The sequence below is a fragment of the Vigna unguiculata genome, chromosome 5 (genome assembly GCF_004118075.2).
Source record: "Vigna unguiculata cultivar IT97K-499-35 chromosome 5, ASM411807v1, whole genome shotgun sequence".
NCBI lineage: Eukaryota > Viridiplantae > Streptophyta > Magnoliopsida > Fabales > Fabaceae > Vigna > Vigna unguiculata.
Window position 1 is genome coordinate 31468360 of NC_040283.1, and position 72089 is coordinate 31540448.

A 72089-nucleotide genomic window follows, 5' to 3' on the forward strand; every position below is an offset into this window, starting at 1 on the left:
GTACCCGTTTCCTTACTACTTCAATATAAATTTTAATTAATTTTTATAAAATAATAAAAAATTACGGTAAAGGAAACATAATACTATCAAATATTCAATATTAGGAGGATGATTATTTCTTCGATATCAAATACTTTAAAATAAATTATAATTGTTTACATTTTAGATTGGAATACCAAATAAAATTTCATGAGAACTAAAACATTTATTAAATTTGCAAACTGCAAACATTAATGAAACCTAGTTGATAAAATTAAAAAAAATTAAAAATTTAAAGGAAAACAAATATTGAAATTAAAATATATTTTAAATGTTTGTTTACTTCAATTTTTTAAATTCTAATGAATCTCTTTTTTTATACACTAATAAAAATGATAATACATCACTTAATCAAAATGACACAAATAATAAATAATAAACATGATAAAATAAATTTAACATGATTATTGTATCTTTTGAACTCCGATATATGTTGGATGGTGATAAAAAAATATTCATGGCAATTACATTAAATTTTGATATTATAGTAAATAAAAATTATTTATATAATTATAGTGAAAAATTACAGTATGATTGATATAATGAGTTAGAAAATAAAACATAATTAGATAAAATATACTGAAATAGTATTCTACATGATGAAAAAAAAAACAAATAAAAATATTAAAAAATTAACAAATGTATGTCTTAGAAACAATTTGAGAAACTATTGAAAAAAATCACACAAAGGAAAAAAGAATGTATAATTAAGGGTATGATAAGATGAAATATACCTTAGACATCTAAGAACACTTTTCAAATATCAACATATATACTCAATGGTTGAAAAATAATTGTTTTAGCGAAACAAAAGAGTTCTTCAAATGAAACAAAATTAATAAAAATAAGTAAAGAGTTTTTTTTCATATTACCTAGTAAATGAAATGTTTATGCTATTAAACACTTAAATTGAGAGTATTAAACATACTATGTGAAAGGAGAATATACAATAAATAAAAATATTAAAAAATAATAGAAATATTCAAGTATGAGACATAAAAAAATTTTAATTGACATACATCATTTTAACATAATTACATAAATGTTATGATAAGATGAAAAATACATTGGAGATGCGAATGAGTTTCATGACAAACCAAATAGTTAGAGGAAATAAAAAATTGAAAAATAAATAAATATATATATATATAGGGTTACTTAATTAATTGTGAATATTTTAATAATTTAAATGATGACGGAGATATGACGGGAACGGGTATTATGGCGGGGATATGTACCTACCCATAACCATCCCCATACCTAATTGAAAAAGTCGGGGATTCCCCATACCCATACCCATACCCAGTCAATGCGGGGATTCCCCGTCAAAACGGGAACGAGTTCGGGCAATACCCACATGAACAGGTTTATTTGCCATCTCTAGTTACTATCAATATTGAAGTAATATTAATTTGATTACAACATTATGAGTTAGTATCTTGTTGTAATCATTTATTTGACTAGTGAAACATTTTAAAATATGCGCTTAAAGGAGAATCTAACGAAATGCAAGATCGGGTGAATCAATATATAATTTATATAATTTATGTAAGTGTTTTATTTTTTGTGAATTTAATGATCTAGTATAGTAGTAGTATAATGTTGTACAAAAAAAAGACTGCAGACTCGGTCCAACCCATTCTAAAGCTCTGCAATTCTGTCACTACCTTTCCACGAAGATAATTTCTTCTATTTTTGTTCACAACATGCTACCAAAAGTTTTGTTTCCTAGGACTTTTTCCCACAAGCCTTTTTAAGTAGGTGAATGAGACTTTCATTAAGCCACAATTTAACGTCTTGAAATACCTTTTCAGTTCTTCGTTCTATATACTCCAAACCCATATCCTTATGAAAACAAGCTAACAAGTGTACTAAAGAAAGAATAAAATATAACACTTTATATAATTTTTTGTGAGCTTGAGTTTTTATAGAAATTGCATCAATTGTTTCACTATGGAGCACTTAAACAATGAAATAAATTAAATTGTATAAGTTTAGAAAGTTAACTGCTCAACACCAAGAGGAAGAGTTGCAACATCTATACGATGATCCATGGTGAAGAGAAGTGGATGACATCAAAGATGAGTCTAGGTAATGAGAACTATATTTATCTACCATTATTAAATAAATAGACATGCATGGACAAAATATAAAATGAAATTAAAGACACGAGCTAAATTATTAGCTAAATATTGTTTCAAACATGTATATACTCTATAAATGAGATATCAGGTATAGAGATGGAAAATAAATTCGTCGTCTTCGTGGGTATTGCCCGAACCCGTCCCCGTTTTGACAGGGAATCCCCGCATTGACTGGGTGTAAGGATCACTTTATTACTTACCTTTAATTTAAGGGCTTCCCCAAACGGTTGGGCCTAAGGGCCGGCCCAATAAGGAAAAAGGAGACTCTAAGTCTGCCCTCACACTTCTTTCCCACTTCACTCTTCAGATTTTACGCAGCCGTCAAACCCTCCTTTCGCAACCAGGAGCTCTGCTAGGGTTTAACCACGATCCCGATCTTGTGAGCTCAGCCTCGTCTCCTTGATTCGTGTAAGTATCCTACGCTTCCTCATTCCTTTTCCATTCGTATGCTAGGGTTTCTAGTTGGAATTTCATGGTGAACCACTCTAAAAGCTCACTCCGCTATTCTGTTCCAGTCTGTTCATCTGTCCTGAGAGCTTTCGCGTCCTCGCTGTTGGAGTCGAAACCTTCCTCTAGCTACTTCCAGGTAAGGGAAGCTAGGTTTTGTGTGTCTAAGTCGTTTTTGGCTGGCTTTAATATTATTGTATGATTTGTGGACTGCAAGCTACTGTGTTTTGTTTAAAAATGTCGTTGTGATCTTTGGGTGTGATGTTTGCATGTTTGTTGTGTGAATGAACAGTGGCGGACACTGGTTTTCTCGCCCAAGCGAGCATGCCTCGCCTAGGCGAGACTAACAGGGGCTCGCCCAAGCATTTTTGTGTGTACGGTCGCTCAGGCGACCTGGTTCCTTTTTTAGCGAGGTGAAGTCTCGCTTAGGCGAGATGGGACTCGCCTGGGCGAGACATCGCAGAACCATGGTTTTCCCTGTCGCGCTCTCGCCTAGGCGAGAAGGGTCTCCCTCGCCTGAGCGAGACCTGTTAGCTTAAGCGAGGCTGCGGGCAGTTTTGGGTGCAATTGTTGAATGATCCACCGCGTGTGACTTGCTTGTCTGATCTACATACTTTACTAGGAGGGTACGGGATGATGCCATGATTTATATGTGAGTTCGAGATGGAAAATGGTATGTTGCTTTATTGGGTATGAATTGAAAAGCATGAGTTGTATGACTTGTCGATTATACATGATATTAATGTTATGGGAAAATTCTTGATTTGGTGGGTGAAACATGTACAAGGTATGGGTAGGGTATAATTCCATGACTCTTGTAGTGAGAGATCTTGGTGGCGCCTCATTTGTTGGACGTAATTCCATGGACCCTCTTAAGAGGAGTTCCTGGTGGTACCTCAACAAAAGGACGTAATTCCACGGGGGGTCGTGGTGGTGCCTCAGGGCCAGGACGTAATTCCACGTAGGCCACGTGGTGGTGCCTCTTGTAAGGGTATAATTCCGCGAAGACCTCGCGGTGATGCCTCACTGCTAGGATGTAATTCCACTGCCACGTGGTGGTGCCTCATTATGCACATCCAGATAGTCAGATCTTGGGGGTTTTAATTGATTTTGGTAATCTACGTGTGAATGTCTACTATCCATGTTTGACTCTAAGATTTGCATGTTGACTATTGTGATATAAGGTTTCTTTGCACTAGCTTACCCTGTTGCTTGTTTGGGTTGTCTTGTATGTGGCTCTTCTTTTATTGCGATGATCATCAATCCTATTGATGTGAGCAGATAGGAGAACATATGGCAGTGGTAATGGTGAGAGAGACGGTACCGCTTGATGGACTGGACAGGCATGGGGCCCACCGCTGAAGATTGTATTATTGCTATGTTTGCTTACTTGTATAAGACTCGTACTATTAGTTCTCTAGTGTATTGTTTTAGGTCGTGTGGGGCCTCTTTTATGTTTTATGGATATGTTGGGGTACGGGGTACTTCATTATTCCAAACCTTCGTACTCTCTGGATGTTATGTATGTGGCGTTTTAGTTAATGGGCTTTAGCTATTTAATTGGGACGTTACATTGGGCATGGGTATGGGTATGGGGAATCCCCGACTTTTTCAATTGGGTATGAGGATGGGTATGGAGCCATAATACCCGTACCCGTTTAAATTATTAAAATATTCTCAATTAATTAAGTAACCATATATATATATATATGTATATATATATATATTATTTTTTATTTCTTCTAATTATTTCGTTTGTCATGAAACTCATTCGCATCTCAATTATATTTTTCATCTTATCATAATCTTTATGTAATTATGTTAAAAAGATGTATGTCAATTAAAAAATTTTATGTCTCACATTTGAATGTTTCTATTATTTTTTAATATTTTTATTTATTGTATATTTTCCTTTCACATGAGAATGTTTAATACTCTCAATTTAAGTATTTAATAGAACAAACCTTCCGTTTACTAGGTAATATAACAATAAATCCTTTACTTATTATTATTATTATTAGTTTTTGTTTCATTTGAAGAACTCTTTTATTTCACTAAAACAATTTTTGTTATTTCTCAACCACTGAGTATATATGTTGATATTTGAAAAGTTTTCTTAGATCTTTAAGATATTTTTTAACTTATCCTACCCTTAATTATACATTTATTTTCCTTTTGTGCGATTTCTTTCATTAGTCTCTCAAATTGTTTGTAAACATTTGTTAATTTTTTAATATTTTTATTTCTTGTTTATTTTCATTATGTAGAATACTATTTCAATATATTTTATCTAATTATTTTTTATTTTCTAACCCATTATCAATCATACTGTAATTTTTTCACTATAATTGTATAAATAACTTTTACTTACTAGAAAATAAAAATTTAATGTAATTGTCATGAATATTTTTTTATCACCATTCAATATAATTGAAGTTCAAAAGATAGAATATCTATGTTAAAATTTTATTATTATTATTATGATTATCAACTAGGTTTCATTAATGTTTGTAATTTAATAAATGTGTTAGTTCTCATGAAATTTTATTTGGTATTATAATCTAAAATGTAAGCAATTATAATTTATTTTAAACTTTTATTATGATTATTATTTGTTCTTTATATCATTTTGATCAAATGATGTATTATAACTTTTATTAGTGTATAAAAAAGATATTTATTACAATTTAAAAGATTGAAGTAAACAAACATTTAAAATATATTTTAATTTGAATATTTGTTTTTCTTTTATATTTTTTAAAAAATATTTTTAAATTTTATCAACTATGTTTCATTAATATTTGCAAATTTAATAATTGTTTCGGTTTTCATGAAATTTTATTTGGTATTATAATTTAAAATGTAAACAATTATAATTTATTTTAAAGTATTTGATATCGAAGAACCAACCATCCTTCTAATATTGAATATTTGATAATATTATGTTTCCTTTATCATAATTTTTTATTATTTTATAAAAATTAATTAAAATTAATATTGAAGTTGTAAGAAGATGGGTATGGGTATGGGTACGAGATACCCGTTGAGTTTGGGTATGGGAATGAGGATAAATTTTTTTTACAAAAATGAATATGGAATACCGAAACCTGTGCCCACCTCACCCCGTTGCCCTCCTTCATGTAAGATAATAATATTTGAATCATTAATTTTTTTATTTGAGCGAATTATAAAGTTCAATCAAATTGAATCATTTGGATTTGAAAATAAAAACTAACTTTCTTATTTAATTTAGTTGTCATTTTGTTTGTTAAATTTATTTACTATTTTTGAATCGGTGGGGGTTTGAATACTCATATATATATATATATATATATATATATATATATATATATATAATGAAATAGTTATATGAAAAAAGATATAAATAGACAATTTAATAAAATAATATATATATATATATATATATATATATGATTTTATTTTGTTTTTTGATGGTTACCTAAATCAATTCTCAAATATGAATAAGAAATTACAAATTCGAAGGATTTACGGTATATTTTATGAATTGTTTGTTTATAATAAAAGAAATAAAAATGATAGAAGAGATAAATAAGTAAGAAATAAAATTAAAAATTCAATTATTGAATAAAGTAGAAGGATATGAGAAATAAAGGAGTACTTTAAAAGTTTTCAATTTAATTAATTTGACAAAAATTTAAATAAACATAATAAAGTAAATTGTAGTAATTTTTAAAAATTGATTCTCATCCAGTAATTCATTATCTCCCTCCTTCTCAGCACCGAAAACCCACTCTTAAGAAAAAAAATATTTATTTACGTCGTCTGTCCTTATCATCAAATAAATGGACGGACTGCAACCAATAAATATTTTCATTTTCACATGTACCGATTTCAGTCAAATAAACATGTAATTTTTTTTTCAATTAATAATAATAATACCTTTTTTCATGTTGAAGTATTTTTCTTTTTAATTCAAACGAGGTTTGGAAAAGAGTTCAGGTTGCTCAAATTATTTAGAAGATGGCTGATGTAAAACGTGTTTAAATTAATATTAATGGAATCGCAAGGTTGACTCGGACAATTTTATTATTTTTAGTTTACGGAACTATTTTGGCTATTAAGATTTTGTGGAATAATAGTTTTAATCATGTCATTAGAATGTGATACTTTTTAGTTTATCATGTTTTTTTATTTTCCTCAATTTATTTGAGATTGATAATAGACTTTCATTTTAAGAAGTTTAGTATTTTACCTCTTCCAATTAATTTAAATATTTTTAAATAGGTATCAATTCTTTAATTTTTGTTTTATTAAATCTATTTTGAAAGAGTTTATTTTTGTATGTTTCGTAGCTTTTGTTTTTGTTTTCTGTTTTTATACGTGGTTTTTCTGTGATAACATATTATTAATGGTGATGCAAAGCACATTCTCTCTTGCATCAAAAGTACAAGATTTTTAAAAATTTTCAAGTTTCAAAAGAAGCTCGCTTGCCATTTACAAAAAATGTTCCTTAGAAAAGAATTAGTAGCTGTTGAATGTTCCTATGTACAATCTTAAAGAACACAAGACCAACATTTGCTAAATCAATTATCATTCACAAATATAACTAATCAAAACTAAACAAAAAGTTAAATATTTATTTGATCAGGTTCTTCTGAGATTATTTTTAAGTCTTAATTAAGTTCACATTTTTTAAAATATTTAACAAGTATGCCATTTCTGTTAGTAGGGTGTTAACGGTGGCGGAGGATGCAAGGGGCAGGCGGGTGCCACGGTCCCCCCTCTCCCAATTTTTTTCTTATTTTTTTCATTATTTTACATTTATTTTTTTTAAATCTTTTAAATTTTTAAATTTTTAATATTTTTTTAAATTAAATAATATTATATTCAAAATTAATAAAAATTAAATTAAGTATTTTTTATTTATTTCATAAAGTACAATAATAAATATAAAATATAAAATTAAATATATAAGAAAATAAAATTATTAAGATATTTTTTATTTTCTCTCTTATTATTTTTTGAATTTTTCATATGTTGTATTCTTCTTTTATTTTTATTTATTTTCTTTTATTACTAAAAAAAAGCTAGGTATAAACTCAGTATTTCTATCCTCATCTTTTTATATTTTCTCTTCCATTGTTAAATAAATAAATAAATAAGATAACGTTCTCTTGTCTCACTTGATAGTGAACTATTTGTTTAACATTTAACATTCTTTTTTATCTCACGACCTTTTTGTATACTAATTTTTTTTATTAATATAAAAGAAGAAACAATGTACTATGTGATTTTTCATAGTTAATTTTTAGTTGTAACTTGATTATCATAGTTTTTTTAGTAATTATGTCTCTCAACTTTTGATTAGATTATAATAAATTATTTTTTAATCTTAAACTTATTTTTTAAATAGGTATATTAATGAAAAACAAAAGAATAAATTTATTTTTTAAAATTGATAGAGAAACTACTGGTGAAGATGAAAACATGTTAATATGGTTATTTATCGCATAACAATGAAATGAAAGCTTGTGAATATTTTTTGAATCAAATGTATGTTAATAAAACGGAAGATGAATATTTTGCAGATAATATGATTATTTACATCGAAAAAAGTTAACTGAAAAATCTAATTATAATTCAATTACCATGAGTTCAAAAATATGAAAAAACGATAGACATTTCTTTAGATTGTGTAATTTCTTTGATAAATATATATGTACTAGATCATGTATTCATTTTTATTGAATTAGTCACAATAATATTAAATATATAAATTTTGAGTATATTATTTTGGCTTCTCCAAAAATTTTGGTGAAGATCCGCCATTGGGTGTTAACAACATTAAGTATGTGTTGTAACGTCCCATTTAATTTATAAACGCAATTAAAGGAAACGCCACACATAAGATAGTATAACAACGCAGTTCTGGGGTTCTCAACATCACCCCTACGACACTAGGCACACCACGATGCCAACAAAAGCAGAATAATTGTTTAACTAAAAGTTTACAATCTAATAACCACGAATACAGGGGCCATAGCCCTAAAGAAAACATGAAGGAAAGAAGTATAAGGTCCAGCCCGGATGGCTAGGTAGCGGAATCACCATTCCCTTGTTGATCACGAGAACCTCTCCCATCTGCTCCTATCAACCAAGTTGATGATCATCGCAAGGAAGAACAGCCACATACAACACAATCACGCAACAAAACGTGTAAGCTAGAGCCAACACATATTCATCATACAGTCAAATATATTTTCATCATCTCATATCCATATAACAACCAAACATGTTATGACTCTTCATTCAATACACTACGACTCAACTCGACTCATCCGGATACGTATAACTTGGTCGGATTCAGCGGATGCTTGCACTTGTGGTAGATACCTCTGCTCGACCCTGAGCTGCTCGATCCTGAGCTATGTAATACAAGTGTTATGATGAATCAAATTTCCCTCACCACAAGGTTAGCCCTTACTGGATTTCAGGCCTCCTGCTACTCTCACCACAGCAGTCAGTCCGCTCTAGGTGAGACTAACTGGCTCCTCAGAGTGTCAGGATGCAACCTTACCTTGAATCCTTACCTAGTTATACAGATGGGGCACCACCATGAATACCCACTAACAAGGGCCATGGAATTACGTCCCGACCACTGAAGCGTAGCCCCGGAGGGCTCACCTAGAGACCCCAAGGAATTACACGCTGACACAGACAAACATTCATAAAACAGCAGTAGGAGAACATCAAAGTCATGTTTACAATTCCATACCCATCCATGAGATCTATTCCTCATGCGCATCACATTTTGAATCCATACATCTGATCATCGTCACCCCATGAGTCTAGGGTCTCCTCTCATGTCAATACCATGTTCCTTTAGTTTCAAACCACATACTCATTTCACATGCTAAGTCCCCACCACACTCATCATTCATCATTTATGAATCATGTCACGCATATATAGCAACCCATTAGGCATATATTCATACACCAGTACATGCATCTTATCATAGCAGTCATACCCAAACAATTCCAAGCACAAGAGAGCAAATACGCAGCCAAACACCACACTGTCTCGCCCAGTCCCTCGCTCAGGCTGATGGGTCTCGCTCAGGCGAGACGTTCTCGCTCAGGCGGAACCCCTTCGCCTAGGCGAGGGCTCGAAGGAGGAACCAGGAGCCACCACGGGATCTCGCTTAGGCGAGTCCCTTCTCGCCTGGGCGAGATGCTCGCTCGCTCAAAAACAAGGAGCGGGTCGCCTGGGCGACCACTCGCATAACTGATCTAGGCGAGCCCCTAATTGTCTCGCCTAGGCGAGACTGGCTCGCTTGAGCGAGACCAACAGGTCTCGCCACTACTTCACCTGCAGCAGCCATGATTTCCGGCCAAAACACCCATACAAGCTACTCTCACGCTTCAAAATGAAGGATCAAACCGTACAACCAACAATAAACTCATACACAGATCAAAGGATGACTCGAAACTTGAAACTCTAACTTCCTGTACATGGAAAAACTTAGCAAAGATCCCTACTACGTGACCACGAGTACGGCAGCTCCAAGGATGCACTACAGTGCTGCGGTGAGAGTGGAACAGAACCAGACCGGTGGGGTTAGCCAAGACTCTTACAACAGATCACGAAAGAGTTACAAAAAAAAATGGAACTAGCACGAAAACGAAAGTCACTTACGTGGGGTGATGGAACTTCTGGGCTCACGTAACAGCGGAGGCAGAACCCTAGCAGAGGGGGGTTGACGGCTGCGACTCAAAGTTCTGTGAAAGAGTGGAAAATGAGACATAGGGCAACTGGAAGGGACTTTATCTACTGGGCCAGCCCTTTAGGCCCACTTACAAGGGTAGCCCCCTTTAGTTTAGGGCAGAATTAGTAAGGTGGATTTTCATGGGCCTTACATGTGTCATATATTAGCTCCTCTTTTTTAAAAAAAAAGAATTATTAAATTTTTAAAATATTTTTAATTATTTTTTGAAAATTATTTATGCCACGTGTCACATCAATATTGTGACACGTGTGAAGTCATTGCCGGAATCTCAATTTGGTCAATACATTTGTTATTTTGATTCCATATTAATCCCATTTTTTTTTAAATTTTCAATTTCATCCCTTACAAATTAAAACCAAATTTAACTTTGATATAAATATTATAATGATATTTTTTTAAAAGTGATATATTTATTACATATTTTTAACAATATTAAGTTTATTTAAATTTATATTTTACATTAAACTTTATTTAAATTTTATTTTAAAATTTTAAATATATAAATTGATAAATTTATATTTCAAATATTTATATAACATTATATATTAATAACTTTTATACAAATGTTAGAGTTGGTTTAAAAATAACAACTTTATAAATTCAAATATAAAATTTTAAAACAACTTTGTAACAAGTTAAAATAAATATATTTAAAATTTTAAACAAAATATAAATAAAATTTAACGTAAAATATAAATTTAAATAAACTTAATATTGTTAAAATATTTAATAAAAATACTATTTTAATGTTTATAAAAAAGTTAAATTTAGTCTTCATTTGAAGGGGATGAAATTGAAAAATTATTAAAAAATTTGAAATTGAACTAGAATTAAAAAACAAATGTATGGATCAAATTAATATTCAAATAATGATTTGATACATGTCATCAGTGACATGTGTCATCATATTTAACACGTAACACGATATTGATGTGATTGTTATAAATAATTTTAAAAAAATTAAAAAATTAAAACAATCACAAAAAATTGATGAAATGAGACATGATACATATTTAAAGCGGTCAACACAATGCTAAGAAAATAAGAACCTAATTGAAACTAAAAAAAATAAATACAGAGAACTATGCTTAAAATAAAATATACCATTTATTATTATAATCTACTATTTACCTTAGAAGTTATAACTAAAACATAACAATCATCGTTACTTTCTTGTTGGAATCATAAGAAGACAAAAAGACCAAACGAAGTTGAAATTGATATCTTGAAGAGTTGTGTGGAACACGAACACAATAGTCTTTGCCTCTTTGAGTTGTGTGAAGACTTCTGGTTTTGGTTCCTCAGGTTTTATCATCTTTCTGGGTTCTCGTTGCCCTTACTAAAATCAAGACAGAAATGGAAGCAGCATGGGCCACAATTGTGACACTCATAGTGATACTGGTTCTGATATGGGGATGGAAGATTCTGAACTGGTTATGGTTGAAACCAAAGAGACTTGAAAAACTGCTAAGAGAGCAAGGCTTTCAAGGCAATCCATACAAGCTTTTTGTTGGAGACAGCAAGGAGTTTCTCCAAATGAGAAAGGAAGCCTTGTCCAGACCCATGAATCTCTCTGATGACATAGTGCCACGCGTGTCTTCCTACATTCATCATAGTGTCAACACACATGGTATTTTTCTATTCTTTTTTTGCAGTTTTCATCTATTTACCTTCTTTAAACATTTTTTTATTTTATTTTGATAATTCATTCTCATTCGCCCCTTTTCATTTTTTAGTGTTCTACATACAGTGACTGTGTTTTATCCTCCATTATTCGGTGTGTTGTGTTTGTTGGGTTTATGTTACAAGATCGTTGAGGAGTTGTATATGGGGTGTTAATTTTTGTTACAGAAATTTAGATAGATTAAAGAGTGGAAATAGGCTCTTTGAAAATTTTTTATAATGAAAGATCTTTTAGGAAAAATAAGAGAAAAGTTACACTGATTTTGGCTTAACACAAACTAGCCCTATCTTTTAAAACTTCCAAGTAATCCGAGAAAGTAAAATGAAGTCATTTCTTTGAAAAAAAGTTGTGGAACACCTTTAGAAAATTCGCACAAAACAGAGGAAAGTTCAGAAAGAAAGGTGAAATCTCAATTTGTCGCATCAGTCTCCTAATTTAGCTCTCCTTGTACATACACTGAATATTATGGTAGTACTCTATCATTTTCCTTTTCATTGATTGGAATGTGTAGAGAACATGTAACCATTGTGCACACACTTGCTAATGTAGCAGAGTAAAAATCCACTAGAAACAAACCCCAGTCAGGACATAACAGATTATAATGCAGGAATCAATTTCATCACTTTGTTTCCTTTGTTTCCAAAAGGTGCTCCCTGCATTGTCCGACATACCAGATTATGATGAATTGGGGACCATAAATGATGAAATCTTAACTAGTATATGGTGAAGGTTTTTATGCTGAGATAAAATTTCCTATAAACTTAAACAGAATATTGGGGTAAATAAATACATGATATTAAGCTAATTTTTCCATCTTAATACACTTAAGGAGTGCATTCATTGTGTAGCAAAAGGTTCCCATGGTTTCTAATTCATCTCTAATGAGAACAATCCGCTTACAAGGTAGCATGTCCTCTTAATTCTATCCTCATAAATAGCCGATGGTATGCAGGTAAGAAGTCCTTCATCTGGCTAGGACCAACGCCAAGGGTGACGATCTTAGATCCTGAGCAAATCAAAGATGTGCTTAATAAGATGTATGACTTCCCAAAGCCTGATTCAACAAATCCACTTGTCAAGTTACTAGCAACCGGCCTTATAGACCACGAAGGAGAAAAGTGGAGCAAGCACAGAAGGTTGATCAACCCCGCTTTCAATCTAGAAAAATTAAAGGTCAGTTGTTTGCATTTTATATATAGATATAGACTTCTGATCTGTTTTAAAACATTTCAGAAAAGAAATAGCGAATTGGGTTTTGTATGTGCATGTGTTTGTTTTCTTCTTCATTAACAAGGAAACGTTTACTTCCCTAGAAATACACCACAGATTTGGCAAGCAACATATTTTCAGCAAAGACAAAATATAATTTAATATAATAAATAATGATAAAAAGGGTAGCAGAATCATAGAAAGAAAAAGAAAAGTCCTTTTGTTTGACAGTTAACCACGCACAATATCTAAATTTTATTAACTTGAACGCATCCGCCCTTGTGTTATCGTTGTTGAAGATAATGTTGTTTCTGTGCTGTCAAATATCTGCTTTATGCATTGCAAGTGTCTTTATATTTCTGTTTAGTTTGGATGGCTAATAAATTCATAATAGAATACCACTTTTACTTAAGGAGCACGTCAATTAATTACAACTTTTGCTTCAAGAGCAAACCTCTTAGTTATTGATATTTACTTCTCTTAGTGATACTAACTCCAAGTGATTTCCTTGTTGCACCACAGACTATGTTACCATTGTTCTTCGAAAGTTGCAATGATCTGGTTAACAAATGGGAAGGAATGTTGTCTTCAGACGGATCATGTGAAATAGATGCATGGCCTTTCCTTCAGAATCTGGCTAGTGATGTTATCGCTCGCTCGGCATTTGGTAGTAGCTTTGAAGAAGGAAGAAGAATATTTCAACTTCAAAGAGAGCAAGCTAAACTTGCATTGCAACTTATATTAAAAATTCAAATCCCTGGATGGAGGTAACATACTAAGTTCAAGCTTATCAAAGGAGTTTTGTTTCACTAAACTTCCCTCACTAAATATGGCATGAAGGAAACAATGGATAGCAAATAATAAATATAATAAAAATCAGAGAAATGTAATTTATAGGACAACAAACTTACTGAATATTAGAGGGGAATATTTGGTTTCTCTTAAATTCAATTTGAATAGGAAAACATTCATTCAATGTTAAACTGGATTGCTAGTAACTTTTTTGTCCATGGATCTGCCTTTGGAAATGCATTTGATTTAGGAAAAAACATCCTCTTGTGTACACAATTAATGGGATGGAAAAATGTATATTTGTAGGTTTTTGCCTACTAAAAGCCATAGGAGAATGAAGGAAATTGACAGAGATATAAAAGCTTCGCTGAAGGATATGATTTACAAGAGGGAGAAAGCACTAAAGGCAGGTGAAGCCAGTAATAATGACCTATTGGGTATACTTTTGGAGTCGAATCAAAAGGAAATTCAGGAACATGGAAACGGAGACAATAAGAATGTTGGAATGAGTCTTGAAGATGTAATCCAGGAATGCAAGCTATTTTACTTTGCAGGGCAGGAAACCACCTCAGTTTTGCTGGTTTGGACAATGGTGTTATTGAGTAGGTACCCTAATTGGCAACAACGTGCAAGGGAGGAAGTCTTTCAAGTCTTTGGCAATCAAAAGCCAGGTTTTGATGGTTTAAATCGCCTAAAGATTGTAAGTACTGTATTCTATACCTTATACTAAATTATATATGTCTTCTGCACTTCACTACAAAACTTTTTTGTATCAGGTGACTATGATTTTGAATGAGGTTCTTAGATTATACCCACCGGTACTTGGGTTGACTCGGTTTGTTAAAAGAGATACGAAACTTGGAAACATCACATTGCCTGCTGGAGTTCAGGTTTTACTCCCAACAGCTTTGGTCCACCATGAAAGCGAATTCTGGGGTGAAGATGCTAAGCAGTTCAAACCTGAGAGATTTTCTGAAGGAGTTCTAAAGGCAACAAATGGTAGAGTTTCATTTTTCCCATTTGGATGGGGTCCTAGAATATGCATTGGACAAAACTTCTCCTTATTGGAAGCAAAGATGGCTCTGTCAATGATTTTACAGAATTTCTCATTTGCACTTTCACCAACTTATGCTCATGCTCCAGCTATGTTACTCACTCTTCATCCACAATATGGTGCTCATATCATTCTCCATAAAGTGAAAATGTGAAAATAAAACACATTAAAAGCTATAATGTAATAACAAAATCTCTCTTAGGTCCTGTCGTATATGTTTAACAGTGACTTCCATTTACATGTTGATAGCAATAACGCTTATACTGTAATAACAAAATGACTTCTGGGATATTATCATATGTTTAATGGCTATCCCTTTTACATGTTTGTGTGTGATGAGAATAACTTTTATTAATTGTTACTTTGTAATTTAACTGACAAAGCACACAAAGAGGATTTCAGTCTAAAATACATCTAACTACGATACTTTAAACTTAGTTGTTTTAAAGATTGAGAGTTTAAATGTCTTTGTTTACTTTTTTTCAGCATTGTTGATGAACCATCCCTTAAAGGTTTGATTCAAGAAATTCCTTAATCTAGTATTTTTAGCTTATTAGCGTATGTTTAAATAGAGTTTCACAATTTTTTGGAACATTTGAATATATGGAATTTGAAGTGATCTCATTTCAAATGGCTTCACTTTTCAAATATTATGTTTAGAGAAGGAAATTCAATTGATTGAATTTTAACTTTTTTTCTCAGGTAAAGTATTTTAATATTGATGGAGATATTTGATTTATTTAAAAGATATTTGTAGGAGATTACATGAATAGAAAGAAGATTTCAACAACAAATAGAAAAATGTCCAACCCAATATTTATATAAAGAGATTTAGGGAAATACATACATAGAGGATATCTTAGAAACCCTTTTAGGAGGCCAATTTCTGCCAACCCTCCTTCTCCCCGCCCAACCATCTCTTTTTCATGTTCTGAGCTCTATCATCTTCCTTTCTTATATTACTTTTGCATGGAGTGTTAAGCTTCTAGGTTGATTCTGCAATAAATTCTTAATGGGATTTGAGGTTAGATAGAATAAATTGTTGGCTCTTTTTATTTTTGTTGTGATTTATTTTTAATATATGTCTTTTATCTTATTATCATTTAAAAGTAATGATTTTTATATTATAGAAGTTAGCACAATGTTAAATCTACATAACATAATAATAATATGAGTCAAAATGATTTTAATTTTAATTGATAAGTTACTTTGATTAAAATTAGAAACTTGCATATGATTGAATGAGTTTTCATCAATAATTGAGAAGTGACTTTGAGTAAAGGTGAAAACTTTAATTAGAATTAATGAAAAAGTTTGGTTAATTAGTTTTTTACTTGATATAAGAGGTAAAATAACAAACATGATTAGGCATAGTAATATTTGATTAAGAATTTACTTTGGTTAAATTTGGTATGACTAATATAAAATGTTCTTGCTTTTAATTGAGAAGTTACTTTGATTGATAATAAAGACTCAAAAAATTAATTAAGAGGTTAGATTGATTAGTGTACTCATTGTAATTATTTGTTTGATTAGTGGAACCTCTTACAATGTGTGCTTAAAGGAAAATTGCATGAAGCGTGAGTTTGTGTGAACCACTATTGATAAAGCTTAATCACATAGCCTATTCAAATACCTAGTTTCCCTATTAATGCAATATATAAGGCAAAACCGAATTTCAATCCGCAAATATAGTAAGACAAATGAATAATTTGTGTGTGTGATATGATTTGCTTATGAAACACTTGTTGATACTTATCTAAACTAGAGATGTCAAAATGAGTTTCAACCTGTGAGTCAACTCGGATCACCGCGAGTTCGAGCCGAGTTGGGTTGAGAAAAATTCAGATTTTTCAAGGGTGGGTTGAATTCAACCCGACTCACTTAACCTAGAAGTTAAACGGGTTCGAGCCAGGTTGAAGGTGGGTTGACCCACTTAACCCACAAATATTTTTTTACAATTTTTTTAAATGTTTTTAATAAATATTTACTACTCCTAATTATATAGGTTCACAATTTTCATATTTTAAAATGTTAGAATGTTGTTCAATAATATTTAAATAGTTTGAATGTTTAATTAATTTGATTGTCAAGTTATATACATTGATACTTTAATCTTTAACTATAATCTCTATAGTAAATTACTGAAGCAACCATCTTACAAACAATTTTTTTCTAGATTAGCATGACAAGAATGTGTAGTTTTTTTATTTATATTTTAATGAATAGCATAACAGAAAATGTGTAATATTAGTCATATTGTTTTGGACTATATGGATACATTTATTTGGAAACAATTCATCATATATTGGTGGTAACTTGGTAAGCATGATGAAGACATTGGTTTTTGATATTACTATGATTGTCATCTCATGGGTTGCTTAAAAAATTATTTAAATATTTGAACACTTAAAAATAAAGAAATAGATCATTTTTTATGTGGGTTGGTGAACCAACCCATTTAATCCACCAACCTGTAGTGAGTTGTTTCTGGCTCACTATAAAGTGAGTCAAATTGGGTTCACTTTGACATGTTTAATCTAAACTACCTAAAATGAATGCAAAATTAACTATTTGAGTACTAAATGGAAATGGAATGGATGGAATGGGTAATGGATATCTTGAAGATGCCTAAACTGTACTGAATGGATGCTAGTTGCTATTTGGATATGCCTAAAACGACGCAATCATGATGCACATAATATGTTTGATGAAAATCCTACAAGAGTCTTTATTCCTAGAGTGTGTTTGATTAAAGGCCTGTGATCGGCTAAAGATGGAATTATGCAATGCACAGTAGCAGAAACATTAATTGCACTAAATGCAACTGAACATATATACAACTTACAACCCGAAGCAAAGTATAGAAAACCAGAAAATGTACTGTGGCATGGCTTATGAACAAAGGCAAGATGCAACTTTGATGAGTAGATGAGTAATTAAGGGAAGGTTAAATTACTCTTTTGGTCATTCTATTTGTCAAGTAATATCAGTTTAGTCCTCAAGTTTTTCGTTATCTTAATTTGGTCCTCATTTTCTTAAAAATGATTCAATTTAGTCATCACCATTAGTTTGGCCAGATGGTCACGCCACGTGTCAATTTCTTGTTTTTTTGATTTTTTTGATTTTTTTAAATTTGTTTTTAATTTTAAAAATTTTTACACGTGTCACTTTACAGTTGCGCCACGTGTCAAAATGACTCAATTTGGTCCCTATATTTGCTTTTAGTTTCAATTTAGTCCCAATTTTTAGAAAACTGAAGTAATATTGTCCCTCCTTAAATTGACACTCAATTTACTTTTTTATACATCTTATGGTGATATTCTTACTAAAATTAACGTTTTTATTAAATATTTCTATAAATATTTTAAATTAACTTTAAATTCTATACAAAACATTAGACTTTGATTTTGTTTTGAGCTTGAAATTTAGTTCCTAAACTTATGTGTGACAAGTTATTTTATTTTTAATCTTCACTAAGTTTATATAATATGATACACTTGATGCCTTTATATATGATGAAAAAATTGTTAATTTTTGAAATTAAGTTTGGGGTTTAACTTTGTTTAATAATAAAACTAAAAAAAATTGTTTAAAAATATTTCCACAAATATTTAATAAAATTGTCAATTTTATTAATCATCATAAGATTTATAAAAAAATTAAATTGAGTGTCAATTTAAAGAGAGACAATATTGCTTCATTTTTACAAAAATTGGGACTAAATTGAAACTAAAAATAAATATAAGGACCAAATTGAGTCATTTTGACACGTGACGCAACTGTGAAGTGACAGTGTAAAAAATTCAAAAAAAAAATTCAAAAAAAAATTCAAAATAAAAAATTCAAAAAAATTCAAAAGATTAAAGAAAATCAGAAATTGACACGTGACATTGACTTTAACACCGCCTGGTCAAAATTAACGGCAAGGACCAAATTGAATCATTTGTAAGAAAATGAGGACCAAATTGAGACAACACAAAATTTGAGGACCAAATTGATATTACTTGACAAATAGAGGGACCAAAAGAGTAATTTAACCTTAAGTGAAATGAAAGATACGAAACCGTCACAAATTGATGCATGTACAATCTAAAACTATCAATTCACTTTACAATCACAAAAATTGAAAATCCTTAATTATGAACCCTAGTTAACAGAATAAACGGTAAAAATGAATTTTCATTAAATTCAACTTCATTTGTGATGTAAATTGAATCCTGGAAGATTAAAGAAGTACGACAAGCATGGAAACAACACAATCTCACATTAACAACACACAAACACTCATAAATTTATGAAGTGCGAATGGAACCGTGTAAGAACGATGTCATCTTTCAACTAACCTTCACCTTCAATTTAATTGTGAATTCAATTATGCTTTTGCTATTCAAGACTCTCTTTGTACATCTTGAATGAATAACTGGCCAGTATGTCCTCACCAAATCATAATATTGAAAATTTAATAATTAAAACAAAATGCAACTCAAGACTTAGCCATGCAATCTATACTAGAAATGAAACTTACTAACCCTTAAAAGAGTGATTTTAAACCTAAAAAACATAGCACTTGGGGACTCATCATATAATATATGTAAGTGTTTAATCTTCATGAACTTGATGATCTAGTCTAGTGGTGTACGAAAGAGAGACTAGAGCTCTGTCCAACCCCATTCTAGAACTCTGCAATTTTGTCACTACCTTTCCACTTGGATAATTTGTTCTTAATTTTGTCCACAACATGCTAGCAAAAGTTTGTTTCCTATGATTTTTTCCCACAAGCATTTTTAAGTAGGTGAATAAGACTTTCATTAAGCCACGATTTAGTTCAGAAAGAATAAAATATAACACACTTTGTATAATTTTTTCTGATTGTAAAAAGACATCACAATACTCGAACCCCATATTCTACTCTTATAGAAATTACATCAATTGTTTAATTATGGAGCACTTAAGCAAAAAGACACTAATGCAATAATGGCTTTCAACATCACTAATTTTGTGTCAAGTAAAGAAAAATCTCAACTTAAAAATGCATAGTGACATTTTTTCTAAATAATTCGTCAAAATTTACGTCAAACCTACTAACATCTTACGTAAAATTCAAAATTTACTTCGGTTAGCCATAGAGTTGACATAAAATTACATCAGGTAGCCCTTGGGTCGACGTAAATGTTGCAATTTACATGGGTTGTGAGGAGGTCCAACATAAAACTACATTTTATAACATCAACAAAAAAGCTCGCAATCTCATTTTGTCATTGTTATTTTTGCGCAAAGGGCTCCCAACAAGAGCAGCAATGACGATGACGACTTTGAAGGGTGTTCTTTACTCCATTTCACTCCTACTGAGTCTTGCGATGGTCGTTTTCTCTCAAGCATTCATATTTATCCATTGATTTTTACATTTAGGATAGCTTTCTTCACCACTCTATTGCCCTTTCTTTACTGTTAATTTTTGCATGTGATCAGATTATTTATCCTCTCTTGTTGATTGCATTTGGGTCTTTTCGTGAGACTCGTGGACTTTTTTTGGTTACCATAGTATATTGTTCTTTCTCCATTTGGTTGCATGTGATGGTTTTGTGCTTTATTAAATTTTGAGAATATTTTTAGTATTAAATATTTATGTTTATGTTAATTTTTAATATGGGTATTCAATTTTATGTTAGCTTTATCTAATTAAGTTAATAGTTGCATTTTAGTTTATATTATGATTTATTATGTGTTGATTAAATTATATTTTAGTTTTTATTATTTACATGATTAATTTTAGATTTATTAGATGTTGTATCCTTATAAAATTTAGATTTATTAGACGTTTGATTAATGGATAAATGATTCTAGATGCATTCACTACAAAGAAAAAGCTAAATTGCGGAGGTTTTAATTTCGTTTAGCGGGGGTTTTTACCCTCCACAAAATAATTTGTAGGGGTTTTTCAAATCTCCACAGATAGGTTCCCCACAAGTTATTTGTGGAGGTTTTCTACAACCCCTGGTATCAGATTTATATTGTGGAAGTTTTTTAATGGAAGGTTATAACCTCTCCTATTCATGACTATTATTTTGTGGAGGTTTAAAACCTCCTTTATTTCCATAAACCTATTTGATTTCAAAATTCCTATTTTTCATTTTTTTGTGGGGGTTAATGCCCTCCTCAATTCGAGGATTATACTGTAAAAGTTTTAACCTGTTTCGTTTGTATTATTTAATTTGTGGATTTATTACTGTATTTTTCTTGCGTTATTCAAATCTCATAAAAAACAATATTTTGTTTGTAATTAGAATTTCTTACTATACTTGACAATGTATGTCATCATTTGAGGTACTTATATTTTTACATCAACAATATTTTTTGTAAAGTTCAATGAAATACTTCAACCAAAGTGCTCAAATATATATCATTAGAACTTTTGATTCTCAAAATCAACATATTAACATAAAAGCAATTTAAATTGAAACAATTACAACTTAATCCATACTTACTCAAAGTTCATAATACACTAAAATAATTTCATCCTAAAAAACATCATCAACACCCTAAATGTTGCTACCACCAGATGATCCTCTTGTACACATAGAAGACTTAGGCTCATTTGCATCACTGGTTTGCTGAAATTATAAAAGATAAATATTAGCTCCAAGAAGGACATCGACCTCAAATCATGAAATCAACATGCATATACTAAAATAGTTTATTACTAGATCATTGACCTGCACAAAAATCATGATTATTTGGTATCGATGATTAACTCACACCGATACAGTATAATTCTTGTATTGAAAATCACATCACAAATAAGTACCAAGATAATTAATGAGTTACAATAGTTATGGCTACATATATTTATTGGAAAAAGTTACCCCTCAAGTAGCCATGTCAGCACTGGGAGAAGCAGCCATGTCAACATAATAACACTCAATGGAAAGCCAATAAAAGGTGCAGAACCAAATGGAAATGGTGCTGCAATTTGTCCACTCCAGGGATATCTCTTTGCAATTTGCAGTTAATTATTCCAACAAAGTATTGTAAGGTAAGGAGGTAATTTAAGCACACCAAGAAAATCTTCAATCTTGAGGGAACCAATGTCCAACTTCTGAAAAAAATGTATGGCACCTATTCAAGATAAATGAAATTGATAAACAAATTGGGACAACACAACCAAATATGATTTGATATTACTTTGGGATAAAAGAAGAATTAGATGATGACTTCGATTACCCAGTGATATGATGCAGAATGATATCAAAGTACCAACTGCACCAAAGAGCATAATAGTCATAAAGTTGCGAAAAAACTATTTCTTCTTCACTTGGAACCTGGAATGGTTAAAGAATAAAAGAGCAATTGAAATTGCAGTATATCGATTTCCTCAACTACAATGAATCTTAAATTATGCAGTTGAGCATGTAACAAAAAGCTGAATGAAAATGTAAAAAAGAGTAGTGAACTAACCCGGCATTGAAAATGATGGGTGGGAGAAGGTAAATGAAGAAAAGATCTTCACTGAATACTAGTATATGAGCTTTTTCCTCCAGTAGATAGCAGTATAAAGACTCCAGTACAAAGACCCTGCCAAAGAAAAACGGAACTTTTTCTAAAAACTCATCTTCTCAATGTCGATAGCTACAATAAAAACAAATAAGAATCTGACAATGAGAAGGGCAGTGATGGATTCATTGATCCATCGGTTCTCCTCCAAGAGATGACCGATGATGATGCAAGCAGAGAGAAGGGCAACAAAAATGTTCATGGAGACAACAGAAGTAACCTTCATATGCAAATCTTCTCTGTTTATGCTACTAACTCTCCTTTCCTAATCTTTCAAAGTAACCTTGACATGGAACGAATAAAGTAAAAATCCCAAAGCATAAATCTCGATATACATCATATCAAGAAACTCAATTGATATACTAGAAGAAAAAAATCCCGAAACGAACATGGTCTTCTTTCATGCCATGAAATAGCACAATTTCTCATCACTGGCTAGTAAAGAGAAATGACATACTAAGTTGTTTCCTGATATACATGTTGGAAAAACTCCTCTCTCAATCTTCCTCTTCACATTCTTGTATACATTTCCAGTTTGCCTACACAGACAAGAAACAACACCTATTAGTAAAATTCTATAAATATAATGCTAGAAAATGGTTTAGACATCTTACCTGTTCAGCCTTGAGACCTAAATATTTACGACTTTCAAAGAATTTGTGTGTTGCCACATCAGTTAATGGACTAGTCATTAAGTACTAGTGTATTTGTATTGAAGAAGCTGAATCTACAATACATAAACTGATGAGAATGTAGCAGAAGAATGCATGAAAAAACTGAAGCAAGACAAGTGGAACTTACTCTCATTTGTAGCTTGAGTCGTCCTCTTAGCTTGAAGTTGAAAGAGTGATTTTCCATAATTGTTAGAAATATGATTTAAATATAACATTAAAGAAAGATATAATATGGTAGATAGTAAAATATCTTACCAATTTACCAAATATTTTCCATATTTAAATATTAATTTTATTCTCGATTATTATTCATTATAAATAATATACTAATGTGTGAATACAGTAATCATTTATAACAGAAGAATACAGTAAAAAAGAAGTTTGGAAACCATACAAAACTCTTTGACTTGTTGCCTAATAACTACATTAATACAAATTTATAAATTGAGTTTTAAGATAAAACTCAATTTGTGATTGGATCTAACTAATAACTAATAAGAAAAACTTTATCAACTTTGCTTTAGAAAAACTTTATCAACCATGCATATCAGCTTAACTACATTAGAACATTGAGAATGAAAACTTAGTGTTAATATTTTTTCTACTCGGCACTCAACTTCCTTCATTTTTATTTTCATTCAATATGAAACTTTAAGTTATACTTAAATTCTTAGTTATTTTGATAATTATTTTTAGTTTAAAAAATTAGTTATTTTGGAATATAAATAATGGTGTTAAGAGGTAGTATTTACATAAAGAATAAGCTTAATTTATTTTTGTTTAGTTGAAATACCTTAGTGTTTCATCTTGAATAACGAGAACAAATCCACATTTCCAACTACTTATAGCTTCAAGAAGAAGTGAATCAAAGAGTTCAACAAAGGAAGGTCGAGAACAGAGAAAACAGAGAACTGCAAATAAGTTTGTGATGTTGGTGTGCAGCACAGAGCAAGCTATCACGTCCAACAAGCTCAACGATTGACTTCATATACTTCTTTGAGAATTTCTCCTCATTGTTTAGAATCACTTTTGTTGACTCCGTGCTCGATATGAAAGCGTGCATATTTGGGAATAACTTTGTCTTGAAGCATTTTCCATACCTGACACTCATACACCACCCACCTCTTCTAAATTATCTAATCATTGTAAAAACCTAACTATATACACATAATTGTAACAAAACATAAGAAAACTGAGAAAAAAAAAGAGATAGAATGGGATATTTGTTACCAGAGTTGACGAGCTTGGACAAATTCATAAACTCCTTTGGTGTTATTGATGGCAACCATGAACTGAAGTGTCTCTAGAAATCTATAATTACCATTGTTTCCAGAGAAACACTTACCATTTTCAAAATTAAAATATAATATTTTAAGCGATCATCATGAGCCTTTCATACTGATAGCTTTCAACAGAACAACTTTTAAGACGATATACAACAAAAATATAAGTTATTTCTCACCACCATCGCATGTGATTATGGTCCTAAATCCTAAGTATACTCCAACAGCAATGGTGAATGCAACCACTAGGTATAGGAAGTAATGATTCCTCCACACAGCGTAGGCAATGAAAGTAACGAGGGAACCAAGGACAAGGACAAAATAAACTATAGCCAGCGATCCAAAACACGAAAATTTAAAATTCAGCGAACAACATTGCCAAAAGTAAAAGAAAGTTTCATAAAGAATTTGCCAATTTTAAAAGTGTTTCCCGTCAGTTGTTGAAGTTGTAACTTGGCCAATCTAACCAACATATGCACTTTTAATTTCTAAGAGATTTAATTATACCTGGAGATAGCAAGAACCAAAACTAGCTAGCCGCATATTCTTCCCGAATCAATAGCAAGGACAACTAAAAAATGAAAAGTTCTACCATTGACAAACATGACATATCACAAAAAGACCTTGTAAAATCACCACAAACCCACAACACATTATCAGTTTTCGCATGTCATTTCGCATTTTTGTCTCCTATGCTTCCAGACCAAGGAATAGCAAAATCATAAAAAGTTTGATATTAATAACGACAAAAACGATAGTTCTAGGTATAGGTGTTCCATATATACTTTCAAACCAATAATTCTAACGTTAGAACTCACCAATTGTGGAGAAAAATGACTTATCACCCCATTCGGCGACAAAAACTAAGAGAAAAGTACTGGCAGCTGTGCTAGCAGCAGATAGTATTCCAGCACCATTTCCAGAAAATTCAGAAAATGCTAGCTCTGCCTGGCTAACAAAAGCAAACATTAAATTGCTGGAACACAATAAAAACTTAGAGAATTCATGCATCGAACCCACACCAAAAGTCTCCAACCAAAAGGACCCACACCATGTCCTCTCAAAAGACCACAAGACGGAATTGGCGTGACGAAGACCGCGGGACGGAGCTGGTGTGACGGAGTTGGCGGGACGGAGACGGCGCGACGAAGATCACTGCAACGGAGGCTACGACATGGCTTAATTGCGGAGCGGAATCGATTGGCACTCTGAACTTAGGTTTTTGACGGAGCTAGCGCGACGAAGTCCGCGCAACGAAGCTGGCGCGACGGAGACGACGCGACGGAGCTGGCGCGACGAAGATCGCTGCAACGGAAACTACGGCCTGGCTTAATCGTGGAGCGGAACACTCTGAAGTTAGGTTTTAGAGTGAAAGGGAAAGATTCTGATTTGGAAGGGAACATGTGATTTGGAAGAGAAGAATGTGTTGCATTCCGGGAAGGTCATAAACCTCCTAAAAAAATAAAAAATATCTCTATTATTAGCTTTTATAAAATTTATCATAATTTATCCATATGAATTTTATTTGTGGAGGTCTTTTTAATCTCCATAAAATGACCCATGCTATATATCTTTTTTTTTTAGTGATTTATGTTGGGATTTTTTATAATTTTAGTTCAACACTGGCGAACCTTAGTTTCCATTGGAGATTTAGCACAAATGATTAAATATTAATCATTTGTTGTAAATCTTGAATTGTCCAATACGACAATTTGGACAAAAAAAATCATCATTTATTATAACTTGTACATTGAAGTTTATGCGTAAATTTGATAAAATTTTGGTTGAGACAATTTTGTGTTGTTTTTTGGATGGATACTTGATTCTGGTCATATGTGATCACTTTCATTTTGTGTACTTCGGAGATCAATGCGAAATGATGCCAATTTTTTGTCAAAATTATGATTTTAGGCTTCTTCCTATACGTGTTAGTGAATTGTGACAAATAGTATTTTTCTGAATGGGTAGGGCCTCACCTTGTGAGAGTTAAAAATTTAAGAATGGAGTTTATTATGAATGTATAACATATCAAAGTTGGATGAATGCACGCCACATCAGTCAAGAGTATGAAAAAGGAGTTTTTTAAGTTATTGCAATATGCTCAAAAACACACAGTCTTCGTTAACAGAACATATTATTGTCCTTGTGTTGTTGTCTGAATCAAATATGTCAAGAATTTGGCCCAACGTTTGATCATCTATTCATCTTCGATATAGTCAGAAGTTATACAGTTTGGACTTAGCATGAAGAAGTATTACACAAGCCTACGACGTCACAAGTAACAAAATATGTGGACGAATGAATGAGTGATCATTTAGAGGACATGGTGCGTAATATTGGTGAAGAAAATTTTGGAAGAGCTCATTTATATGATTATCTAAAGTCCAATTCAGAGGAAAATTTGTACCCATGATGCGCTAACTTTACACGATATCAAAAACTTTGAAATTGTTCAGTTTAAAATCAAGAAGCCGATGGGCTAATAAAAGTTTCGCATAATTGGAGTTATTGAAGAATATGCTTTAAGAAAATAACATGTTACCTATCCATAATTACGAGGTGAAGAAAATTTTATTTCGAGTAGGTTTAGAGTACAAAAAGATACATGCATACCCTCATTGATTGTGTATTGTACAAAGACGAGTTTGTTTCACTAAAGGTGTGTCCAACATGTGGTTTATTATTATTTAAAAAGAAAATTGATGGAAGTAGTGCTGATGAAGACTATAAGATCAGCGGAATTTAATTAATTAAATGAATAATTAATTAATAAATGCGGGAGGGTAGTGCATTTATGACATTAAATTCTGTTATGAATGACGTGGAAAAGTACTAGCTCAAATGGTTGAGAGTACTTTGATTGTGTGAGGGGACTTAGGTTCGAGTCCTATGTATGCCAATTGTGTGTGTTTTTGCTATTGTTGCTTTAATGATACGTTGAGCCACATTTTTGTATGAGATAATGCTTGAATTGTGCGTGTTAGCAAGAAACATAAGTTGGCCTGGTGGTTTAGCTTTGACTTGGTAGTGGGAAGGTCATGGGTTCAAACCTTGGTGAGTCAAATTTAACTCTTTTTGCTTAAACTTTAATTGTGGGCTGAATATGAAAAGGTGGAGAAACCTAGCAGAAAGTGGGCAAGCTAAAGGGCTGAGAAACAATCAAGTCACGACCCTTGAAAAGCGCAATAAAATCCAAATTTAATCATATTCCCCAGTTTTTTTTTTGCATAGACCTAGCATTAGGGATAAAAGGAAAAATTTGAGAGTGGAAAAGGGTTTTGAGAGGCTGTTTTCAGAGAGCTCTAAGAGGTGCACGAATTCAAGGTAAAATAGAGAATTTTGAGAGAATTAGATAGGGGTAATTGAAGTGGTGATAAGGCAAGCCTTGGTGATCAAAGGAATTTTCCCAATTTCAGAAGTTAAGCAAGGGATTTTTCAGGTTAGGGGAGCTGAACCCGAAATTGTATGCCTTTGATTATATTGCATGGTTTTTATGAGTACATGCTATGGATTCTGCACTGTATCTGTGATGAATTCAGGGTTGGGTGAATTGGTACTGTTTGATTGAATTCTAGTGTAAAAGCATGAAAATAATGGGGTTATACACTGCCTATTCTGTGATTGTACAAAGATGGGGTTGTTGGGGCATATTTTCGTGTTCCATTATGCTAAAATGTCTATCAAAGTTGTGCTGAATGAATTGGTATGGTTGGGTTATGTTTTGGGTCGCTGGTGCAATGTGTTTGTGCTTTAATCAGTGTTAGAACCTGCAATTCTCGCTCAGGCGAGCTAGGTTCGCCTAGACGAGACATGCAGGGACGCGTATCCTCTATTTTACTCGTGCATCTCGCCCAGGCGGTGTGATTTGGTCTTGGGCGACGGGTCATCTCGCTTAGGCGAGTATACCTCGCCCAAGCGAGAATTTGTGGGTGATTTAGGTGGTTTTATTGAACATCTCGCGTAGGCGGGATTGATTGTGGTTTTGAGCGGAATGGCGTCTCGCTCAGGTGAGCACCTCTCGCCTAAGCGAGATCTCGAGGGAAGGTTGGTGGTTGTTGTTGAACTCGTCGCCTAGACGAGGTATATTAATTTTGGGCGAGTGGGAGTCTCGCCCAAGCGAGAATGATCTCACTTAAGCGAGACTTCATAGGATGCAGAGGTGATGGGGGCTCGCCCAAGCTAATGGGTCTACCTTAAGTGAGATAGGTTGGACAGGTTAAACCAAGGAGTTTAGTTTAAATGAGCGAGGGTGTCGGGAAACTTTCAAAGCATGTGTTATTGCTATATTAATGGGATGAGTTGGAAATTGTAAAGCATGGTCTATAAGGCTTCTAAGAACATCTCGATGGTGGGCTTGCTGGTGTTCCAAGGGTCGTGGCCCGGAATGTATCCTTGAGTTGTGGCTCAAGATAGGGGTTAAGCACGTAGCATTCTATGGGTTGTGGCCCGGAATGACTTTTCTTGAGTTGTGGCTCAGGATAGCGGATGAACACGAGGAACCTTGGGTTGTGGCTCGGGTTGGTGAGTGTGCCGGTGTGAGTGTGTTGGTTGTGGCCAGTACGGATGGGTCCAGATGGATTGCCCTCCTCATTGGTTGTTGACGAGTTTGGTAGTCTTGGAAAGTTACGGACTATGTTCGTACTTGGGAACTCCACCTGGCGTTACGGTGTGTGATCCGTAGCATGGTTTTCGCACGTGCTCTATCGGTTGTGGCCGATAGGTGTTGCAGCAAAGCACCTTGAGATACTTAATAGAAGATGTAGAACACTACTAACATGGTTGTGGCCATGTGAAGAATTGGAACGAGGTTTCCTGATGTACCTAATATACATGGTGGTGGCCATGTGGAGGGAAGGTAACGAGACTTCCACTAGGTGCATCGGTGTACATGGTGGTGGCCATGTGATGGAAATGGAGTAGGGTTCTGTGGGAAAAGAAAGGATATTTTATATTTTTGTGGCCATGCAGTATAAAGAAAACGTTTGTGTTATTGTTATATTATTTGTATTGGTTTTACATGTATATGTATGTTTGGTATATTTTTGTGTGTTTCAATTGTTAGCTCACCCTATCTGCTTGTGTTTGGCGATGATCGTGTACGCGGTACACATGAGCAGGTGATGATGCAGGTGGAGCTGGTGAGGCTTACCTGCGGAGAGGGGATGATTATGGGAATTTTTATGTTCACATTTTTGTTATTCTATTTTAAAATATGATGTAAAGGCTCATGGCCTACTTGACTAAACTCACAGTTTTGTATTTATGGACTCATTGGTAATTTAATGAAGTTTTACATTTCCCGTGTTTTGGGAAACGAGGTATTGTTATTAAATGAGATTTTAATAAATGATGCTGACATATTATTTCCATTTTATTTTATTAAATTCGTAATATCCGGGCGGGATGTTACAAAGACAAAGATATTCCCTCTGCCAAGCGGGTGTGTTAATCGCCTACAATACCAAGGTTGAAGCGATTGTTTGCCCTTAAAGAAGTTGTGTCATTTTTTCAGTCCTTCAAGAATTCATCATGATACGATCCTATCCAGGAAAGAGTATGATCGTTTTTGAATTTGAATCCTCAAGAGGCATGAAATGAATAATTCAAAGAAGAACGCGGAATAAGGCAGAGATGGAGGATGCCACAATCTAGCAGATTGATAAGTCAAGTGAAGATTCGCCATAAAGATGTTAATCTTTGATAAGAACCAGAGGCCAAACCACGAACAAAGAGAATCCTCTCTTTAATGAAATCAAATTCAATATATCACTAAAAGTGTCTACAATAGTTTTTGGTACCTTTATATATAGGCACATGAGTTTAAGAAAACCTAAGAATCCTATAAGAAGGCCCAAACCAAAATATAAACTAATTTATAAAAGAAAGCCCAAAAATATAGAACATAACTAATTTCTAAAAGAAAACCCGAAGTCCAAAAATATAAACTAATTTCCTAATAACTATCCTTCAAAAGTGCTCCAAGCCATGATCTTCATATCCTTTAAATTTCCACTTGCAGTTGCTTGTAGTATCAAGAGCCTTGAATATATTTGATTTTCCAATCTCTTACTCCTTGCCCTTGTCATAGGTCCTTTGAATTGTAAAGGTTCATTTTCAAGTTCTTCTTGTATGGATTCTAGGGATAGTCCTCTATCATTCTCTCCTTCTTGAATCGAAGTTGTCCTCAATTTCGAACCTACATCAAATGGAGACAAGTCATTAATATTGAAACTAGAGCTTACCCCATAATCTTCAGGTAGATCAACAATATAGGCATTGTCATTGATTCTTTTAAGAACTTGAAATGGCCCATCTTCTCTTGGTAAAAGTTTAGATTTTCGTTTAAAAGGAAATCTTTCCTTCCTAAAGTGCCCAATCGCCAGGTTCAAACTTGATCTGCTTCCTCCCTTGGTTAGCCTTAGAGGCTAACTTCTCCATCTTCTTTTCTATTTGGGCCTTTACCTCTTTATGCAAGTTTCAGACAAAAGTTGTTTTAGAAAGTCCATCTTTGTTAGTCATAGAATCAATATTAGGTAAAGGTAACAAATCTAATGGGGTTAAAGGATTAAAACCATATACTACCTCAAAAGGAGACATCTGAGTAGTAGAATGAACTACCTTATTATAAGCAAACTCCACATGAAGTAATCACTCGTCCCAAGTTTTCAAATATTTGTTTACAAAACATCTAAGGAGTTGCCAAAGAGTTCTATTTACCACTTTTGTCTGGCCATCTATTTGAGGATGACAAGTTGTAGAGAAGAGAAGCTTTGTACCTAACTTACCCATAAGACCTTCCAAAAATAGCTAACAAATTTGACATCCTTATCTGAGACAATGCTCCGTGGAAATCCATGTAATCTTACCACTTCTTTGAAAAATAAATTGGCCACATGATTGGCATCACCGCTTTTGTGGCAAGGAATAAAGTGGGCCATCTTTGAGAACCTATCAATGATAATAAAAACATAATCTTTTTCCCCTTTGGACCTTGGGAGACCCAAAACAAAGTCCATAGAAATATCAATCCAAGGAGAGTTCGGAACAGGTAAGGGCATAAACATCCCATGATGCATAGACTTAGATTTAGCACGCTTACAAGTGATACATTTATTACAAAAAGAATGCATATCATGTTTCATGTGAGGCCAAAAGAAATGATCATGCAATATGTCTAAGGTCTTTTGAACCCCAAAATGTCCCATTAATCCCCCTTCATGAGCTTCTTTTACAAATAATTCCCTCATTGACCCTTTAGGCACACACAACTTAGTTCCTTTGAAAAGAAACGCATCATGCTTGAAAAAATCTTTAAAAGCTCCCTTTTTCACAATGTTGATAGATTTCACCAAAATCATGGTCATCAACATACAATTCCTTAAAAATTTCAAAACCAAGTATTTTAGTTTCAACCATAGATAATAATGCATGCCTCCTAGATAATGCATCAGCCACAACATTTGCCTTACCTGTTTTATGCTTAACAACATAAGGAAATTGTTCAATAAATTCTACCGATTTAGCATTTCTTTTGTTGAGTTTACCTTGGCTCTTAAGATATTTAAGGATCATGATCACTATGAATTACAAATTCCTTAGGAAGCAAATAATGTTGCCAAGTATGCAAAGCTCTAACTAGGGGATATAACTCTTTGTCATAAGTGGAATAGTTTCCCACCGCCCTTTTCAACCTTTCACTGAAATAGGCTATAGGATGCCCTTCCTATAAGAGAACACCGCCTATGCCCACATTTGAAGCATCACACTCTAGCTCAAAGGATTTGTCAAAATTTGGTTAAGCTAAGATAGGTGCATGTGTGAGTTTGTATTTGAGACTATCAAAAGCATCTTGTTGTTCCTTTCCCCACTTAAAGCCTACATCTTTCTTAACAATTTCATTTAGTGGGGATGATATGGTGCTAAAATCCTTGACAAACCTCCTATAAAAATTAGCCAAGCCATGAAAACTTTGACCTCACTTGCATTCTTAGGGATGGGCTAGTCCCTAAAGGCTTTGACTTTTTCGTCATCAACTTGTACCCCTTTTGAGCTAACGACAAACCCCAGGAAAACCACTTCATGTGTACAAAAAATGCATTTGTCCTTATTGGCATATAGTTTTTCCCGCCTCAGTACTTCTAGAACTCCCTTTACATGTCCCATGTGTGAATTAAGTTTTTTGCTATATATCAAAATATCATCAAAATATACAACAACAAATTTACCAATGAAATCCCTCAACATATGGTTCATTAACCGCATAAAGGTGCTAGGTGCATTGGTTAACCCAAAAGGCATAACATTCATTCATACAAGCAAAATTTAGTTTTAAAAGTAGTTTTCCATTCATCTCCCTCTCCCATCCTTATTTGATGATAACCACTTTTTAAATCTATTTTGGAAAAATAACAAGCACCATGCATTTCATCAAGCAAGTCATTAAGTGATGAAGGATTATCTTGTTCCTTTTTATGATTATTGAATATGGTGTGAGATGATTAAGAAAGCTAAGTGAAATCCCCACTGGACATTAAGATAGCATGCTATCTAGATGTGAAGGTTCCTTTCACAAAGCTCAAGAGAATAAGATGATGGATTGATTCAAAACAAAAAGGAAATGGAAGGCACATAAACAATAGAAAACCAAGAACAATTAAAGTAAGAAGAGAGTTGGATTCAAGCTTAAAACACACATGACAATAACAACACTTAAAGAGCAAAATGAAAGAAGAAACAATAAAAATGGAAAGCATAGAAGATGAATAATGGAAGAAGAAAACATAAAATGGAAAGGAAAGAAATGGTAAAAATGTGAGAAGCACGCCACTACAAGGCTAGGCTAGAAGCCATGGCAACCTTGAAGATGAGTGGATGTGCGCCGCCACTTGCTATACAAGATAAGGCTTAACAGTATTCACTCCCTAGGGAGGAAACTCTCACAAATGGTTGAGACACAAGAGTGTTTTTACTTCAAAATGTTCAACCCTTTTACATGTCTAGGAGCACCCCTTATATAGAAGAGTTTAGGGACCTCTAAGCAAATAAAAGATACCTAAGGATGTCTCTACAAAAACCTAACCCTAACTTCTAGAAACTAAGTCAAATAAGGTTACAAAAATGAGAGACAAAAGAGCTAACTATGGTGTGTGCAAGGCTAATTTCGTTCTAGCACAAAAGGAGACAAAGAATGTGTCTCATATGTCTCCAAAAAGTGGCCAAAGTGTGCTAAAAACAAAGGAGACCAAAGGTACATAGGTCCACTTGCTTTATACCTTTTACTTTATGTTTATGCCTTTGTTTTACTCTCTCCTCCACATCATTTATACTTCCCAATCACCATGCGCCAACTAGCATTGCTTTCTTACACTTAATTAACCTACAAAGCAAATAAACATAGATTAGCATGTTTGCTTAAGTCAAGTCAACTATAGTCAACAAGTCAAACCTAGTCAAATGTTAACAAGTCAACTAAAGTTGATTCAACTAAGTCAACTTAGGGAATCAAAAATAACAAACACAAATGAAAGGGATGAAGGATTAGTGAACTTCGTTTCTAAACATGTTTAGTCTTCTTAAGCATGTTCCTCCATCCTTGGTTGGGGTCAATCCTTCATCATTAAGTCTAGGGATATGATGGCAGTACCTTATAGTGATATTGTTGATGGCTCTACAGTCACTGCACATCCTCCACGATCCATCTTTCTTAGGTACCAGAATTACTGGCATCGCACAGGGACTCAAACTTTCCCGAATCCATCCTTTTTCCAAAATTTTCTCCACTTGTTTTTGTATCTCTTTGATTTCTTCTGGATTACTCCTATAGGTTGGCCTATTAGGAAGGGATGCACCTGGAATGAGATCTATATTATGCTCAATACCCCTCTGAGGAGGTAAACCATAAGGGATGTCTTGAGGAAAGACATCATCATATTCCTTGAGAAGTTGCTCCATACCTAAAGACAAGGAAGCTTGTACAAAAGACAAACAAATATTGTTAGGCATCAGCAAATATAAGGGTTGTTTTGAAATCAACGCTCTATTGAGCTCTTTTTCTCACAAGAAAAGACTTTTCTCTCTCTTTATTTTTTTATTTTCCTTTTTTTTTGTCTTTTTCTGGAATTTTCTCTCTTCCTTCTTTTCGCTTTTGCTCTCTTTTCACTCGCATCTTAAGTTGATCCTCACAAACCTCTCTAGGAGATAAAGGTGTTAGGGACACCTTTTGCCCCTTAAACATGAAAGAATACTTATTGGCTAGACCATCATGGGTTACCTTTCTATCATATTGCCAAGGCCTCCCAACAGTAAGTGACTCGCCTACATAGGTACCACATCACATACTACCTCATCAACATATTTACCTATAGAGAAAGCAATGTTCACCTACTTACCTACCATCAATTTTCCATCCTCACTCAACCATTGCAAAGCATAAGGACTAGGGTGTATAGATGTCACCAAACCAAGCTTCTCCACGTGCTACATTTGTACAACTACCTCCATCAATGATGAGTAAACACACCTTTCCCATAACCATACATTGAGAATGAAAAATATTTCTTCTTTGGGTCTCATCTTCCTCCTTATTCATACTACCCAACAACCGTCTAACCATCAAGAGATCTCCCTCCAAAGGGGGGACTTCACACTCCTTTTCCTCCTCATCACTACTAGGTGATTCAGATGAGTCACCCGTAGAATGCTCACTAATGTACTCACCATTCGCCAACAACATCATAGTTCATCTGTTGGGACATTCAGTTGCGATATGTCCTCTACCCAAACATTTAAAACATTTTTTGCACTAGAACGGGAAGAATCATCATTACTAGCTTGAGAAGTTACTTTACCATTTAAGGACTCCTTCTCCTTAGATTTAGGAATGGTAGAAGTTGTTCCCCTTCTTATATTTCTACTTATCTCTCCATGAGGTGGATGACTTCTTGTAGGCGCTTCTTCTCTTGAGTTGTTGTTCCACTCTGATGGCTTGATGAAAAGATCCTCCAAGGTTTCATAATGGTGCATTTCCACCACATCTCGAATCTCCCTATTTAATCCATTCAAGAATCTAGCCATTGTAGCCATATGTGTTTCTTCCACTTCAGCTTGCATCAAGGTGACCTCTATCTCTTGAACATACTCTTCAAAACTCCTATTTCCTTGTGTAAGTCTTTGTAATTTGTTGAAAATCTCCTTTTTATAATAAGGAGGCACAAATCTTTCCTTCATAGCTACCTTTAATTGCTCCCATGTAGAAATTGGCAACCGCCTTCTTCTAGTTATGTCCATGGTGATTTGATTCCACCAATTCATAACATAGCCTTCAAACTCCAAGGAAGCCATAAGCACCTTATCATCATCTTCATAATCGTAAGAGTTGAAGATTTGGTCAAGCTTCATTTCCCATCCCAAGTAGGCTTCCTGGTCATTAGCTCCATTAAATTTAGGAATTATAATCTTCCTCCACATCTTATCTCTTCGAGGTGTGTGGTTCCCAAACTTCTCTCGTCTTTCACCTCGCCTTGGTCTAAAACCATGCTCATCTTCATCATTATCCCTCCTAAGCATGTGATTCCCAAATGCCTCTCATCTTTGGCCTCTCCGTGGCCTAAAAACATGTTTCGCTTCATTATTATGAGAAGAATGGTCTGAATCATCATGTCTCCTTCTTCTTCTCACCACCCCCTCTAATCTTACGCTCACATCTTCATTAGACTTTTGGAGCCTTTCGAACTGTTGTTGATTGTGTTGTTGCATTTGATTCATTTGTAATGTGAGCCTATCAAGTGTAACCATAAGTGTCGCAGTCTTAGGTAATAAAGGCTCACTATTCTAGGAAGAAGTCAAGCCCTGCAAGCAAATGTTAGCAACAATAATTTTTTTTTACCTCACCACTCTGCTAAGTGTTTCACTCAATTTTCCACTTGTGTATCACACTTATAGGCTTTTTCTTGAATGTACTCTCTTGCCTTTTACCACTCAAATTCCCTTTGGGACTTGGCAAAGAACTCTAGTAACTTAGCAAAGAGTGAACAAATAATGTGAAAAATGTTGCGAGATCTAAATCTTGACTTTAGAGGACAAAGAAAATTCAAAACTCTAGACAAAACACAGAGACTCTAAGACAAAAACTGATTGCAAGTAGATATCAATAAACCACAAATAAAATTGTAACAAAAAGTTGTGTTGAACTCCCTTTTTTTTATCCTTTTTTTTAATATATATTTATTTCCTTTTGACTTTGATCCACAATTTGTTTTGTTGTCCTTTTTTTTTGCAGTTCAACACAAAAACAAACTAAACAATCTATCCTTCAAACCCTCATACTCATGTAAATCAAAGTAAGTGCACTTGCAAATTCCAAACACAAAAACAAATAATTTCCATGAATCAAATGTAGAAATACACAATTTAAATAGAAAATAGAAAAGAAAAAAATACGCAAAATAAAAAAAAAATCAACCAAATTGGAAACAACCTTAGGGGTTTTACTCCTTACAAATGAAACAAATAAAATTTAAAACAAAACACAAAACAAGTAGACATTCAAATATTGTAGTTTTTTTTTTCATATGACAGAAAAATAACATGGAAGAGGAAATTCAAACCAGAACCTTGCTCTAGATACTAGATGATACGATCCTATCCAGGAAAGAGTATGATCGTTTCTGAATTTGAATAATTCAGGGAAGAATGCGGAATAAGGCAGAGATGGAGGATGCCACAATCTAGCAGATTGATAAGTCAAGTGAAGATTCTCCACAAAGATGTTAATCTTTGATAAGAACCGGAGGCCTAAGCCAAGAACAAAGAGAATCCTCTCTTTAATGAAATCAAATTCAATATATGACTAAAAGTGTCTACAATAGTTTTTGGTACCTCTATATATAGGCACATGAGTTTAAGAAAACCTAAGAACCCTACAAGAAGGCTCAAACCAAAACATAAACTAATTTATAAAAGAAAACCCAAAGCCCAAAAACATAGAACATAACTGATTTCTAAAAGAAAACCCAAAGTCCAAAAATATAAACTAATTTCCTAATAACTATCCTTCAAAAGTACTCTAAGCCATGATCTTCATATCCTTTGAATTTCCACTTGCAGTTGCTTGTAGTATCAAGAGCCTTGAATAGATTTGATTTTCCAATCTCTTGCTCCTTGCCCTTGTCATAGGTCCTTTGAATTGTAAAGGTTCATCTTCAAGTTCTTCTTGTATGGAATCTAGGGATAGTCCTCTATCACATCACCTATCTCGAACAAGATAATGAAGCAAATAAGAAAGGAGTGGGAAACATTTCTACTCTAAATATGGAGTTAGGTTTAGGTTTAAGATTAATGACTTTCTTTGTGTAGATTGCAAAAGGTCTATAGGATATATTTTTTGATTATGAAATGTAAATTTTGTGTTACAATTGTTTTCATTTAGTGTTACATTGTATACATTTTAGGTTTGGACAACTAAAAAATATATTGAAACTTTTAAAAAAGAAGACAACATTGTAACGTTTGTTAGTGCAATGACAGACATTAAATAACGTCAGTTATAGTAAAACTATTTTACGTTATTTAACGTTTGTTAGTGCACTAGCAAACATTAAATGTTGTCCTGTTCTTCTTTCAAAAGGTCTCAATTTTACGTCGATCTTGTATAGAAATGGCAAATAAACCTGCCCCCGTGGGTATTGCCTGATCCTATTCCCATTTTGACGGGGAATCTCCGCATTGACTGGGTATGGGTATGACTATGGGAAATCTCTGACTTTTTCAATTGGATATGGAGATGAGTAGGGGGATGTACATATTCCCACCATAATACCCGTCCCCGCCATATCTCCGCCCCCATTTAAATTATTAAAACATTCATAATTAATTAATCCTATATATATATATATATACTTTCTATTTTTTATTTCTTCTAATTATTTGGTTTGTTACGAAAATCATTCGAATCTCTAATATACTTTTAATCTTATCATAACCTTTATGTAATTATGTTAAAATAATGTATGTCAATTAAAAAATATTTATGTCTCACATTTAAATATTGCTATTATTTTTTCATATTTTTATTTATTATATATATTTTCCTTTGACATGAGAATGTTTAATACTCTTAATTTAAGTGTTTAATAGCACAAACCTTTCATTTATTAGGTAATATAAAAACAATATTATTTATTTATTATTATTCATTCTGTTTCATTTGAAGAACTATTTTGTTTCGCTAAAATAATTTTCGTTATTTATCAACCATTGAGTATATATGTTGATATTTGAAAAGTTTGCTGAGATCTCTAAGATATTTTTCATCTTATTATACCCTTAATTATACATTTTTTTCTTTGTGCGATTTCTTTTCTAGTCTCTCATATTATTTCTAAGACACACATTTGTTAATTTTTTATGATTTTTATTTGTTTTTTATTTTCATCATGTAGAATACTATTTCAATATATTTTATCTAATTATTTTATATTTTTTAACTCATTATCAATCATACTGTAATTTTTTCACTATAACTGTATAAATAAATTTTATTTACTAGAATATAAAAATTGAATGTAATTGTCATGAAATTTTTTTTATCACCATCCAAGATATATCAGAGTTCAAAAGATATAAGATCTATGTAAAAAATGTTATTATTATGTTTATTATTTGTTCTTTGCGTTATTTTGATCAAGTGATGTATTATAACTTTTATTAATTTATAAAAAATAGATTCATTAGAAATTAAAAAATTGAAGTAAACATATATTTAAAATATATTTTAATTTGAATATTTGTTTTCCTTTTATATATTTTTTTAAAATATTTGTAAATTTTATCAAGTAGGTTTCATTAATGTTTGCAAATTTAATAAATGTTTTGATTCTCGTGAAATTTTATTCGGTATTCTAATCTAAAATGTAAATAATTATAATTTATTTCAAAGTATTTGATATGGAAGAAACAATTTTGCTCCTAGTATTGAATATTTGATAATATTATGTTTTCTTTACCGTAATTTTTTATTATTTTATAAAAATTAATTAAAATTAATATTGAAGTAGTAAGAAAACAGGTATGGGTATGGGTACGAGACGATACTCGTTACCTAGTGGGGATAGGAATGGGACAAAAGTTTGATACCCGTTGGATTTGAATATGGGGATGGGAATGAATATTTTCTACGAGGATGGGTATGGGATAGTGAAACCCATCCCCGTCCCGTCTCGTTGCCATGCCTAATCTTGTAGGATGTCCGATGCTAATTCATGTTGATTTTTATCTCTGTCATCAATTTATAACACCCACAATAATGTCAAATATTCCCTTGACTAAACAAAATAATAGACATTATTTTTTTTATTAGTGAAATGAAATAAAATAAATTATATATGTTTAAAAGGTTACCAACTACAAGTGCTTCACATCAAGAGGATGAGTTGGAGCATCTATACTATGATCTATAACTATAAGAAAAATAATTTTTACCAAGCGTTATTTATACCATTTTCGGGGGTTTTAACCCCCACTAAAGGAGTTACCCACAATTTGTTTTTCTCCTAGAAAAACTAGTGTCGTTAATGGTTTACAGGCAGGTTTGACTAATCCTTGGTAAAACAACACTTACCTACGATTTTCAAACCCTTGGTATTTACCAACAGTTTTGAAACCCTTGGTATTTACCTACGGTTTTGAAACTCCTAGTAATTACTGGTGGTTTTAAAATTCTTAGTAATTACCAACGATTTTAAAACCCCTGGTATTTATATGCAATTTGGGAACCCGTGGTACTTCACGGGGTTTATTCTGTATATTAGTACTGAAAGTCCCTTTTTAGTGTTTTTCACCCCTACAATGCAATTCATTATTTATCAATGTTTTTACTTATTTTTTAAATTCCCTTAATTTTATTTGTTACACTTTTTGAATGTATATAATTCGTAAAACATATAATAAGCAAAAATTCTAAGATTTGGATATTTGTTTATAACTAGATATAACATTCATAAAAACAAGGAACGTTGTCTATAAGTTCAAAGTAAATAATAAAGTTTAAATATTCAAACTAGAGAAATATTACAATATTTTTGTTGTAATTGTTATAAAGTAAAACAAAATGAAAGTCTAATAAGATTTTTCAACTATCAATCTTGATCTAAGTCATTTGTTTCTTCATTAGGGAGATTCCCTTTATTAGATACCTAATATAAAAAAATAATCATAATTAGTAACATTCTTTACAGTATATAATATATATTAATATACTAAAAAATTAAATATTACCGATGATAAATGACACACAAGAAATTCATGAAGCAATTCTCCTTGATAGTTTTGTACAATTTAAACCTATTTTAGAACATAAGTAATAAAAGTAATCAAACTGCGTGTACTTTACAACATGCCTAACAAAACTACAAACTTACATCAAACTCAAAATCATCAACAATCCTTAATTTTTAAGGTACTAACAATCTAGTGAGACTTTTTCAACTACTAACAATCCTCAATTCTTAACTTAGGTGTTTTTTTCACTTTTTAAGGCATGTTGAATGGGAATTTTATTCTCATAGAGAATTCAAGGAAGGAAATAAGAATTTATTCACGTTAAGTTTTTCTCTTTCAGTGCATGTCGAAATAGGAGTTCTAATGTCAGAGAGAATTTATGTTCAATGGAAGGAACCAAAAATTTAAAAGTAAAATGGAACTTATGTTCACCCTATAAAAGCTGCCACAAAGTGGAGATGCTTCTAATGGCAAAAGCACTCGGTTCAAAGGTCATTTCAAGAAATCCAAAATTGGAAGTTCAAAAATTTAAAAGTAAGTTGAATTTATGACATTTACTTTTCTTCATGCTTACCAAGCCCTGTTCCCACTAAGTTGACCACGTGGATTTTACAATCCCATTATGCTCAATTCCAAAGTGCTTCAACATATGTATTTATACTATGATATAAATTAAAATTTAAATCATCAAGAAACAAAATAAAAAAAATTTAAAAATTACTCTCGGACATGTTAGCTAAACTTTAGCTACTAAAGTAGAAGAAAGAGGTTACTTTCAGCTTATTTCCCCATAAAGGTTGGAGTTTTAACATCTAAAAAAGTAATTATTTTTCTTGAAAGAGAAGCTAAATTGAAACCAAACTTTCCAAGTCATGTGAAGTTTCTTTTAATTCAGATAACAATGATTGAAAATGGTCTTATGAGACAATTAAATACTTGAAAATAGCATAATGACTTTTAGCATTAATGAAAAGGAAGAATGTCTAGAATTTACTCAAAGTTTATATGAGAATGTTGACTAGTTACCACAAAGCCTGCAAATGGTAGTCCACTCTCCAGAATATCCCTACATATGCATCTACCTTCACTGACCTTCAAGCAAAAGATGATAAGCAATAATAGAGATAAGCAATTGTTGAAAGTAATTAATGAAACAAGAAAATGGTAAAGAAGGAAGGCAACCAAGCATTTCAAAGAGAATGTGGGTCCTTGGCCTACTATTTGGTGCAGATTTTATGAATCATGAATTTTATCATCACTACTACAAAGGAAATTAATTACATTTATCAGTTTTAAAAGCCCAAAGAAAAAAAGTTCATATTTTGCACCCTCTCATTATACCAAAATATAATAACTGCATAGTATGACCATTGAGAGAGAAAATAAAAGAACATGAACTTGATTTTCTATGAGATTTTCTTTTATTCATTGCGGATAACACACTTTCATCTTTTTTATATATAACACATTTTTATTTCTCTATAAAATCCCAAACTATAACACTATAAAGAGCGAAGCCTAATTAAACCTAGTTTTAGTGGTTTACATGAGAATCCAAAACGCTTGATTGTATTTATTCTTCTAAGAGGAGAAGAAGTGATTGTACCAATCCATGTGCGTAGACCCCCAATCCTAATGTACTATTTGAGAGAAGCAAACAGACCAAACGATTGAAGGTCCTTCTTCCAACGTACCATAGGTACTATTACAATCAGAAACGCTTTGATGCCAGCACTAATTACTCTATTTAACCTTAAATTTAAACATAAAAATTTCAACAATTACAACACAAAAATTAACCACAATTAACTAAACCCGAAACGAAGATGGCAAGGCCACTGAACGAGCAAAGCAATTGGTCTTAGACGCACTGCAAATTTTAGAAAACACAACACTTCAAACTGAATCTTTTCACGAAAACAAATAATAAAGATGGCCAAGTGAGAAATCAACGACAAAGTGAAAAAAAATTAAAATCCTAAATGGAAAACCATTATCGATTGGAAGCTACGGTGAAGATTCGAAGAAGGAAATCGGAAGTTGCAATTGCAAAGGAAACTATTTCTACTGAAATTGAGAGACAAATATTTGAAGTTAAGAGATGAAGATTTGACGTTTGGGGAATGTGTTTTTAGGATAGACGAGTGAAATGATATAAGAGGCTTTGTGTAAAAAATGTAAAGAGGGATTCTAAAAAAATTATGGAGGGAAATTTTCCTAGGTTCATTACAAAACCCCTCTCCTTGTACTTACCAGAGGTTTAAAAAACCTCCCTTATGCCAATAAATTATAAGAGGTTTTATAACCTCTAGTAATAAATCTCCTTTAAAATTAAACTTTTTTGTAGTGCATCATGAAGAGAAGTGGATGACATGAACGATAAATCTAGGTAATGAGGACTATATATTTATCTACCATTATTAAATAAAAAACATGCATAGAAAAAGATAAAAAGAGATTAAAGACATGAACCAATGATTAAATATTCTTTTCACACATGTATACTCTATAAATGAGATATCAAGTAAGACAATTAATATTTGAATCATTAATTTTTTGATTTGAGCTAATTATAAAGTTCAATCAAATTGAATCATTTGGATTTGAAAAATAAATCTAAATCAAAACAAACTTTTTTACTTAATTTAGTTATCATTTTGTTTGTTAAATTTTAATTTCTATTTTGAATGAGGTGGATTTGAATACTTAGTTTAGCAAGCGGGTCTAATTCTGGTTGAATTGCATCTTTCCATTTTGGCCAGTCATTTCTTTGTCGACAATCTTTAATTGTCATTAGTTCTTGATCCTCTTTGTCACTTATAACATCCATTGCTACATTATATGCAGAAACCTTATCAATGTTCACTTTATTTCGGTTCCATATTACATGATTCATAACATAATTTATTGAAATCTCATAATTTTCAACAATTTCAGGTACCTGAGGTTCTTCTGTAACTAAATCATTAATTATGTCAAAATAATCTTTTGGGACTTTTACCCCCTCTATTAGGCCATCTTGCCTTTTTTTTCCCTTTTTCTCATCCAAGGATTTTTATCTTTGGAACAGATAGGCCTACCACACTTAAAGCATGTTTGAGATTCATTTGCTATATTAGATTGTCCAACAAGAATATCAATTCTGATTGGAGCATTAGCAACAAGTATATGTGACTTCATTTTTGTATCAGTAAAAGCATATAATAATTGGTTGGCCAATTTTTGTAAATGAAATATCTGTTGAACTTCTAGTTCACATTCTTTTGTACGAGGATCAAGATCAGATAATGATAATTCATTCTAACCAATATTCTCTTCCAGTTTCTTTCTTTCTCCCTCTAACATTGGAAAAATTGATTCATCAAAATGACTATCAACAAATCGAGTTGTAAATAAGTCACCTATTGATGGTTCAAGATATTTTATTACCGAAGGAGAATCATATCTAACTTATATTCCCAAACGTCTTTGAGGACCCAGTATAGTCTTTTTTGGTGGGGAAATTGGGACATATCCAGCACACCCAAAAATTCTTAAATGAGAAATATTAAGTTGTTGGCCAAAACCCAACTGTAGAGAAGAGTATTTGTGATAACTTGTTGGTCTGATTCGAATCAATACAACATCATGTAGAATTGCATATCCCCAAGTAGTCATCGGAAGTTTAGCTTTGATAAGAAATGGTCTTGCAATCAATTTTAGACATTTTATCAATGATTCTGCAAGTCCATTTTGAGTATGAACATGTCCTACTAGATGTTCAACTTCAATTCCAATTGACAAACAATACTCATTCAAACCATAATATGTAAATTCACCAGCATTATCAAGACAAATTTTCTTAATTGGATAATCTGGGAAGTGGGCTCTTGATCAATTGTGCTAATAACTTAGCAAATGCTCGATTTCGAGTTGATAGTAAACAAATAAATGACCATCTAGTGGATGCATCAATTAAAACCATGAAATATCTAAATGATCCACATGATGGGTGTGTTAGACCACAAATATCACCCTATATTTATTCTAAAAAAGAGATTGACTCATTTCTTTTTTTTTTGTGATGGTCTTATTATCAACTTTCCCTACGAACATGCAGTACATGAGAAATCATTTGACTAAAAAAGTTTTTGACTTTTAAGTGGATGTCCATATGAGTTTTGAACTATTTTTCGCATCATGATATATCTAGGATGACCCAACCGATCATGTCAAAAAAGAAATTCATTTCTATTTGTAGGCTTCTGGCTTACAATGACATGCATTTCAATCGCATTAATATATGTGTATTACAAGACATAAGAGAAGGCTGATAATTTCTCCAATACACATTTTTTATTCGACTCAATTCAAGTGATATAAAGTTATTCAATATCTCCTTCATTATTTGTCTTAATATGATATCCATTTAGACGAATATCCTTGAAACTTAATCAATTTCTATCAAACTTAGGAGAATAAAATGCATTTTTAATATGCAATCATGTACCTCTTGGTAGAAGTACAATAGCTCTTTCGGAGCCTTCAATTTTATTTTTAGTTCCAGAAATAGTAGCAATATTGACTTCTCGCATTACCAAACAAGAAAAAAATGTATTACTCTTGAGAATTGTATGAGTTGTTGCACTATCAATAAGACACAAATCCTCAACATTAGTGCTAGCGCCAACATTCATTCTTCATATAAACATAAATGTCAATATTAGTTATTATTATGAAAAAGGAGAAGAAAAATAAGATATTTAGAGGATTTTATTGATCAAGTAAAACTTCTATATAAGCAACATGAAACATGAAACAAATATACAACATTGTCTTAAAATTAAGAGCATAATATGAGAAAATATTTTTTTTAACACTCTCATCATCATAGGTGATCAATGCTTCCATTTGGTTTAGCAAAAAAAATAATAATATCAAGATGAGTAGCATCATATGGCCATAATCAGAATCATCATCTTCATAAGCAAAGTGTGTTTCTATGTTCTTCTCATTATTTGTAAGATGCTTTGGTGTATGAAAAGTACAACTCAAATGACCTTTGACATGTTTAGAACTAGCACATAAAAGATTAATAACAATCAAATAGTAATAATAATGAGGCAGAGATGAAAAAATTCAAACAATTATCATCACACAAATAAGAATATAAGATAAAGTTGTGAATGAGGAAAAGATTAGAAAGAACCTCAGTAGGGGTATGCAGAGCGTTGTCCTTAGAGAGAAACAAAAATATATGCCTTCACTAGCTCAGTTGGATAACTCTCATCCTGATAACGTGTTATAAAATAAAGCTAATAACAGAGAGAAGATAAAAGGAAGAATAAAGAATGAGAGAATGGAAAACAACTTTTCTCTGTGTCTTATTACTGATAGGAAGAGTCTTATTTATAGATACAACATGGTAACTCATAAACGATACCAGTATTTACATAAAGAGTAGAGTGATGAATCTTATAAATATCAATCATTACCAATCATATTAGTAACTGTATTAAATCAATGAACGACCATTAATACATAACACTTTTAATGTTTTTCTATTTAATTAATTGACAAAGATGTAAAAAAAACCATTAATACATAACACTTTAAATGTTTTTCTATTTAATTAATTTACAAAAATGTAAAAAAAAAAGTAAATTGTAGTAATTTTTCAAAATTGATTGTCCTCCCGTAATTCATTATATCTCTCCTTCTCCGCACCACCGAAAAATCACTTATAAAAAAAAATCTTTATTTACGTTGTTTGTCCTTTTCATCAAATAAATCTACTGAATGCAACCAATTAATAAAATTTTGGCTTAAATATATATTTCGTCCCTATTTTTGTTATTTTTATTCAATTTGGTCCTTATTTTCGTTTTGTGTTCGATTAGGTCATCATTTTCGTCAAATTGTGGTCAATTTGGTCCTTTTCACTAACGGTGTTCAAATAGTTAACGTTTTTGAATAATAAATGCCACGTGTCAGCTCCTGTTTTTTTATTTTTTTGATTTTTTTTGATTTTTTTAATTCTTTTTAATTCTTTTTATAAATTTTATAAATTTTTTTAAATTTTTTTAATTTAATAAAAATTGTCCACGTGTCAAGTCACAATTGTGCCACGTGTCAATGCTAGTGCCACACGTCAGTTTGTGGTAGTATTATTATTTTTTTGTTCAATTTAGTTCTTATATTCGTTATTTTTGTTCAATTTAATCCCAATTTTTGTTAAAATAAATCAATTTTGTCCCTTTCAAATTGACACTAAATTTAATATCTTTTATACAAATTATATTAATATTTTTTTTTCTAAAATTGACATTTGAATTTATTATTTTTTAAATTCAATTATAAATTATTAAATTTAATTATAAATTGAATAAAATTTTATATTTAATTGCTAAATAGAATATAATTATTTAAAATATTATAAGAATAAAGTTATTATATTTTTTTTCTAATATTTATATTCTAAAATACTTTTAAAATTGATATATAAAAATATTTTAAATATTCAAAATATTTTAGAAAAGTAAACTAATATTTGTAAAATTAACATTTAAATATAAAATATTTTAGATTTAATATCTAAAATTCAATAAAATATTAAATATTTTAAATTTAAATGTGAATTTTACAAATGTTAATATATATTTTTAAAATTTTAATAATTATGTTTTAATAATATTTAAATAATTATATTCTATTCAACACTTGAATCTAAGAATTATATTCAATTTATAATTAAATATTATAATTTATAATTGAATTTAAAAAATAACTAATAATAATGTCAATTTTAAAAATTAAATGGTTCTATTTTAATAAAATTTGGGACTAAATTAAACAAAAATAGCAATATAGGGATTGAATTAAACAAAAATAAGGGACTAAATTGAACAAAAAGAAATAATACAACCACAAACTGACATGTGACACTAGCATTGACATGTGGCACAATTGTGAATTGACGCGAAATTTTTTTTTGAAATTAAAAAAAATTAAAAAAACTTAAACAAAAAACTGAAAAAAAATTTTAAAAAATTTTTAAAAAATCAAAAAAACTAGGAACTAACACATTTCATGTACTGTTCAAAAACGTTAACTATTTAAACACGTTAGTGAAAAGAACCAAATTGACCACAATTTGACGAAAATGAGGACCTAATTGAACACAAAACGAAAATAGGGACTAAATTCAATATAAATAACAAAAATAGGGACCAAATGTATATTTAAGCCTAAAATTTTTCATTTTCAAATGTACCGATTTCAGTCATATGATCATGTAATTTTTTTTAAAATGATAGTAATAATATTATTATTATTGTTAACTTTTTTTTATCTTTAAGTGTTTATTTTTTTAGTTCAAAGGAGATTTCAAAATGAATTTAGGTCATTTCAAATTATTTAGAAGATGTATGAGGTGAAATGTGTTGAAATTAATATTAATGAAATTGCAAGAGTTTGTGTTGGACATTTTTTTTTTCGAGTTTATGGGAACTATTTTGGCTAGTAAGATTTTGTGAGATAATAGTTATAACTATTTGTGGTTAGAATTCTTTTTAGTCTACCATGTTTTTTCTTCTCCTCAATCTATTTTGGGATTGATAATAGACTTGTGGTTTGATCCGGTTATTTGAATTTGTGGATCGGAACATTAAAAATGGAATCCATACCACCCCTACTTTCTTGTTGGAATAAATAGAAAAAGACAAAAACAAAGAGAAGTTGAAATTGATAACATGGAGAGTAATGTAGCTCAAAAGTATAGTCTTTGCCTGTTGAGTTGTGTAAAGACTTATGGTTTTGCTGCCTCAAGTGTTATCATCTTTCTCTGTTCTCATCGTCTTTACCAAAAAGCAAGGAAGAAATGGAAGCAGCATGGGCCATAACTATGAGTCTCATAGTGATACTTGTTCTGATACTTGTTCTGATATGGGCATGGAAGATTCTAAACTGGTTATGGTTGAAACCAAAGAGACTTGAAAAGCTGCTAAGAGAACAAGGCTTTCAAGGCAACCCATACAGGATTTTGTTTGGAGATAGCAAGGACTTACTCAAAACGAGAAAGAAAGCCTTATCGAAACCCATGAATCTCTCTGATGACATAGTTCCACGTGCGTCTTCCTACACCCATCATACTGTCAACACACATGGTATGTTTCTATTCTTTTTTTCTTTTCTTTTTTTCTTCAGTTTTCATCTATTTACCTTCTTCAAACACTTTTATATCTTGACAATTCATCCTCATGCACCGCTTTAGAATAATGTCTTCTAGAGTTGAAACACAATCTCTTTCACAAAGTACTTGTTAATTATGTTGAAAGAAAAATTGATACAAAAAGTAAAAACTAATCGATCGAATAATGATATTGAATTTATCATGAGTTATTTGTTTCAATCTATATGGTATTATACATTGTTGAAAGGAACCATCAAAGTTTAATGAACATGTTGAGATTGATTGCCACTTGGTTCATGATAAGTTGTGTTCTGGCTTAATTAAGCTTCTACATATTAATTTAACATAACTTGCTGATGTCTACATAAAAGCCTTAGCTCCCGGTTCTTTTCATTTTATTTGTTCCAAACTAGGCATGAATGATATTCATTTCCCAATTTGAAAGAGGTATTAGCCTTATCCCTAATAACAATTATAACAGATCTTATTATAAATAAGTTAGTATTATAGCCTTACCTCTAATTAGTATCAACCTTATTTTTATTGTTAGTTAAATTGTTTCACAGTAAATGAGTTTGGAATGCCATGACTTTTACAAATCCAATAATTAAATTCATCACTTTGTTTCCTTCCTTTCTAATAGGCGCTCCCTGCATTGTCCAACATACCATTTTACGATGAAAATGGGACGATAAATGATGAAACCTTAACTAATATATATGGTGATGGATATTATATATGCTGAGATAATATTCCTATAAACTTCAACAAAATGTAGGGTTAAATACAAGATATTAAGCTTATTTTTGCATCTTAATCCAAGGGAGAATGCATTCATAGTGTACCAAAAGGTTCCCATGGGTTGTAATTCATCTCAAATTTCCTTTTATTTTTTATCCTTAGTGCAACTGTTTAAACCTTACAAATTGCCGATGGTATGCAGGTAAGAATTCTTTTATCTGGTTAGGACCAACGCCAAGGGTGACGATCTTCGATCCTGAGCAAATCAAAGATGTACTTAACAAGATGTCTGACTTCCCAAAGCCTAATTCAAATCCACTTGTCAAGTTACTTGCAACCGGTCTTGCCGACCATGAAGGAGAAAAGTGGAGCAAGCACCGAAGGTTAATCAACCCTGTTTTCAATTTGGAAAAATTAAAGGTTAGTTCCTTGCTTTTAGCTAAAAATATTCTACTGTATTATGTTTCGCTTTCTTCCCTGTCAAAATTTCTATGTAAGAAAACATGTAATTCAGAAAAGCCTGCAATAAAGTATATTCTGTCTGCTATTTTTATGCAGCATATACTTTTCTGAAAAACATAAATTTGTTTTATATGCAACTTGCACATTGAAGTCTGCATGTTTTTGTGTTTAGTTTGAGTGAAGTGATTCTAACTCCAAGTGATTTCCCTATTGCACCACAGACTATGTTACCATTATTCTTCGAAAGTTGCAATGATATGGTTAGCAAATGGGAGGGAATGTTGTCTTCAGACGGATCATGTGAAATAGATGCATGGCCTTTCCTTCAGAATCTGGCTAGTGATGTTATCGCTCGCTTGGCATTTGGATGTAGCTTTGAAGAAGGAAGAAGAATATTTCAACTTCAAAGAGAGCAAGCTAAACTTGCATTGCAACTTATATTAAAAATTCAAATCCCTGGATGGAGGTAACTTACCGGTTTGATTTGATGACTAAAGAAATTTCAAGCTTATTAAACGTGTTTTGTTTCACTAAACTACCCTTGCTAAATATGGCAAGTAGCAAACAATTATTAGCAAATAATAAATATAATAGAAATCAGATAAATGCATTTGAGTTAAGAAAAAGCATCCTCGTCATGTAAACAATTAATAGGATGGAAAAATGTATATTTTGTAGGTTTTTACCGACTAAAAGCCATAGGAGAATGAAGGAAATTGACAGAGATATAAAAGCTTCGCTGAAGGATATGATTTACAAGAGGGAGAGAGCACTAAAGGCAGGTGAAGCCAGTAATAATGACCTATTGGGTATACTTTTGGAGTCGAATCAAAAGGAAATTCAGGAACATGGAAACGGAGACAATAAGAATGTTGGAATGAGTCTTGAAGATGTAATCCAGGAATGCAAGCTATTTTACTTTGCAGGGCAGGAAACCACCTCAGTTTTGCTGGTTTGGACAATGGTGTTATTGAGTAGGTACCCTAATTGGCAACAACGTGCAAGGGAAGAAGTCTTGCAAGTCTTTGGCAATGAAAAGCCAAATTTTGATGGTTTAAATCGTTTAAAGATTGTAAGTACTGTATTCTATATCTTATACTAAATTGTATGTCCTCTGAACTCACTACAAAACTTTTTTGTATCAGGTCACTATGATTTTGAATGAGGTTCTTAGGTTATACCCGCCTGTCCTTGGGTTGACTCGGTTTGTTAAAAAAGATATGAAACTTGGAAACATAACATTGCCTGCTGGAGTTCAGGTTTTACTCCCAACAGCTTTGGTCCACCATGAAAGCGAATTCTGGGGTGAAGATGCTAAGCAGTTCAATCCTGAGAGATTTTCTGAAGGAGTTCTAAAGGCAACAAATGGTAGAGTTTCATTTTTCCCATTTGGATGGGGTCCTAGAATATGCATTGGACAAAACTTCTCCTTATTGGAAGCAAAGATGGCTCTGTCAATGATTTTACAGCATTTCTCATTTGAACTTTCTCCAGCATATGCTCATGCTCCAGCTATGTTAATCACTCTTCATCCACAGTATGGTGCTCATATCATTCTCCATAAAGTGAAAATGTGAAAATAAAACACATTAAAAGCTATAATGTAATAACAAAATCACTTTTCAGATAATGTTGTATGTTTACTTATTTCTTTCATTTACATGTTGACAAATATAAAGCTTATAATGTAATACCAAAATCACTTTTGGGATATTATCATACGTTTAATTGCTTCCTTTCACATGCTTGTGTGTGAGAATACTTTGATCCGTTGTTACTTGATAATTTAAAAGATGTCAAAACGGGTCTGACCCAACAAGTAAGTCGGTCCGCCCGTCAGTGCCCTAAAAAAAACTAGTCGAATTATATGTATGAACCCACCCGCTTGCCTGAACCCACCCGTTTTAATTTAAGTTTTTCGCGTTCAATCCCGTTTCTTTCTTCATTCATTTCGCTTGCATAGGGTTTTCACGTTTCTTCTTCATTCGTTCTAATACAAACCCATATGCGCTTCTTTCCTGAGTTTGGTTTCTCATTTAAACATAAAATTCGAACTCATTTTTGACATGGGTGACGTGACACCTTTTTTTCTTTTATTTTTATTTTTTTAAATGAAACTGAACCCATGGTCACGTGCATGAAAGTTTTTGTTGTAAATTCTTTTTGGCAAAACTAAATCAGACGTGGAGAGAGAAAGTAAGACAAAACTGAAACTTGTAGAGTATTGGTGAGACACGGAGAGAGAAAGTCGGAGGAAGTTGATACAGCGTGAGGAAGTCGAAGGAGAGGCGGAAACAGCGTGAGAAAGTCGGAGGAAAGGCGGCGACAACGTGAGCAACTCGAAGGAAAGGCGGAGACAGCATGATCAAGTCTTTGGAAAGGTGAAGACAGCGTGAGAAAGTTAGCGAAACGACCGAGAGAGACTGAGATAGTCGGAGGAAGTCGAGACAGAGAAGTTGTGGTGTTACAGAAGCGAGGCGGGAGGCGATCACCGTGAGAGGACACACCTGCGACAACGACGATAGTGGAGGGGGTCGAATCCAGTGGAAGCGAGTCGACGGCAACGACAACCATTCCACCGGAAGCCGTTCTGCAACACCGTTTTAGTGTAAGGTTTGTGTTTTTTTGTTCACCATTCGAAAAGGTTTAAGCTTTGGGGGAAAAACTTTTTATTTATTTTCGTGTTTGGTGCAACATTGTTTGACAGAGGCGGTGTTGTTTGCATTGTGGTGTCGTTTGGAAGGAAATAAAATATTCTTTAAAATATCAATGACGTTACAAAGTGGGGAGTAAAAGTACCCAAACTGGGGAGTGCTGTTATATATTCTGGTTCACAGTACCAGTTTTTATAACCATCTTAAATTTGAAAATTTTGTTAAGCAATTAAATTTATTTTTTTTATTATGACCAATTGAAATTTCGAATAACAATTTTAATAACATGTAATTTTTGGAAGAAAATAAAATGTTCTTTAAACTATCAATTATGTTACAAAGTGGGGAGTAAAAGTACCCCAATTGGGGAGTGCTGTTATATATTCTGGTTCACAGTACCAGTTTTTATAACCATCTTAAATTTGAAAATTTTGTTAAGCAATTAATTTTTTTTTATTATGACCAATTCAAATTTAGAATAACAGTTTTAATAACATTTTATTTTTGGAAGGAAATAAAATGTTCTTTAAAGTATCAATGACATTACAAAGTGGGGAGTAGAAGGACCCCAATTGGGAAATGCTGTTATATATTCTGGTTCACAGTACCAGTTTTTATAACCATCTTTAATTTGAAAGTTTTGTTAAGCAATAAAATTTTTTTTGTTATTATGACCAATTCAAATTTAGAATAACAGTTTTAATAACATTTAATTTTTGGAAGGAAATAAAATATTCTTTAAACTATCAATGACGTTATAAGTGGGGAGTAAAAGTACCCCAATTGGGGAGTGCTGTTATATATTCTGGTTCACAGTACCCGTTTTTATAACCATCTTAAATTTGAAAATTTTGTTCAGCAATTAACTTTTTTTATTTATTATGACCAATTCAAATTTAGAATAACAATTTTAATAACATGTAATTTTGTAATTTTTGGAAGGAAATAAAATGTCATTTAAACTATCAATGACGCTACAAAGTGAGGAGTAAAAGTACTCCAACTGGGGAGTGCTGTTATATATTCTGGTTGACAGTACCGGTTTTTATAACCATCTTAAATTTGAAAATTTACTTCAGCAATTATTTTTTTTTATTATGACCAATTCAAATTTATAATAACAATTTTAATAACATTTTATTTTTGGAAGGAAATAAAATGTTCTTTAAACTATCAATTATGACCAATTAATTTTTTTTTATTATGACCAATTCAAATTTGGAATAACAGTTTTAATAATATGTAATTTTTGGAATGAAATAAAATGTTCTTTAAACTATCAATTACGTTACAAAGTAGGGAGTAAAAGTACCTCCACTAGGGAGTACTGTTATATATTCTGGTTCACAGTACCAGTTTTTATAACCATCTTAAATTTGAAAATTTTGTTCAGCAATTAAATTTTTTCTTTATTATGACCAATTCAAATTTAGAATAACAGTTTTAATAACATTTTATTTTTGGAAGGAAATAAAATGTTCTTTAAAGTATCAATTAGGTTACAAAGTGGGGAGTAAAAGTACCCCAATTGGGGAGTGCTGTTATATATTCTGGTTCACAATATCAGTTTTTATAACCATCTTAAATTTGAAAGGTTTGTTAAGCAATTAATTTTTTTTTATTATGACCAATTCAAATTTAGAATAACAGTTTTAATAACATAATTTTTGGAAGGAAATAAAATGTTCTTTAAAGTATCAATTACGTTACAAAGTGGGGAGTAGAAGGACCCCAATTGGGGAGTGCTGTTATATATTCTGGTTCACAGTACCAGTTTTTATAACCATCTTTAATTTGAAAGTTTTGTTAAGATATTAATTTTTTTTTATTATGACCAATTCAAATTTAGAACAACAGTTTTAATAACATTTAATTTTTGGAAGGAAATAAAATGTTCTTTAAACTATCAATTACGTTACAAAGTGGGGAGTAAAAGTACCCTAACTGGGGAGTGTTGTTATATATTCTAGTTCACAGTACCAGTTTTTATAACCATCTTAAATTTGAAAGTTTTGTTAAGCAATTAAATTTTATTTATTTATTATGACCAATTCAAATTTCGAAAAACAGTTTTAATAACAATTTTTTTTGTAGGAAATAAAATGTTCAATAAAGTATCAATTACGTTATCAAGTGGGGAGTACAACTACCCCAATTGGGGAGTGCTGTTATATATTCTCGTTCACAGTACCAGTTTTTATAATCATCTTAAATTTCAACATTTTGGTAAACACCCCCAACCTGCTTAAGTAATGACAAATACGTGCCAACCACAAACTGCTCAAACTCAACTTCATGCAATTGAAATTACAAAATTTTATAAATGGGTCAAAACCGGGGACTACAAAACAATTTCCTGGGGACTTATGTTCAACATTGTGGTTCACAGCCCCATCTTGCGTAAGCAATGACAAATACATGCCAACCACAAACTGTTCAAATTCAACTTCATATGGTTGATAATTCCTGGCCTCCAAAATATAATTCCCCAGTAGATTCAGTGAGGACTTGTATTACATATTTTTTATCTCACAGCAAAATAAAAGCGAAACATCTAAAAACATGCAACATACTTTTTCACAACAAAAATAGATAACAGAATCATGGAATCATGGACAGACTTTGTCCTGTAAAATCAATCCATAACAGTTTTTGCCATATCAGAGGTTATTAAAAAAATCAACGATTAACAAATACAATAAGGCCAGAAAAAGGTTTCTACCCATCGTGGTCGTTGTTGTGTGCCGGAAGTGTTGGATTTTTGGAAGCCCTAGTGGTCGTCTTATAAAAAAGCACTAACTCTGAAAACTACGCCGTCGATGAGTTCTGGTCAGATAACTGTTCTCCGGCAACCACAAAATTCTTCTTCTATGGCTTTTGATCTCTCTCTTTTTCCTGTTTCTCCAACAACTGGACTTTACCCACACGTTCCTATCTCTTTGTCTGCAACGCCTTCCTCTGCCGCTGTCGCACAAACAACACTTTCTCCGCCTCTACTCCGACTTTCTATCTCACGCTAACTCCACTCTACAAGGCCTTCCGATTGCCTTTCTCTCTCCCTGTCTCACCAACACTACCAAGTTTTCCATTAGATCTTACTTTCTCTCTCCACGTCTGATTTCGTTTTGCCAAAAAGAATTTAAAGCAAAAACTTCTGCGCACGTGACCATGGGTTCAGTTTCATTTAAAAAAAAAAAATAAAATAAAAAAAGGGTGCCACGTCACACATGTAAAAAATGAGTTCGAATTTTATGTTCGAATATCATTTTCGTTCAATTTAATCCCTGCTGGCCTAGTTAAAACCACACCATTTGCACTTTTCTAATTTTATAAAATATATTAACTTTTAGTAGAAAAATGAAACGTAACGTTTTAATAGTTCCTCTTTCACTATTGTAAAACAATCCTTATCTGAATGAAACAGTGCAGCTGCTCAGGACTAGGACCTCAGAAGTTTATCAGGTCATTATTTTATTTTTTTGTTATTCAACATAGTTCTTTTGAGTTTTTTTTTCTTCTCAACATTTAAATGTGTAAGCATATATTATTGTGTTTCTGTCATGATTCTCCTTAAAAACATTCATGTTTTTTTATGACCAATTTAATAAATGTTTTTATTTATATTTGTTTTTTATAGGAGTAATTGATGGATACAGGTTTGAGTCTTAAACTTGGTCTTGAATTTGATAACTTAGAAGATGCATGGAAGTTTTGGGTTAATTATGGTGGTAGTAAAGGTTTTGGAGTTAGAAAACACTACCCTAGCAAGAATAAAAAAGATGGGTATATTACTTCTTACATCTATGTTTGTTGCAAGGAAGGTATGCGAAAATCAGATAAAAGAGACTTTAAGACCAATAATCCTCAACCCGAGACAAAAACAAGATGTGCTGCAAGAATGAAAGTTAAAAGAGTTGGTGAAAGATATAGAGTAGTTGATTTTATTGATGATCATAACCACCCACTTCATCTACCAGAAACAGTTCATCTGTTACCTTGTCAACGAAAAATAACAGATTGTCAAGCATATGATCTTGAAATGGTAGAACAAGCAGGGATTCAACAAAAGGCATCATTTGATTTGATGAGTAAATATGTAGGAGGTAGAGAGAATTTGGGCTATACAAGAGAAGATGAAAAGAACTATCTGAACTCAAAGAGGCGGAGAGATATGGCATATGGTGAAGCTGGAATTTTGTTACAATATTTCAAACAACAACTAATAGATAATCCTTCATTTTTCCATGCCTGCCAAATGGATTTGGAAGAACAAATAACAAACATATTTTGGGCTGATGCAAGAATGTTATTTGATTATCATTGTTTTGGAGATGTCATTTCGTTGGATACAACATATTGTACAAATGGAGATCATAGGCCTCTTGCAATTTTCTCGGGATTTAATCATTATAGAGGAGGGGTGATATTTGGGGCAGCCTTATTGTATGATGAGACCATTGAGTCCTTCAAATGGTAATTTCAACACTTTTGCAAGCACACAATCAAAAAAATCCGCAAACTATTTTTACTGATCAAGACCAAGCCATGAAAAGAACATTAAAGGAGATTATGTCGTTGACAAAGCATGGTTTGTGCACATGGCATATAATGAGGAATGGAGTCAAGCATTCTGGAAATTTAATGAAGGATGGATCACATTTCTTACGAGATTTCAAGAAGTGTATGTATGATTATGAAGAAGAAATATATTTTGAAAACTCATGGAGAGATTTTTTGGTGAAATACAATGTTGAAGAAAACACATGGTTGAATTCAATATATTAGAGAAAAGAGAAATGGGCAACATGTTATATGAAGAATGCTTTTACGCTTGGCATGAGGAGCACACAACTAAGTGAAAGCATTAATTCAGATATAAAGAATTGCACAAGACCTAATTTGAATATCAACCAATTTTTTAAGCAATTTGAATGGATTGTTCAAGAAAAAAGATACAATGAGTTACAACATGATTATGAGATGCGCCAAAAGATACCAAGAATGATAGTATAAAGTTCACCATTAATTCGACAACTTTCACAGATATATATTCCTCCTATGTTCAACTTGTTCCAACGAGAATGGGATCTTGTATCTACAACAAACATAATTAAAAGGAATGAAACCAATGTATGTTGCAACTATGTCATAACAATGGTGGATGAAAAAGGAGAATGGAATGTTTCATATAAGTCATACTTAGAGAATGGAGAGTGGACAATTACTTGTAGTTGTAGAAAATTTGAATAATGGGGGAATATTGTGTTATCATTCATTAAGAATACTATTTTGTAAGGATATCAAGCTTCTCCCAGAAAAATATATATTGAAGAGGTGGACAAGACATGCACGAAGTGATGCAATGAGTGATCATGGTGGAAAGCCAATCAATGTTGATCCTAGATTGGAAAGCTCAAAACAATATAAGCAACTATGTTCAAGACTTTTAAGATTAGCTCATGATGTATCGGATGATTCAGAAGCATGCACTATGGTTTGGGAAGGGGTGTTAGAACTTGAGAAGAAAGTGACTGCGATTCGATTGAACAATCAATCACATGGTACTCATGGCTGAATCATGTGGTTGAATCATCAACATCCAAAGGTATTGGCTTTAAGAAGAAAGATGGTCCAAAACAAAAGAAGTATAAACGTTTAAAGAGTTGGGTTGATGAATTAAAACAAAAAAGAAGAAAAGTGAATCCTTCACAACTTCATTCAAGTCAAAATTTATTGGAGTCATCAACTTCAGTTCCATTAGAGTCATATTCAGTACCTTCTCTATCTCAACCCTTTCAAATGAGCTTCACTAGCATGCTTATTGTATGTGTATTTATTTAGAATTTAATAATAACTTACAACAATAACTAGCATGCTTATTGAAGTTACTAACATACATCTTATTTTATTGTTTCAGGATGTCCAAAATGGTTGCAATATTGCATCAAATCAATCATTAGAATTTAGTTAGATCACTTTATTGTCATGATTAGTTGTTTGTAAAATATGACTTTCTTAATGCTTTTTAAGTTCTGAAATTTGATATGCTCTTGTAATCAACTTTGCACCATCTTTTGAATAAACAAGAATGAAAAAGAAGTATTTCCAAGAACAACTTTTTATTACACCAATTAAACTGTACATTATTACAATACAAAGAAATTACATATTACAACAAGAAGTTTTGCTTCAAAACATAAACTAGATATTACAACAAGAAGCTTTGCTTCAAAAGAAAAACTACATATTACAATAGGAAGTTATGTTTCAAAATTCATTCTTCTAAAGCTGCAAGGAAATTCTTGTATAGCTTCGGGTGGAGGAAGAATTCCAAATGCAGAAGACATGTATCTGCTTCTTCATGAAAACCATAATCGTCTCTGGAGACTCCAATCAAGTAGCCATAACTTTGGAGCAGTACATTTTAGGTAGCATAGGTCTTTCGAAGGTGGAAGACATTTTAGCCCCCACATACTTGTTTTGTGTTCATCCTAATGTCAATATCAACTTCTTGCTGCACTCAGATCAACACAATATCAACTACTTGCTGCAACCTTTCCATTTGATGGTTGAAAAACATGACTTATAATGATTATTAGAATACAGTAGTAAATCCTGGGAAAAAACTTCTGAGCATGACTTGGAATCTGGAAAATAGTGAATCTGGAAAATAGTCTTTAGACCAGCATGTTCTGTTGTCAAAATAAACTATCTCAAACCTTAGACCAAAACACAATCACACTTCTTCATTACCCATACATCACACACAAATTCTTACCTACACAAAAAGCACCAAAATTTCCAAGATATAATGAACCAAGTAATGGAACATAAATGATTTCTGAAAACAAACAATAACGACATAGCTAATGAAATGAAAATTTCAATTTCTGAGTCACCAATGTTTGTCAATTGAAGCAATATTTTTTGCACACGCAATTCCTTTAGTTTATTCTCTTAATTTGCAGGATTCTTTTTCCATTTGAATAAGGCATCATCATCCAACCACGCATCTTTTGTACCATTGGCAATATCAGAATTCAAATAACATTTTTTGAGCAAATTCAATATCAAGGACATTACCTTTAGATGTCCAATCGGCATACATTTCAATGTGATCAGAATTTATTTGAATGCCAACAGCCACCTGCAACAAACAACCAAGACAACACACAATTGACAAAAGGGGAAAAGGATTTAGTGTTCCCAATTAGAAACACCTCTGTTTGCGAGTACGATAAAGTGATGGATGTTCATCGAAAAGGGAAACCAATTGGGTACAGAATAAACCTTGAGCAACAGTAAAAACGACAATGATGTCGGCGTAGCCATCTGACTGTGCTTCCGATTGCATTGTAGAGGCGCTAGTGGTGGAGACGAGATGCAACGGTTGAATCCGTGAAAACGAAAAAGCCTTGTGGTGGAGACGAGATGTAACGCTCACACTGCTGTTACTGCAATTAGTTCCGAAAAATATTGTTGGCCCTAAATCCATCCCCAAAATTCAGTGCTATCCATCTTAATGGTTATGAAAGCCATCGTTGCTGTTTTTTCTCGCTTCATAGTTTTCCCAGACATAACCTAAAGCTATTAAATTTTAAAACTGAACACAACCGTTTCAATAACCTAAAGCTATTAAATTTTAAAACTAAATGCAACTGTTTCAATAATATATTAGAAATAAATAAATATTTTATTAAATTCAAAAAGTGTAAACAACGTCGTTTTAAATAGCACAGTAGAGACTTAGCATTGCTTTTACAGCAAAGAATCTGAACTCTTCTTTCCTCCCTCAACAGTTTCGAGGAATTAGTTTGTTGTTTTCTTTGCACTGCTGAATTTCGAAAATGGAGAGGGGCACTTTTCAAGGGAGGTGTGGAAGATAAAGAACCAACCTTATCCGTACCTTAAATTTTCGTTTAGTTTTTTTTTTAACGTGAATCTTACTTTTATTTTTTTTTTCAATTTAGTTCTAATATTTGTCAATTTTATTCAATTGAATTTTTTTTATTAACACTATTAAACTAGTTAACGGAATATAAATTGTAACTGTCACGTGTCATTTTATAATTTTTTTATTTTTTTAAATTTTTTTAATATTTTCTTACTTTTTTTAATTTTTAAAAATCTTTTATTTAAAAAAATGTACAAGTATCATTTTATGATTTTTTTTTGTTTTAATTTAATTTTTTTAACTAAAAAAAATTCCACTTGTCAAGCCAATATCATGTTACGTATCAAGGTCCATTTTTAATATTCAATTTGGTCCTAATATTCATTATTTGTTTTCAATATGGTCCTAATTTTTTTTAAAATTTAGCATTTTTGTTGGAGATAAAATTTAATTTGTATATAAATGTTATATGAATAATCTTATTAAAATGCATATTTTTATTAAATATTTTTAATTTAGAATTAGAATTAGTTTAAAATTAAAATAAAAAAAGCAATAACACCATTAATTTAAAATTTTAAGAGGTTAAAATATTTAATTTTAGATCAACTCTAATTCTAAATTAAAATATTTAATAAAAATATGTATTTTAATAAGAATATCCATATAACATTTATATACAAATTATATTTTGTCTCAATTTGGAGAAGAACAAAAATGCTAAATTTAAAAAAAATTAGGACCAAATTGAAAACAAATAACGAATATTAGAACCAAATTGAATATAAAAAATTGACTCTGACACGTGGCATGATATTGGCTTGACACATGGATATTTTTTTTAATTTAAAAAAAATAAATTTAAAAAAATTTGAAAAAATAATAATAAATCACAAAATGACATAGGGTATGATATGAGCTTGATACGTGTACATTTTTTTAAATAAAAAAAATTAAAAAAAGTCAAAAAAATCACAAAATGACACATGGCGGTTACTGTTCACATTCCGTTAACTATTTTAACAATGTTAGCGAAAATGACCTAATTGAATAAAATTGACGAATATTATGATCAAATTGAAACAGAAAACAAAAGTAGGACCACATTAAAAAAACCGAATGAAAACTAGGATCAAACCATTATTTAAGCCTATTTAAATTTATGCCAATTTGGGAAACCATATTTAAAGTAACATGTTGTATTCTTTCAATAACCGTAGTTGTAGTACTTTCAATAATTTTAAAATTTTCTATACATTTTAGAAGAGTAGTTGAACTACTTTAAAAAATTTTAATTCTTCCTCTACGTTGAAGTATCAAGCTCTTTCATTGAATCAAAGTTGCATTTCACTCGTTTTTCAGAAATTTAGTAAATGAAAAAAATAATAGGGGAGACGGTTCAACCCTCCAGCCCACGATCTTGCTCGTTGATGGGACAGATTCAATTTCTCAACCCACCAACTCAATTATTATTGGACTAAAAACATATCAGACTGTAACGTCCCATTTAATTATTAAGCGAAACTAAAGGAAACGCCACACAATATTAGTACTGTAGCGTAGTCTTGGGGTCCTTAACACAACCCCTACAAAAAACCCGGGCACACCATGATGCCAAAGGAAAGCTGAATACAAATCTAACAGAGAGTATAGAGTAGAAATGCATAAAGAGATACATGGGCCATAGCCCTACAGAAAACATGAAGAAAACTCCAGCCCAGATGGCTAAGCAGCGGAATCACCATTCCCTTGTTGACCACGAGAACTTCGCCCATCTGCTCTCATCAATCAAATTAATGATCATCACAAGAAAGAACAGCCACATACAATACAACCATACAACAAAACGGGTAAGCTAGAGCCAACAAGTTATTCATCATACAGTCAAATATATTTTTATCGTCCCATAACCATATAACAACCAAGCATGTTATGACTCTTCATTCAATACACTACGACTCGACTCGACTCATCCGGATACGTATAACTTGGTCGGATTCAGCGGATGCTTGCACTTGTGGTGGATACCTCTGCTCACCCCCGAGCTGCTCGATCCTAAGCTATGTAATACAAGTGTTACGATGAATCAAATTTCCCTCACCACAAGGTTAGCCCTTAATGGATTTCAGGCCTCCTGCTACTCTCACCACAAGAGTCAGTCCGCTCTAGGTGAAACTAATTGGCTCCTCAGAGTGTCAGGATGCAACCTTACCTTAAATCCTTACCTAGTTATACCGATGGGGCACCACCATGGACACCCACTAACAGGGGTCATGGAATTACGTCCCGACCACTGAAGCGCAACCCTGAAAGTCTCACCTAGAGACCCCAAGGAATTATGCACTGACACGAACCAACATACATAAACAACCAAGGATTTATACATACGTTGTACATGAGATTTCAACCCAAAACCCATAACAAATCTCCATTTCTCATATGTTGAATCATTACCAACTCATTATTCCCGATCATGAGTAAAGTGTTTCTCCTCATGCCAACCATGCCAAAGCTTTACCAACCACCAAGATTCATTGTTGCTCATGCTAAGTTTGTGACCCCACACACATACATATGTAACCAACTCATCACATACAAGTCGTGTAGAGATCATGCCAACTTTCATACCAAATCCATTATTTGAAATTCATAAATCATACTACGTATACCTCATACTCCATCAAATACATATCACTCATCATACATTCATACCCAACCAAAACAGATCACTCAGGAACAAATAAACATCCAATCACAGCACTGTCTCGCCTAGTAACTCGCTCAGGCTGAGGGGTCTCGCTCAGGCGAGATAGTCTCGCTCAGGCGAGTCCCCCCTTCCGCCTAGGCGAGGGCACAAAACAGGAACAGGGACATCGCGGGATCTCGCTTAGGCGAGACCCCTCTCGCCTGGGCGAGTTGTCTGTCCGCTCAAAATTAAAGAACTGGTCGCCTGGGCGACCTTGGGCGAAAAAGGCTTGGGTGAGCCTCCGCCAGACTCGCTTAGGTGAGTCCGACTCGCCCGAGCGAGATTACCAGGTCTCGCCTGGATTCGCCTGGATTCGCCTGCAACAGATACAATTTTTCCAAATCCTTCCATCGTACAAGATCCACAAACCGCGATTTATCCATACAAACATTCAGTAGGCTCAAACAGATCAAAGGCAACCCAAAAACAGATTAAGGACAACTCAAACTCGAAACCCTAACTTCCCGCACCTGGAAAACAAGCTAGCGGAACGCTCCGACACGCACTTAGGAAGTAAAACTGCCCTTAGGATGGTCAACAGCTGGAACGAATGGTAAAACAGAAGAAAAGGGGCGGGTTATTACTAAACCATAACGATAACAGCAAACATAGACCATGAAAAATAGAAGCATGAGCCAAAGAGGTGACTTACGTGAGTGGAGACTGAGTTTGAGCTAGCTCGAAGTGGACCTTAGGGCAACCCTAGCAAAGCGTTCAGTGAGGGACAAAGGGAGAGTGACGGCTGCTGAACCTTCTGCACAATAAATTAGACAATAAATTTCACAAAAGAAAAAAATAAAACTCTTATTGTATTTTTATCATACATATGATGTGCAACGATATATGATAAAAGTTTCATTGGCATTATGTTTCGTAATTCAATTCAAAGCAAAAACACCAAACAATATATTTCTAATTCCTTCTCTAACATTCACACCTTTTGTAACAAGTCGTAATGTCTTGTTAACAAGTCCAAACCTGAATAATAAAATCCTATGTCTAATAATTTTACTATAAGTTTACATTAATGATCAAGATTGTGATGTTATGAATGACTAAATGTTTCATATCTATGTCTAGTATGTTAAATCTATTTGTTTTATCCCTATCAAGTTTCTCGAACTATTTTTCGATCAACAAGTACTTCCACATTATCTCCCCTATTAGAAACACTTTCATCACCCATATTTTCATGCGAATACATAAACCCTCGACTCCGAAACATTTCCCGTTCAACATCCTCAAGACCAAAAAAATAATCAATACATCATTATTTTCCCATCAAATTCCATTCAACAAGCAGAACAGAGGAAAAGGGAAGAATCGGAACGAACCTCAGCAGCACCAGTAGGGTTCCATGCGATGGTCAATGAAGCTACAATCGATCGCGTTCTGTTCTCACGTCGCCGCTACCTATGATTCACGAACGTTTGACGGTGGCTGTCAGACTCCGCCGCGAAGCTATGACGAGTGGTTTGGCCGCGAAGATAGATAATCAACTAGATCGAGAATGAACATTCTTGAAGGTAATGGCGGATGAGGTTCGGATCCTCGCTAGAGAAGGATATTAGTGGGTTTCCCTGAGTGAGATTGGAGAGCCCGAAGAGGTTGGGATTCTCTCTTTTATAAAGCTCTCCTGTGACCCTCCCAGCTTCCCAAAAGACCAAAAAGAAAAACCCTTTCTATTAGGTTAGTTATTGCATTTATCAGATGCATGAACTTGTCGGTTGGTGTCGAACGTTTGAGAAGGATCTAGGGGCCGGGCACACGTGAGTGCATGCGTTAGTGTAGTGCGCGAATGCAAGTGAGCGAGGCAGGTGAAACGCACGTGAGAAGAGAGTGTTAGTGTGCTTGAGAGTGTGTATGTATAGGTGTCTGGGAAAGAAAAAAAGTGAGTGTGTGCAGGTGCAGGTTCATTGTGTGAACGCGCGCGGGAGAGACAGATAGTGTGTTAGGGTGTCATTGTGGTGTGGTTTGAGTGAAGGTGCCGTGTGTGCGTTAGTGAGTTGGGTGAAGGTGTGAGTGTGGTCAGTGGTGAAATAGTGAATAGTGTCGTGGGGGTTAGTGTTTTAGTGATAGTGTGTTGTTGTGCGTGGTGTGCTTGTGAGAATGAGTGAGCTGTGAGGGAAAAAAAAGTGCATACATGTTAGTGTGTGAAAGGATGAGTGATGCGATTAGAGGTGCATGTGCTCCATTAGTGAGAGTGTTAGTGAGAAGTGTGAGAGCTACGTGAATTGGTGAGGAAAGAGAGTGATGTGTGTGGGTCCCGTGAGGTGTGTGTGATTGAATTGTGAAGAAAAAAATAAAATAAAATAAAAGACAATGATATTTTGACTACTAAATTTTGACAACTTTCTCTTATAACATGATGTGTCATTTTTTAAGTGATTTTGGAATATTGAAAAATCAAAAAATGGAGAAATGGAAAACCATTTAGAAGATGCCATCTAAGATTGTAAGAAAAAGTTGTCAAAATTTAGTAATCAAAAAATTATTTTCCTAAAATAAAATGCATGGTGCACGTGTCAGAATGTTAGTGTGTGCAGGTTGGGTGAGGTGAAGCGGATAGGTGTTAGAATGAGTGAGTGACTGGGGTGGTGTTAGCGATTTGCAGGTGAGTGTGTTAGGGTGCATTAGTGCGTGGGCGAGTGATTGTGATGCGGTGAGGTTGTGAGAAAAGAATGCATGTGTGATTGTGTGTGCATGCGGAATGAGTAGAGCTGTCAACTTTATTAGCAGCCATAGGGCCGGCCCCAGGCCCACACAAAGCTAAGCCCCATTTTGTTGGCCCATACATTAGGGGGCTTTTTCAAAGCCCCCAACCCCAAAAGCCCCGAAGTAAAATGGTAGGATAGGGTTAGGGCCAGGTTAGCCCCCTTCTCCTTCCATCAGAATCTAAAGCTTTTGCGCGTGTCTTCTTCTTCGTTCAAAGGTTCTTCTTCTCACTGAATTTTCTTGACCTAAATTCAAAAGTTCTTCTTCTTACTAAATTTTCTTCACCCAAATTCAAACTAAACCCCATTTTCCCTAACTGCCATCGTCTCCAGTGGAGTCCAAGACCCGCACATGGTGGTACAAGGCAACAACGATAACAAGATGATCGAGTGGTAGAATTGTCGACGAGGTTAGTGTTTGATTATGATTTTTGCCTTCTATTTATCAATAAACATCACTGATTCTTTGTTTTCTGGTTTCTTATAAGCGATATAAACCCTTTGGGATTTTTGAGGTTTTTGCGGAATGGATTTAAATAATTGGATGTTCATATACCAATAGTTGGATTTCTTGGCAAATAGGAATAACTATAAAGGAAACAGGGTCAGTTCATGTACCAAATTATTGCTTTGTATTTGTATAAAGACAATGAAATCTACATTGTGCACAAGTTAGTCTGTAGAAGTTTTCTTACATACTTCTCAAAATCTGATTTATTTGTTTTTCTATTCAAGAAATGTTCATAGGAGTTTATCCAAACAGATTCATGGTTTTGAATGTCATTGCAATTCAAAGAAATTATAATTGCAGTTGAATATCACATACTATGATGTGGAATTTTATAATCACATGGCAGCCACGACAGGAATCACAACTTAAATCCAAGCATCCAGGGATTTGTGTGTTGGTTGAGTGTGGTTTTCATTGTCTTTATCTCTGAGAAGTGATGCTGTTTTGTTCTTATTTATTCAGCACATTGTTACTCATAATCTTGGAGTCTTAGCAACTATAGCAAACAAACTAAGTAAGCACCATTAGATTTTACAAGGAATGATTTTTTTTTCTTTGCAGTCTATCATCTTATTTTATAAAAATGTCTGTTCCAAAAGTTAACGAAAAGTTGCTTGAAGACCTTGAAGTAATGGGATTTCCAAAGGCACAGGCAACCAGAGCACTTCATTATTATGGTACGTTGATTCACTATATAAATAAGTTAAGATATGCAGATTGAAAATTATGTGTCGTGTTTAATTTTAATGTGCTAGAACTTACGTACATTATTTTATTCCTTACTAAGAGGCAAATGTTAGAAGGGATACCTGAACTTCATCAATCTAAAACTTTATTGAAATTGATGTACAACAGCGTATTTGTGACTCTGGGAAGCACTGTAGTTTACTTATTACATTCAGAGCACTACAATCCCTTTGAATTCTTTGAGGTAAACATGTTTTTCATCTTTGATAGATTTTATGGATATTATATTTTTTGGTATGGATATTACGTTTATGTATTTGTTTTTGTTCTATTTTAGTATGTGCAGACAATACTCTATGTTAAGAAGTGTAATGATGTAGTTTGTATCTTAAGTTATGTTCAGAAACAACCCACTTCACAGATTCACCTAACACTCCTCTCTTATTTTGAACCACTTTCATTTCTATCAATACTATCATTTCTTCTTTCATTCCATCCCTTCTATTCTACATACAATACTGCTTGTTGTTTTCTTCACTCTGCACTCCTAACAAGAGTGTTGGTTCAACTTCATTCATTTCATCTATTTATTTAGGAACATGTGAAAGCACAGTAATATTCTGACCTTGTTCAAAAGTGTTTTTTTTACAAGGATAAATGCATGCAAACATCACTGATCATATCCTTCTTTCTTTAGACGTTTGATTCCCACAATAGTCTCTCTCTTTATCTCTGGGATCTAAATTAGTTGGAGTTATTTTTCTGGAATTTGTCTCTGTGAATTTGTGGGTACTTTGCTAAATCAGAAAGAGAAAGAGAGAGGTTATTTATTTAATTTAATCTGTGAAGCAGAAAGAGTGGAAGATGGAGTTTTAATATCCTTAACCTGTTTCAATTTGAACCACTTTTGGTTTCTGTTGTTGTTGTATCTGTATATTGTTTCGATTTGAACCACTTTTGGTTTTTGTTTTTGTTGTATCTGGATATCCTTTGAGAGTTAATTAAGATGGATCACAAAGGGACGGAAATGTCTTACTGCCTTAAAATGAGTTTGATCTTCATAGCTGTGGCATTTTCCTCTTCCTTTCCTTTTCTTCCAACCCTTACATAACGACACTGTTAAAAGAAGTTGTTTGGATTTATTTCTGGCCTCATATCATTTAGGATTAAGTTAAACAAATAATGTAGAGCAGTTTTGAGCTAGTTAGCAAACAACACTCTCATTGTACCTTTGTGTTAAGCTTGGGAAGCTCTAAAGTTGTAGAATTTAATCTTAACCTTTCAGCAACTTAATGATAAGTAGAGATTTTTTCACCAGTTACAAAGATTAAGATTGTACCTTTTGTGGAATTGTATGAGTTTTAGGCACCTCTAGAGGATCCATGCACTAATTACAAGACTGGTTGGGTCAATTCAGTTGTCTGATCTCTACTGCCTAAAGGATAATTTCTCAGGGATGTGATAGTACTATGTCCTGCAGCAGCAATAAATTCATTGTACCTTTGAAATTTTTCTAGGTCTTAATATGTTTTCTTTTTTCTTATTTTACACAAGATAGTGATTAGGACATCTGCATTGGTCAGTAGAGTCATCATGAGGGCATTGGGTTGTATGTTGTTCTTTTATATTTTAGCCTTGGGTAGAGGGTGGACAAGAAGAACACTGGAGCAAAAATTATTGGAGGAAATTATTAAACACGGTCAATAATATCCCAAGAAATTTAGTTTTTTAACTTAGACTAGTAGGTTTTGTTATTCATGCATCCCAACTCACCTAGTGAGATAAAGCTGTTGATGTTATTGTTATTGATTTTGTAATTACTACATCTTATAAATATTTTCCGAAGTAGCATAGGATATAAAGCAAATTAAAGAATTTATTTTATTATTACTTTCCAACATCTGCATTTTGACATAATTGTTTGTATTATAGTTATATTATATTCTATTAATAATAAAATAAGGACCTTTACATCAAATTTTAGTACATTTGATGCATATATGGCTTTTAATTAAAAAATTGTCAGTATGTTGTTTTACGTTAGATATATTAGATATATGGTGCACAAATGTTAAATTAGTAATGTACAAATGTAGATATATTCTTTGTGTATATATGTGCTATTAACTGGGATATTTTGTGTATAAGTTGTCACATCTATATTCTTTAGCAATTTTAATCATTATAATGAAGACTGAATCATTTGTGCTAAAATATTCTATGCAGTTGTGTAGAATAACTTTAAGATATGGATCCCTCTAAGAGTAACCCTTTGAATTTGGATGATGATCTTGTATCTGAAACTCTTGGTCCATCTGAAAGTGCTGCCACAAATAAAAAAGAAGCATTAAATGTTTGGAATTTTTTCACAAGAGTAGGTAAAGACAAGGATGGAATTGAAAAGGCTTTGTGTAAGTATTGTGGCCATCACTACAAAGTTGGCAAAAATCCTAAAACCAAAAACAATTATGGGACTTCACATTTAAGTCGACATATCTATTCATGTAAAAGTATTGCAAACTTAGATGTGGATCTCAGTCTTGATCAAGAAGGAAAGTTTGGGACACAGAAAATCAATCAAAAGGTTCATCGTAAGTTACTTGCGAGAGCCATAATTAAACATGGTCTTCCTTATAATTTTGTTGAGTATGAAGGAATTAGGGAGTGGATAAAATACATTAATCCTGAGGTTGACATGAAATGTAGGAACACCACTGTTTTAGATATGGAGAAGGAATACATTGAAGAGAGTGATAAAGTTAAGCAGATCATGTCTAGGATTCCTCATAGAATTTGTTTAACTTCTGATGTTTGGACTGCAATTACTTCTGAGGGTTATATTTGCCTAACTACACATTTTGTCGATGAAAATTGGAAATTGACAAGTAAGATTCTTAACTTTTGTCGAATGAAACCACCACACACGGGTGCTGAACTAGAAAGTGTTGTATTTGATTGCCTAAAGCAATGGGGTATTGATAAGAAAATTTTCTCCATTACCTTGGATAATGCTTCTGCAAATAATACCTTACAAGATATTTTAAAAAGTCATCTTTGTGTTCAGAGAAATTTATTGTGTGATGGTGAGTTTTTTCACGTTCGATGTTGTGCTCATACTCTTAATTTGATAGTTCAAGATGGTTTAAAGGTGGTTGACAAAGCACTTCATAACATTAGAGAGAGTGTTAAGTATGTTAAATCATCGGATGGAAGAACTCTCAAATTCAAAGAATGTGTTAGTGATGTTGGCATAAATATGAGCATTGGGTTGAGATTAGATGTGACTACAAGATGGAATTCGACTTATTTGATGCTTGAAAGTGCAATAAGATACAAAAAAGCTTTTGAAATTCTCAAAGTGGTGGATAGAAGTTATAAAAATTGTCCATCTTCTAAGGAATGGAGTAGGGGAGAGAAAATGTGTCAATTCTTAGAACCATTTTATGACATCACAAACATGATGTCTGGTTCATCCTATCCCACTTCAAATTTGTATTTTATGGAAATTTGGAAGATTCAATTAATCATTGAAGAAAATTTGTTGAATGAAGATGTCATTTTAAAGACAATGGCTTTGAATATGAAGGAGAAATTTCAAAAGTATTGGAAGGAGTATAGTATTGTGTTAGCTTTTGGAGCTATCCTTGACCCACGACTAAAGGTTGATTTTATAATGTATTGTTATAAAAAATTGGATCTTATAACTTATGAAGAGAAAACTAAGAAAGTGTTAGAAAAGTTCAAGATGTTGTTTAGAGAATATGCAAAGAACTTGTCTATCTCTTGTGGTTCTCTTTCCCAATCTCCTAAGGAATTCATCTCCATGTCTCAATCCAATATCGAAGAGAGTAAGACCAAAAGGTCAAGGATTATTTCAGTAAGTGTTTTTTACTTAGTGTTCATTATTTTCATTTATTCTTATTTTGTTTTTATAATTAGTCATACATTAATTGTAGGATTTTAAAATGTATCAAAATGTATCAAAATCTATAATTGGCAAGAGCGAGGTAGATGTTTACCTAGATGAACCAACAATAGATGATGAAGAAAGTGAAGATTTCGATGTGCTCAAATATTGGAAGACTAATGAGAAAAAATTCCCTATGTTGTCTATAATGGCTTAAGATGTGCTTAGTATTCCCATTACTACTATTGCTTCAGAGTCAACTTTTAGCAAAGGTGGGCATGTACTTTCCAAATATAGAAGCTTTATTCTTCCTGATCATGTACAAATGTTAATTTGTACTCAAAGTTGGTTATACGGATTTTCTGAAAATCCTAGTGGTAAGTTTATATATTATTGTTTTTAAAATTACTTTACATTAAATAATTAACTCTAGAATATTAGTTTGATTATTTGTCAATTGTTTCTGAGATAGATGAAGTTGTGCATGATATTTTTGGACATGAAGGAATCACTGATGAGTCTAAAGTTCTTGAAGATGTTGAAGATTGACAGGTTCAATTATTACTTCACATGAACACGCTTTTAGCTTCTATTTGAGCCATGAGGGAATCACTAAAAAGTTGTACGTAAAATCTTAAAAAAATGAAAGTTTTGGATGAAAAAAGTAAAGTCTTTGAGC

At 32.6% G+C, this 72089-nt stretch overlaps 4 protein-coding genes and 2 long non-coding RNA genes across 16 annotated transcripts; 4 read left to right on the forward strand and 2 right to left on the reverse strand.

The window, feature by feature from the left end:
- The first annotated feature begins 11593 nt into the window (after positions 1–11593).
- Positions 11594–15461, forward strand: LOC114183024 (cytochrome P450 72A68-like). Its single transcript, XM_028069855.1, has 5 exons — positions 11594–12029; positions 13036–13256; positions 13815–14059; positions 14391–14784; positions 14861–15461. Exons 1-5 carry the CDS (start codon positions 11756–11758, stop codon positions 15290–15292), a joined length of 1566 nt encoding a protein of 521 aa, XP_027925656.1. The 5' UTR covers positions 11594–11755; the 3' UTR covers positions 15293–15461.
- Positions 15462–21516: 6055 nt separating this feature from the next.
- Positions 21517–26098, reverse strand: LOC114186301. 11 transcript variants are annotated; one of them, XR_003605016.1, is made up of 9 exons: positions 24160–26087; positions 23494–23523; positions 23307–23419; positions 23150–23231; positions 22913–22975; positions 22597–22713; positions 22363–22460; positions 22005–22257; positions 21517–21752 (listed from the first exon to the last, which is right to left on the reverse strand). It is a non-coding gene; the product is annotated as an uncharacterized LOC114186301 (long non-coding RNA). The 11 variants fall into 11 exon arrangements; XR_003605010.1 differs by having other exon boundaries at positions 22796–22975; positions 23494–26088; XR_003605015.1 differs by having other exon boundaries at positions 23494–26086.
- Positions 26099–48667: 22569 nt separating this feature from the next.
- Positions 48668–52038, forward strand: LOC114183933 (cytochrome P450 72A68-like). Its single transcript, XM_028071130.1, has 5 exons — positions 48668–49068; positions 50038–50255; positions 50519–50763; positions 50976–51369; positions 51443–52038. Exons 1-5 carry the CDS (start codon positions 48783–48785, stop codon positions 51872–51874), a joined length of 1575 nt encoding a protein of 524 aa, XP_027926931.1. The 5' UTR covers positions 48668–48782; the 3' UTR covers positions 51875–52038.
- Positions 52039–56597: 4559 nt separating this feature from the next.
- LOC114184605 (protein FAR1-RELATED SEQUENCE 5-like) lies at positions 56598–57428 on the forward strand. Its single transcript, XM_028071923.1, has one exon. The coding sequence runs from the start codon at positions 56598–56600 to the stop codon at positions 57426–57428; it is 831 nt and encodes a 276-aa protein (XP_027927724.1).
- A 729-nt stretch (positions 57429–58157) lies between these two features.
- On the forward strand, positions 58158–58526 carry LOC114184606 (protein FAR-RED ELONGATED HYPOCOTYL 3-like). Its single transcript, XM_028071924.1, has one exon. It carries the CDS (start codon positions 58158–58160, stop codon positions 58524–58526), a length of 369 nt encoding a protein of 122 aa, XP_027927725.1.
- A 5394-nt stretch (positions 58527–63920) lies between these two features.
- Positions 63921–65234, reverse strand: LOC114183026. The gene is made up of 3 exons (XR_003604282.1): positions 64926–65234; positions 64244–64345; positions 63921–64132 (listed from the first exon to the last, which is right to left on the reverse strand). It is a non-coding gene; the product is annotated as an uncharacterized LOC114183026 (long non-coding RNA).
- Between the last annotated feature and the right edge of the window lie 6855 nt (positions 65235–72089).

Excerpts from the sequence above, each read along its gene's own strand:
- LOC114184606 (XM_028071924.1), top strand. The coding sequence starts at position 58,158 with ATGGAGAGTGGACAATTACTTGTAGTTGTAGAAAATTTGAATAATGGG.
- LOC114184605 (XM_028071923.1), top strand. The coding sequence starts at position 56,598 with ATGGATACAGGTTTGAGTCTTAAACTTGGTCTTGAATTTGATAACTTA.
- LOC114183933 (XM_028071130.1), top strand. The coding sequence starts at position 48,783 with ATGGAAGCAGCATGGGCCATAACTATGAGTCTCATAGTGATACTTGTT. Across the intron at positions 50,256-50,518 it reads TCAATTTGGAAAAATTAAAG|ACTATGTTACCATTATTCTT; the intron begins GTTAGTTCCTTG and ends ATTGCACCACAG. Across the intron at positions 50,764-50,975 it reads ATTCAAATCCCTGGATGGAG|GTTTTTACCGACTAAAAGCC; the intron begins GTAACTTACCGG and ends TATATTTTGTAG.
- LOC114183024 (XM_028069855.1), top strand. The coding sequence starts at position 11,756 with ATGGAAGCAGCATGGGCCACAATTGTGACACTCATAGTGATACTGGTT. Across the intron at positions 13,257-13,814 it reads TCAATCTAGAAAAATTAAAG|ACTATGTTACCATTGTTCTT; the intron begins GTCAGTTGTTTG and ends GTTGCACCACAG. Across the intron at positions 14,785-14,860 it reads GTTTAAATCGCCTAAAGATT|GTGACTATGATTTTGAATGA; the intron begins GTAAGTACTGTA and ends TTTTTGTATCAG.